General features: G+C 38.2%; 2 protein-coding genes and 2 pseudogenes across 2 annotated transcripts; 2 read left to right on the top strand and 2 right to left on the bottom strand.

The window, feature by feature from the left end:
• The first annotated feature begins 17,337 nt into the window (after window positions 1–17,337).
• Window positions 17,338–21,586, top strand: LOC143554986 (PWWP domain-containing protein 1-like). The gene is made up of 2 exons (XM_077044632.1): window positions 17,338–17,893; window positions 19,473–21,586. The coding sequence occupies exons 1-2, from the start codon at window positions 17,338–17,340 to the stop codon at window positions 21,584–21,586; spliced, it is 2,670 nt and encodes an 889-aa protein (XP_076900747.1).
• A 1,166-nt stretch (window positions 21,587–22,752) lies between these two features.
• On the bottom strand, window positions 22,753–35,817 carry LOC143554982 (acyl-CoA-binding domain-containing protein 4-like). Its single transcript, XM_077044628.1, has 18 exons — window positions 35,651–35,817; window positions 28,401–28,471; window positions 28,045–28,108; window positions 27,876–27,947; window positions 27,101–27,286; window positions 26,946–27,023; window positions 26,510–26,605; window positions 26,311–26,380; window positions 26,119–26,180; window positions 25,531–25,670; window positions 25,327–25,453; window positions 25,117–25,231; window positions 24,584–24,672; window positions 24,418–24,501; window positions 24,158–24,340; window positions 23,932–24,087; window positions 23,538–23,597; window positions 22,753–23,048 (listed from the first exon to the last, which is right to left on the bottom strand). The coding sequence occupies exons 1-18, from the start codon at window positions 35,798–35,800 to the stop codon at window positions 22,872–22,874; spliced, it is 1,980 nt and encodes a 659-aa protein (XP_076900743.1). The 5' UTR covers window positions 35,801–35,817; the 3' UTR covers window positions 22,753–22,871.
• Window positions 35,818–36,069: 252 nt separating this feature from the next.
• LOC143554985 (small ribosomal subunit protein mL103 (rPPR7)-like) lies at window positions 36,070–36,859 on the top strand (annotated as a pseudogene).
• A 30,749-nt stretch (window positions 36,860–67,608) lies between these two features.
• LOC143554984 (autophagy-related protein 18a-like) lies at window positions 67,609–71,410 on the bottom strand (annotated as a pseudogene).
• Window positions 71,411–72,089: the final 679 nt, after the last annotated feature.

Genomic DNA, 72,089 nt, shown 5'->3' with positions numbered 1-72,089 from the left:
TAATAATAACTATACTTATAATCCTAGTAAGCAGCCACCTATTTGCGTTCAGACTGATCAAACCATACCGGGTACAATAAACATGGACATAGCACCCGTTAAGGTTCAGTTAAGCAAAACCTTTGTTAACCCTGTCAACCTTGAAGAGGTAGACAAGAACGTTAACGAACCTGTTCAGATAAATTCCTCAGTTATTGATCAAGAGTCCCATTCTAGTAAGCCTGTCAATACTGATAAAATGAATGATGAAGTTGTGTTACTGAAAAGGGGGTCAAATGTTACTTTTAGTGAAAAGAAATCATATTTAAACCCATTCGTTCCCCCCTACGTGAAACTAAATGTCAGTAAACCAACCTCATCTTCTGAAGTTACTCCTAAAAAAGATGTTCAGATGACCACAGGTAATTTAAATAAGAGTTTCTTTAGATGTCATATCAAGGGACACGTTGCCAGTATTTGTCCCTTGAAAAGAGAGGAAACTAAGAGTATGAGACGAAACAAAACTGAGAACAAAACGAAACCTAAAACTGGTGTTCGAACTAGTGTCAATTCCACTAACACTAAACCTTGGATAAATCCAAGATTTCAAAGAAATCAACCTCGTTTTTTCCCAGTTAACCATAAAACCCGTAACTTTGAGTCATCCGAAACTTTTAATACTAGAAATTCAGGGATTTTTGGTTGGTCTCATAATCATTTCACTAGAAATCTTTCTTTCAGATCAAATGGCAGGTTTCCTCAAAGGAACTTTAGACAATCAGCTAGTTGGATGCCGTTAAACAAGTTTGAACAACCCAAGACCAGGAAGTCTTAGGTCCCCCGCTTTTAATTGTTTTCTTTAAATGTGGAGGAATAGTCTGAAAGGACTATGACAACAGGTGGGTTGTCGACAGTGGCTGTTCCCGGCACATGACAAGTAACAAGAAATCTTTACTTGACTGGAAGGCTGTACAAGGAGGAAGAATAAGTTTTGCAGAAGAAAGTGGAGGAAGAATTTCAGGCATCGGTACGGTTACTAACGGAGGATCAAATTGGAAAAAGTAAATTTTGTGGAAGAATTGAAGCACAATCATCTGAATGTTTCACAGATTTGTGACAAAGAATACACCGTGCACTTTACAAAGGATGAAGTGCTTTATCCTGTTTTCAAGATCCCAAAAAGTTGGATAGCCATGAAAGCTCCAAGAGAGAAGAATACCTATGTGATGGACATGAGGTCAACCAAGATAGCAACAGAAGAATCATGTCTTTTGTCTAAAGCAACAGAATCTGAATTTGAGTTATGGCACCGGAGAATGGGACACATCCATCTACGTAAAATGAATTACATTGTCAAGAATGGTTTGGTATTAGGGGTTCCATTGAAAAGTTTTAACTTTGAAGATAAATGTCTGTCATGAAAGAAAAGAAAACAGCACAAGAAACCACATCACTCCAAGCTGATTAATTCGATAGTCACACCCCTGGACCTGCTCCACATGGATCTCCTTGGTCCTATAAATGTCAAAAGTTTGGGTGGGACATCTTATTGCTTAGTAGTGACTGATGACTACTCTCGATACTCGTGGGTGTATTTTCTTAAAGCTAAGGATGAGACAATGCATTTGGGGATTGACTTGATTACCAGAGTGGAAAACGTTATTGGAGGAAATGTCAAATTCATCAGAAGCGATAACGGCACCGAGTTCAAGAATTATCAAATGGAGATGTTTTGTCTGCAGAAAGGGATAGAACATTAGTTCAGTGCACCGTACACTCCACAACATAATGGAGTAGCTGAGAGAAAGAATAAGACACTAATTAAAGGAGCCAGGACCATGCTGGCAGATGCTAAGCTTCCAGTGGTTTTATGGGCTGAGGCTGTCGCTACAGCATACTATATCCTTAATCGTGTTTTAATTGTTAAAAGATTAAACAAAACTTGTTATGAATTAATGCATGGTTGAAAGCCTAATCTGAAAGGTCTCGAACCTTTTGGGTCCCCATGTTCAATATTAAAGACTAATTCTAAATTTGGTGAGAAAGCTGACGAAGGTATTCTTGTTGGTTACGTGGTAGGGTCTCCCAACAGAAGAGTCTTTAATCTATCGAGCAACAAGGTTGAGGTGGTTTGTAACACTGACATTACCAGTTACAATTCACCAAAGCCTAGCATGGGACCAGATGAGGTTTTTGATTATGAGAAACTGTTTAAGTCTTTTAATCTGCCTTCTTATGAATTTACAGATATTGAAGAAAGGATGGCTACTTAGATGTTAATTGATTAAGGAAGAGGCCATCACGCATAACTCAAAGGTTGAAAATAAAAGACCAACCATATCCAGTGTTGAAGAAAGACCCGATGTCTCAGATGAAAAAGAGTTCATAAATCCGTTTCACAATCAACATAAAACAAATGAACTCACTCCTAATCTTGGTGAAGACTTGGTAGTTGCTCCTGACCAAACCACAAGAATCCACAAGGATCACCCTCTGGAGAATGTAATTGGTAATCCTTCTGATGGTATGCGTACCAGAGGTAGTTTTGAAGAAAACACATGTGTGTATGTGAGAATCAAGGATACTGGTATTATGAACGAATGTTTATATGCATGCTATATCAGTCAAATAGAACCGAAAAACTACCGGATGGCTTTGAAATATAGCTCTTGGGTTGAAGCCATGCAGGAAGAATTGGCTCAGTTTGACAAAGATGTATGGCGCTTGGTTGAGAAGCCACATGATGTGCTTGCAATCGGCACTAAGTGGGTATTTAGGTGCAAAAGAGATGAGAAAGGGGTAATCGTCCGAAACAAGGCTAGACTGGTAGTTAAAAGATTTAATCAACAAGAAGGAATCGACTACAATGAGGTGTTTGCTCCTGTAGCCAGGCTGGAGGAAATTCGACTTTTCTTGGCATTTGCCGCTCATAAAGAAATGAAGGTGTTTCAATTAGACGTAAAGAGTGTGTTTCTGAATGGAAAGGTAGACGAAGTGATATATGTCGAGCAACCTCCAGGTTTCACAGATCCAGATTTTCCAGATCATATGTATAGACTCAGCAAAGCATTATATGGTCTACATCAAGCTCCACTGGCTTGGTATGCCACCTTATCTGATTACCTGCTGGAAAATGGTTTTGTGAGAGGGAAGATTGACAGTACGCTGTTTGTGAAGTGGAATGGAAAAGATTTTCTTCTAGTCCAGGTCTATGTGGACAATATTATCTTCGGGGCCTCAAAGATTTATACGTGTCAGGAGTTCGAAGCGGCCATGAAGAAAAGTTTTAAGATGAGTGCCATCGGTGAACTAACCTTCTTTTTAGGTTTACAGGTAGATCAGAAGAAGGACGAGATGTTTATTCATCAAACTAAATATGTTCATGTCGTACTCAAACGATTCAAGATGGAAGAAAGTACTCCGTATGATACTCCAATCTGTGTTAACCACAAACTGGGTGCTGACTCTGACAGTGATGAAGATGTGGATCCCACTCAATATCGTGCAATAATAGGTTCTTTAATGTATCTAACTGCTTCTAGACTTGACATTATGTTTGCAGTTTGTGTTTGTGCGCGTTTTCAGGCTAATCCAAAGGAGTCACACATGAAAGGCATGAAGAGGATACTACGGTACCTCAAAGGAAAACCTAAGGTAGGTCTCTGGTATCCAAAGGGAGGTGAACTGGATCTAGTTGCATACACCGACTCCGATTTGGAGGCTGTAACCAGAATAGGAAGTCGACTACCGGTGGCTGTCAGTTTCTTGGTGGGAGATTGGTGTCTTGGCAATGCAAGAAGCAGACCTCGGTTGCAATATCCACCTGTGATGCAGAGTATATGGCAGCATCAAATTGCTGCTCCCAGGTTTTTGTGGATACAACAAAAAATGCGAGATTACGGTCTAAATTTCACTCATACTTCAATTTGCATTGATAATACTTCTGCTATCTCAGTAACTAACAATCCCGTAAAGCATAGTAAAACTAAACATATTGACATTCGTCATCATTTCATACGGGATTGTGCTGAGAAGAAATTAATCATGCTTGAAAAGGTTGATTCTCTGGATAACTTTGCCGATCTTTTCACAAAATCTTTTGACCGATCGCGTTTTTAAAACCTTATTGAGTTAAATGGGATGATCAATCCCGAGTATCCGTGACTTGTTTTGTTTTAACATAAAAAATAAAAATAAAAAAATAATCACTCTTGATTAAAATTATGTCAGTTTCTCAAGTTTGAAGGACATATACTTGTATATGTTTGGTCCTCTTATCTACTTGTAGATTCGAAGGAAAGGCGTTCACCTTAAAACCGAAAGCATTTGGGGCGATTGTGATGTGTTTTGTTTTAATTCCTTCGCTGAAAATTATATCGGTCGATCTAAGTTTGAGGGACACATATTTATATGTGTGTTTGGTCCTGTTAACAAACTGTGGACATACAGGATTGCCATTTACCTAAGAACTAAGAAGTGACTGGGGCGATTGAATTTAAAATTGTTTTTCTGTTTTCTCTGGGAAGTGATATAATCATTTAGTCTATAGCTTTTTAGAAGCTTCAAGGTTTGTTTTAAAATGAAAATTGATTCAACCTTTGGAAAATGATAGGTAAATTGATTCTGTGGGCCTAACAGGTGAAGTTATTACGCTTAAAAGGCTCTATAACAGTCATTGATTTGCATGGTAGCTTTCCATGATGCATAAAAGTTGAAGTGATACAAAGTAAATATGCTAGATTTACTGTGGAGAGTCATGTTGAATAAATGTGCATGTCTCCACATATATCTCTCTGAATGATAGGCAAAAGTGATTACCCAGTCATACACGAGCCCGTTAGTGTCTTGATCACCAAAAATATTTCGTCTTTTTGTTTAAAAATAATAGTAATAATAATAATAATAATAAAATTTTTGCTCTGTTTGTATAATATTAAGTTGTCGTATTTTGTTTTCCAAAAGCTTAGAGGGTCAAACTAGAACTATAAGGGTGGGGCATTCAGATAAGTCCTAAACACTCTGAATGAAAGGCATGTAAGTCTGAATGGCTTGTAAGTCCAATGTTCAACCTTAAAGCTTTAAATCTTTTCTTACAAGTTATAAAATTTTTGATCAAGCGCTAGGGGGTTGGAGTCAAATTGGGGTGATCTGGGACAGCACATTAATCAATGTGATTCTATGTTCGGATCTTTTCATAAACGCAATGGTTTTCTCAAAGACTGAAATTTGATCCCGCAAACTCATTCTACTTTTTTTAATTTAGTTTTCCTTTAAATCACGGGTTACTCGCTTTTGTTTATGATCTAAAATTTGAACTCTCTTGTTTTACTTTAACTTTGCTTTGATAGAAGCGAAGTTATCATAGGAGAGAAGTTGATAATTTCGCCTCCAGTGTTTCCAAAGGGTTTAAAACCATCTTTAAGGTTAAAATACGTCAAACTAGTTTCATTCATCCTCGGCGAACTTATCCTTCGAATCAACCTTAACCGAATCACCTTTTGATCACTTATTAAGGTTTCTAATCTCGTGATGATTCATAATTTAATACTTGATGATAATTCTCTCTGGAAAATCTGTTCTTTATGATTTTTCAACCAATACCTTAATGGCCCTGATACTCTTACATTGTTTCTACTTATGCGATATTTAGTATTTGCTTATCTTAATTGGACCCTATAGGACCTTCGTTAGTCACATGATTGTTTTTATTTGTAACTTGCAAAAGATTTGTGATTTCTGGTCTGTTCTTGATGGCGAAGTTGAGTTAGGGGCAAAGTTATGCCCAACTTCGCCTAAGTATTAACTTCGCAGTCTCTCAAGCCTTATGAACAACTTCGCTGGAACCCTAATTTCGCCTATTAACCTATTGGGCGAAGTTACCAGCTGGTTATGCATTTTTTCTAAGTTAGCTCGTTTACACTACAGATATGGCTGAGGTTGCGGGTGCGGGTGGCACAGGTGGTGATGGTGGTGACGACGATAAAAGGAAATTTTTCTCGACACACAGCATGTATGTAACCCTAGTTCCAGATACTCGTGGAGCTGAAGATTACGCAGAGATTAACCAGTTTATCATGTGCTCACGGATTTTTCATTCTATCTCCACCACTCTTCCTATCTCCTTGCCGAATATAGAAGGGTTTTGGAGAACGGTAGAGTATGATTGTCGCTTGGAACCTTCAGTTATGTGTGCTACAGTTAATAAGCAGGTTGTCCAATTTTCAGCTGATCAGATACAAGCAGCTTTGCAATTCGGGTCTGTTGCATATGATTAGGGTCCTGCTGAGTATCCGGCTACTTTTCGGAATGGTGCTTTTCTTCGCATGGGTTACTCAGGACCTCTGGAAGATTCTCAATGTCACAAAGGGTTCTTACTTAATCGATGGTGTTTCTTTATGCACGTGTTAATTGTTTGCATGTCTGGTCGCAAAGCTGGTTCTAATGGTATGGGTGCAACTATGCAATCTGCAATGACCACTTTGACATACAATAAACCATTCCGCTTTGGTCAGATGGTATTTTATGAAATTGATTGTCAAAGAAGGGTGGTGGCTAGGGAACGGTTCTTGATGCATCCCAGATTTTTGCAGATGATCCTTAATCATGTGGCTCCGAATCTCCTACAACGTCTTCCTATTTCATTTGTGGACAGTGTGAACAAAAGAATCTTTGCTCAATGTCGTACTTTGAGCGTCGGCCAAGACACACTGCTCTATTTGGATATCTTTTGAACCCATCTTATGTTGCTCCACTAAATGATGGATTTCTTGATCCTGCTTCAGCTCCAGCTGATATTCCACAACCACCTCCTGTGGTTCAAGATGCTCCAGTTAGTGCACCTATTATGTCTGCTGTCGAATAGGTAGATCTTGATGTTGCTTTTGGAGGACACAGGTTACTTGATATGTCCTCGGTTGATGCTTCTGAAGTTCAGGTTTCGTTGGTTGATGTGTCTGGGGTTCGTGTTTCCTCAGTTGCTGCTTCAGTGGGTCCATCACTTCCCTCAGTTGAGGCATATGAGGAGACTTTGTCTGATTCATCCTCAAATGAAGTTGATGAGACTCAGAGAGTTCTAGAACTTCAAGAAAAGATACAGGTGAAATGTAAGAAGGGTTTTGATGATGATAGTGAATATGATTTTGACGATGAAACATATGCTTTGGTTCGTAGATCCAAGAAGGCTCGAGCTGATGAGAGCTCAAGGGTGGTTCACTTTGCCCCCCTCACAGTTATCTGGCACGTATACTCTTGTACCGTCCACTACTGTCTCTATGCCAGTGACCTCTAGCGTGTCCACAGTGGCTTTGTCAGCACCGGAGATTGTATCATTACCGTCTTGATCTATTACTCCAACTGAAGTTGTTGCTATGTTTGTGGAGTCTACACTGGTTGCTACTGCTGGATCTTCGATTTCTGTTCCACCTCCAGTTACTATTCCACCTACATATGAGATTCCAGTAAGTTTGGGAATTCCTCCACGTTATGCTCAGGATATTTCTCATATGTCGTTTGCTTTTGACTCTACTATGTCGGATTCTAAGCGGATGCTCTGGAACAAGTAGTTGCTGAGCAATCACGGATTAATGTCATCCAAACTAAGCAATCACATGTATCACTAACATTTAAAAACTTTTGTAATCATCGCACCTCTTTATTCTCTCCCCTAGTAAGTGGTTACTACACAAATTCTTCTAAATCTCTCTCGATATGAGTTGAAGCCGGGATTGTGTGATTCAAATTTCAAATTCAAATATAGACTCCATCTTTGAACATCGACGATGATATAACCCTAGCAGCTCTTTTTTTTCTTTATCGTCTTCAACATTAGTCTTGCTAACATATGATGAGGCAACAACCGTCCAGGTGAGATCAAGCTATGAGGAATCCGATTACCTAAGATTAATTTCCTTCTCTAATCGGTTGTATAATTTTCGTTTTTGGCTCCGATCTAATTGTGATGTTTTCCGACGAAAGATGGTGGCAGGTTCCAATGGAACCTTATTTTATATTATATTTTGAAGATTGGTTATTCCGGGGGGTTTAGTTACGGTTTTCGAGGGTCTGCAAGGTGACGTGCCGTGACTTTTGTCATTGATATCTACGGTTTTTAGGGTTTATTATAATTACATAACACTTATTTCAATTTTATTTTATTTTGGTTTTGTTAGTTTGTTGTTACCTTTATGAAGCAGTCTTTGAATCTTTGGGTATTGAAGCTTGGGAAAAATGCTTGAATTGAACAGTTGATGGTGCTTGAACGTTTTATTGTTTAGAAACACAAACATGGGATTGTTTCTTCACCAGGTGCAGCCATAAGATGGTTTGCGATTTTAGTGGCGGTTTGGGCTTAAACGAACCCATACAATCGTGTGTGTAAGCACTTGAGGTGAGTTCATAAGCCCTCTTTTAATTGTTTTTTTATTATCAGTTCTTATTGTTAAAATTTCGACTAAAGTGTTGTTGACATCATATTCCAATTTGGACCCATGTGAGTATAACCCTATGTTATTATTAACAACACTGATTTTTATTTTGAAATGAGAAATTGTTGTGCTTTTGTTCAATTTTCATATTAAAACTTAATGAATATTTGAGAAATGGATTTTAACTGATGCATTAAAACGTGCAGCAACTGCTATAGGTTATTTAATAAATTACATAATTTTAAAGCATCAGTTTTGTAAGATAGATTGATTTTTCATTGGAGTTTCATGTCTGGAAAGATTAACACATCTCCATGTGTTGTTTCAGAACCCTCACATTATCTTATATTTGACCTGTATTGTTTTTAAATCAAGGAGCTTGACTGAAAATTAGATTTAATGTCATTTCTTTTTCTTAAACATTGTATAGAGTTTCTTGGTTTTTGAGTTTTTAGAGAAGCTACACTTGATGCTTGTACCACTTGAAGAAATACTTGATTCTGCTCAACATAAATTTGTGACTGGTGGAGGAGTTTGTATGTGAATTGAGACTGTTGATCGATCAAATGTTCAGTAGACAATATGACCCCATGCCATAGCTGCTGCAGGTACCTTAACAATTCAGTAGACAATTCTTTTTGTTAATGATTAACTGATTATTTTTTATAAATTACTTAAAATTCAAAACAAAAAATTGAAATTCATATTTCGGTTCATTTCAGTTTTATGACATGTGAACCAAACCAAAAGATTGGTTTTACAAGATCATTTTGGTTTTATTACATGCGTGCCAAACAAAAAGTTCGGTTTTACAAGCAACCACATACGGGTCAAGAAAGTAAAACACTACTGAGATTTGACTGAAATTAGTTCCTTATTGCATATAAATGTTGGGCTAACCTGAATGCGCTGATGTCCTTTGCTCCATCTTCATAATTTTTAATGTTTTTTCCGGTGATTGGTTTTAATATTATGCGGTGGATGTTTATGATCATTGTTTCTTCAACACGATGATATAAGGATTAGGTACTTATCCATCCTCTTTACTGCTAAATGTGATTCTCTTTGTTTGATATAAACTTTGTTTTTGATTAAATTTTATAAATAGTCAAATGTTACTTACGTAAAAGTTAAAAAAAATTGATGCACTTTTATTAAATCGCTTTTATTATATTGCGGCACTTTTTGTAAACGCTAAAGTTTAGTTTTAAATGAAACAAGACGGGTTGATCTTCATGAAACATGATGGCTACGAGCCAGCTCAAGTTTGATAAATTAAGCTCAGGCTCGAGCCACTTGTTTAAGCTTTTACTCGATTCAAGATTTTATGGTGCCGAATCAAGCTAGAGCTCGACCCTTAAAGTAAACTTGTTTAATAAACGAGCCCGGACCCAAGCTGGCTCGCGAGCATAAATGAGTCATTAAATCACTCTTCATCATTTTATTTTTTTGTATGAAGAAATATATTCTGCACAAGGCAGACCGGTTAGTTTCTTATGATGCAAAGTGGTTCTAAGCATTATCTTTGCTGTTTTTTGCCATTTTGTTTTTTGTTTTCTTTAACTCATATCTGACTCCTATGTATGTTCAGTGCACAACTTACCAAAGCGTACCAAACTGCTAATGTTCTCTTTGAGGTTTTAAAGGTTGTTAATCAAACTCAAGCAGTGGAAGTTGACCAGGAGGTGGGTAGAAAAGAATTTTCCCTGCTTATATTGCGAAGAATATTTAATATATTATTTATGTATAATTATTTTGGTTATAGTCTTTATGAACTGTTAAATAACTGTCACGGATTCTAGAAACGCATGATAAAGTTGCACAGAAGACAGAGATCTATCTCCCATACAATATACTGCCTCTTGATCCTGATAGTGCCAATCAGGCCATCATGAGATGCCCGGAGGTATATTCAAACTTCGATTTATTCTAGCTCTTTTATGCATATTCATAATAGTTTGTTTTAATTTTTTTTACTTGGTTTTCAGATTCACGCTGCTGTTGTTGCACTTCGTAACACGAGGGGTCTTCCATGGCCTAGGAAATACAAGAAGAAAAATGAAGTAGACATTCTAGATTTATGTCTGGGTTTCAGGTAACATGCCTTGCACAAGTTAAAATTGTTTTGTGTCAAAACAAGTAATTATTAGTACAAGCCAATATGGTTTTGCTCTTTTTGTATTTGGTCTTAGATTGATAGTAAAACCGAAACCGAACCAAAGCTGTTTTTTGTTACGGTTTTGTTATTTTGGTTTCGTACCCTCCCCCGTGGACCTTATGTAATGATGATATAGATCACAAGTATTTTGTCATGATGACTGATTTTTAGTTTTTTCGTTTTTTAGCTTTTGCTCCTGATCGACTCGCTAAAAACTCAAGCAAACAAGAGCTTAAACGAGTTCGAGCTTATAAACTTGTTTAATAAATAAGCAAATGCTCGAGCTTCACTTATCGAGCTCAAGTTGTCTCGCGAGCCTAAACGAGTGAAGATAACAAAACTGTTGCTACTTACACTAGAGTCGCGCCAAAAAATCAGGTACGAATACGTACGACCTATAAAACCTTAATCTGTTATTGGAATACCCAGGTATACCGTACCCGGTTATGAACTCAACCTTACCGGTCAAAACGTGTTCGGGTTAGAACTGGATTTAAGCAAAATGAGTTTGGATCATTTAAGATAAACTTTAGTTTCGGTTTGGGTGGTTATAAGCAAAATAAGTTATGGTAATTTAAATAAAGTATCAGTTTTTGGTTCGGGATGAACAGGTTATAAGTTATTCAGTAAATTTACATATGTTTTTATTGCAAAATTGTTACCTGCTAAGATACTTTAAAAAAAAGTTTATTAACCTGAATATTCATGTCGCTTATTTCTGTCTATAAGCCTTAACTTTACTATATTTTATAATAAAATTTATCTTGACCTACTGATGTTGACTTTGACTCGCAGTGTAAGACAGTTGTTTGGTACAAAATCATTGCCTATGTTCACATGTCTCAAAAACTAAAGACACCTTACACGGATTGCTATATACGCTTTCTTTATATGGTATAAAAATCATTTTGAGAGTTTCTATATGATAGTAGTTCTATATTTTCTGAGTAATATCTAAATTGTAATATTTTGCAGCCTGAACATTAACGCATGGAAGTTCATGATCAACATCGGTTTCTAAGGTGTTGCATGGTAAATGGAACAAACCCTTCATTAATATCATTCTTATGCGATCAGACCACTTACTTTCTACATGTTCGGTTGACTGGCTTTCGTTTTGTTGCAGTCAAAATAGGGGGCTAATGGCAAAATGAATTCTGGATTGAGAAGTCACTAATAGCAGCTCTTAAATTGCCATGTAGAGGTCTTTTTTTTTAATTTTATTTTAATAAATTGTTTGGATAAAACTATATGTATGAGATGAGCAGAAAAAATGATAAGCTACAATTATTATTGTTATTATTGGTGATCTTATTCATCTATCTCTCTTTGTAGGCTGCTTTTGCTGCCAGTCCGGTGGAGGAAAATGAGAGCAAGTTGAACCTATGTTTTGAACAGAAAAAAAACATGTGTACAAGTAGACGTTATGAGCATTGTAAAACTCTACATGTTTTGAACACAAAAAAACGTGTGTGTACAAGTAGACGTTTTGAACATTATAAAACTCTACCTATACGAGTCTCCCGCCGCATCACGCGGGTTCTGTACTAGTTCAATTAAATGTGTGATCCATATTAAGTTCTTAAAGTCCTTACAACTCATCAAGTTCTCAAAATATCATTCACATATATATATAGAGGAAGGTTAACGTACAATAATAGGTTATCGTACATTAGGTACGCGAGACCCTGCACCACCAGATCCTAATTGCAACTAAAACTACGCGGTGGCATAATTGTAATTAAATCAAAAAAATACTTCTCGCACAACAGATCGTCATTTACTGCAAGCCTTCAGCCATAATCAAATCATCCATAAAACTAAAGCATAATAAAAAATCGATAAACACATTATCGCTATAGTTTAATAATCTTCAAATTGATCAAAATTGTTGATTTAATCAATAGAATTGATGTGTAGGAGGCTTTAGAATCATCAATCGATTATGAAATTGCATAATAATACACTTAATTGAGCTATGATTACGGTTCATGTTTAAACGTTCTACACAAAAACTTTAAACGTTCTGGACTTTTTGTACAGAACTTCTAAACTTTTTGTACAGAACTTCTAAATTTTTTGTCTAGAACTTCTAAAGTAAAAAGTTTAGACCAAAACGAAGAAAAAGTTTAAACGTTCTGACAAAAAATGAACAAAAGGTTTAAACGTTTAACTAATACGTTCTGATCAAAACTACAAATTTAAACGTTCTGACCAAAACGAACACCTTTAAACGTTCAAGTTTAAATGTTCTGTACCAAAACTTTATAAGTTTTAACAAAAGGTTTAGAAGTTCTATACAAAAAACTTTAGAAGTTCTATACAAAAACTTTATACGTTCTGTTTAAACGTATTATAGGTTCTGTTTAAACGTTCAGAACAAAAATCAATTAAACTTTAAAAGTTCAGTACAAAAAGTTTATACGTTCTGTTTATACGTTTTAGGTTAATGTTAATACGTTCAATGTTAAAACTCAGAACTCAAACTCAAAATTGATAACTAAAACTTCAAATTGATGATTAATTGGATCAATTTCAAAGTTTAATTGATCAATTAGTTCATCAATTTCAATTGATCAATTTGATAAACTAACCTGTGAACAACTCGTGACGGAGAAAGATGGTGTTCACGACGGTAACGTCGATGGTCGCGACGGTGAATACAATCGTTGGACGGTGACGAATTGATGAACGGTGATAGTGAAGGCGGACGGAATCGATGGGAGCAGTGGATCATAGTTGATGAAATTTACAATATTGCCATCGCGTGATTTTGAAATCAACAGTGTAGGAACTCGCGTACGTAATGTATGATTAGGAATTATTGTATTGGATCTTATATATATATATATATATATATATATATATATATATATGTATATATATATATGTATATATATATATGTATATATATATATGTGTGTGTGTGTGGAAAAGATAATGAGAGAACCTCCTTGAAGAGAGAACTAATAAGAAAATCGTGAAAACTCGACCCAAACTTAGTTTTTTTTATGGATAAAAAATAGTCATTCTTTTATTATAAGGTTACTTTTTTAAGAAAATAAAAAAGTCGATCGCGATATTTGAATATATATATATATATATATATGTAATAGTGCTATATTACATATAATATTTTTGTATTACATGCATGTAGTACACCAATATTGTTATATTATATGTGTATATGTGTGTGTGTGTGTGTGTGTGTGTGTAATACAACAAGATTGCATGTATTTAATATCGTTATCAGCGTTTTTTTTTCTAAATTTTGGTAAACACTAATAACATATAATAAGGATGACGGAAAAAAATATAATTATTTTTTTAATTGAAATTTTCGAGAGTTGTTTATTTATGTCTTGAACATCCTATATATGCATTGCGTTTTAAATTTAGACATGGTTTTTAGATTCCATTAGCATGGTAGTATATAGAAATAACATCATACGTGGATCATACGTGGATATTCAAAACACAATAAAATGTATTCTATGTGAGACTTTTAACACACCAGTAAATTTAAAACGTTGTGATGTTTTAAAGTTTATGCCTAAAATACGATACATTTTCATTATGTTTTAAATTGTTATATATGATTTTTTCGATGTAATATCATGCTAAAAGAATTCAAAGCATTCCTAAAAATTAAAACACAATGCCTACTTAGAATTCTTACACATTTTAAGGTTTTTGGTTTTCTTATTCTAACTTTACCCTACACAAACACACACTACTGGAAACCTATGGTGACGCAATTGTAACAATTTACAGCATGATATTTGTTTGTATTAGTTAAATCGAATTCAACAAAGATGTACCCAATATTTCCAAATTAATAATATTAATATGACAGAATTATAAATTTTGTCCTTTAAACATGGTCAAATTATGGATCGAGTCCTTAAAAATTTTGTAATTTAAATCGTTGTCCTTTATATGCAAAAGTGTTTCGTTTTTAGTCCTTTTGACTAACGATCATCCCAAAAACTCAGTTAAGTCTTAACATGTTCCAAACATGTGAGGGCATAAATGTAATTACACTTTTATATTCATTATAACAAAAACAAAGAAAATAAAGAGAGTGCAGCTTATATTAAAATATATCTCCTTCATCCCCAACATTTCCTTTTCTTTTTCACCACCACCACTTTTACCGATAACCACTGGCCACATACATATATAACAGGCAACCTTTCACCACCGCCATATCCCTACGGAAACTCTAACCACCTACCCACCCCTTCGTCTTCGTCCTCAAACGGTGGTGTTGTAGATGTAGATGATTCCATCCCTCGTTGCTTCACATCACTCATCTGTTTCTCTTTTACTTTATGTCATTCAAAGGAAATGGTTTAATCCATGATTAATATAAGAAAGCAATTAGAAATTAATAAAGATATATAACCTTTAATTAAATGGTTATGATATTTAGTCATACTTGAGATAAATTAATATGGAAAAGAAATTAGTTTGTTAAAAAAACCACCCATTAGGCTAAACGTAGTGAGCGAGAAAAGTGGAAGTTTTGGGGCGATTTTTTGGAGGAACACCGCCCCCCTGGCGATAATTGGGCGAAAATGGGCGAGGGCGGCAAATATTTGTCGCTTGTGGGTGTTTGAAAATAATAATAAATTAATAAATGGACCGTTGTCGGTCAAATTTAAAAAAAAATAAAAATTAAACAATATATATATAAACATACACCCTTCTTCTCCATTTTATATCCATTTTATACACAAATCATACCCAATTTCTTACAAAAAATAAACAAAATGAATCCTAGAAACAACCCGAACCAACCGAACTACCAACTCCCTGCTTTCGGTCAAGCGTATGGTTCGCAATCGAGCCAACCGAACCAACCGAACTACCAATTCCCTGGTTTTGGTCAAACGTATGGTTCGCAATCGAGCCAACCGAACCAACTGAACTACCAATTCCCTGCTTTCGGTCAAACGTATGGTTCGTAATCAAGCCAACTGAACCAACCGAACTTACAATGGAACCAACCGAGCTATCCGTATCAATTTTCCGACCCGAACCTAAACATGTACGCCAACTTTCTCAGCCCCCAAAACACAATGTCGGCGTTCGGGTCTACACCACCGGAGTCGGAGCCGGTGACGGTACCGGATACGCAAACGTCACGGGCCTCCGGTTCAAGCAAAAAGCCGACCCGTAAACACAAAAAAAAAAACAACCGGGGGAGACGATGGCGCAACGTGATCCATACAAGCATTGGAACGAGGAGGAGGAGATGGCCCTTGCAAGAGCTTGGATTAACATTTCGGAGGATCCCGACGTCGGTAAGTTTTTTAATATTAAGTATTTATTAAAAATGTATTTAGTGTTTATTAAAATATATACTAATTGTTACAAATAAATTTAATTTGTAGCTAACTTTCAAGCCGCCGGGGTGTTTTGGAAGAAAGTATTTGAAGCTTGGTTCGCAATAACCGGTAAACCCGAAGACTACCGAGGAAAAGAAGCGGTTCAAGCCCACAGGAAGGGGCTTAACGCCGATTGTCAAAAATTTGCCGGGATAATTAACCGGTTGAAGGGGTCCGGCTGGCGTAGCGGAAATAACGACGTCGACATTATAGGTCAAGCCTTGGGCAAATTTCGAGCTCAGGGTCACACTGTTGAGTGGCCCGGGAAACCGTTCAAGTATTTGAGTTCTTGGGAAAACCTACGTCGTTGCTCGAAATGGAATGTGGTACCAACCGTTCCGGCCGCCCGACGAGCCGGCTTATCCCGGCCTTCAAAAAGGTCGAAGACATCGTCGTCGACAAATCCGAGCACACCAAACACACCCTCCAATGCTCGTAGCTTCTTCCTCGACGACACGGTCAATTTAGCCGATGATTTGAATATACCCGACGAAGATGAGGTAGAGGAGTTGCCTCGACCACGCGGGAGATCGAGGAAAAATAAGGGGGAAGGTTCGTCGTCAACACGATTCAATACGGAGCCCGTTGAAATAAACGAGTGGGTCGGTCGTCTGGAAACAAATGCCACCGTAATTGGAGCCGGCATTCGAGCATCCAACAAACAACAAGAAAAGCTGAACCAAGCATTCGAATTAAAACAAATGAAAGACGACTACGAATCCCTCAAAGCGGAGGGGTTTCACGAGGATGCCGAATTATTGATGCAACGCCGACGTGAAAAAATGCGCGAATATTACGGATATTAGTTTCTTTTTTAGTTATGTTTTTTTTTCTTTAGTTATGTTTTTTAATATTTTTAGTTATGTTTTTTTTGTATTTTTTTTAATTTTAATGCATTTTAATTTAATTATTTAAATAAATTGGTTTTTATTTAATTAGTTTAATTATAAAAAGAAAATAATAAAAAAACACACTGTGGGCCCAACTTTTAGCCCCTACACCATTACACTCCAAAAACAAATTTCCACTTTATGCCGACTGGACGTCACGGGTCATAATTCACCCCAATTGTAGTCCCTCGACTACAAATAGCCTTAGTATAACATAAGATGCAATAATATTATAATAAAAAAAGCAAAAGCATTTAATATGAAAGATATCAGAAAGAGAGTATAAAAGGGCTGCGTGTGTCTCTAGGGTTTGGATGCAATTTGATTCAGGCATCCAATTCATACTACTACTGATTATTAATCATAATCAATTTGATTTTGTTTGTTGTTATTAATAGTTATTCTGGCCATTTTGATCCTCCCTAGGGTTATTGAAATGTAAAATGAAGTAGTTGTTAGGTTAGGTTAGGTTAGGTTAGGTTAGTGTAGTAGAGATGGTGATTGATCATGTATTCCAAGTGGGTGACATGGTTTGGGCGAAGATGAAATCGCAGCCATGGTGGCCCGCCCACGTCTACCCTGAGGACTTTGCCACGCCCATGCTGCGTCGCTCCAAGCCCAAGCAGGAGGAGCCTCTCTTGTTGGTTGCCCTCTTTGGCGGTGCTTCTACTAGTTTCGGATGGTTTCATTCTTCCGACCTCGTGCCCTTCGATTCCAGTTATCCCCAGATGTCGCTGCAGCCCGCTTCCAAACCCTTTCTTAACGCCCTCCAGGACGCCGTCGCCCACCTCAACAGGAGGCTTGCTCTTGCTTTCTCCTGTAATAAGACTGATGTCCAGGTTGCTGATTCGGGCGCTGTCTACTCGGTTGATGCGATCCGGAATGCTAGGCTTGGTCTTCAGCCCGAGCTGGTCAGTCACTTTTTAAGACGCTTGGCTTTGGAGGCTGCAACTGTTGATGATATTCAGTTTATAAAGAACAAGGCTACGGTCTTGGCTTACAGAAAAGCAGTTTTCGAGGACGCACCTCCTAAAGAATCGTCAAATAAAGGTTTCCATACATATACTACTATGCATTTGTCTTTCTCTTTCTCCTGTAGATGATTTCTTATGCAGTTAAGAGTGCTTTTAAAAGTTTCCTTGTTAAAAGCTACAATTAATTTATTAGTTGTTGTTTGATTTCGTGCCTATGCTTGTTTTGTTCCATTGCATGTGAAAGACGCTTTATCTCACTTTGACATATTATGGGAGGATACAACTGTTTTACGGAATTTCTTTTTCCAAATTCATGGCATTGATGAAATTCTATTTTTGGTTCTTCAATGTCATGTGAGTGTGAAATTCTATTAGCAATTTAGTTAAGTGGTCAATATTGCCCATAACGGACAACTCTTTCGTGTGCACAGTTTACCTTTCTGTTGCAACCTATACAGGATAACGAATGCGTATTGTATTTGGGAACTGATGCATTAATGAGCACACGCAAAATTGCTACCACCATTTTAACCTCAGGGGCAAAACTAGAATCTTTCTAATGTCATGTATTCGGAAAAATAAATTTCGTGAAATAGTTCTATCTTTAGCCCATGATAATATGTCAAAGTGAAAGTTATTGTAAATCTGTCACGGTTATAACTGATATGGCTGATGCTTTCATGTGAAAGAACTTTAGTACTTCACCAATATGTGAAAATCTTAGCTGTTACTTTCTCTCACTAGACGCCTAGACACACATGCAAGTAATTTAGAAGTCGTAATTAGTAACATATCCGGTCCTAAAGCTTTCCAGACTGATGCACGATTTCAGTTAAATAAATAAATGGTCTTTAAATTTGGACGTGTTAGGAAACATTTTCTAATTAGTTAAGTTTATCTTTTTTGGTTTTTTTTCCATAATTGTATCAAGATATGAGACTTTTTTTAATGTCTCTTTGTAGTTTGTTTTCAGTTATTCAATGTAATTCATGAATACATATTTATTCTTTCCGCCCCTGCTTTCTTGAGAATTAGAGATCAAATCTTTAGGTTGCATGTGTTTGAATTCAACCTATTTACAAGCGTACAGACTTTCATGTGTATGTTTGAAACTTTGAATTCGTCATTTTTGGATGAACATTATGGTTATTGTTAAGGCATTAGTGTTTATATTGTAATTTGTTTATGTTTGGCAATTAAACCATTACTGTAGCATATTTGTATCTGCGTATTTTAAACATTTGCCAACCCAAACCGTTAATTGGGCTTTTTTCTTTGAAGCAAGATTTTTTTATAATGAAATCACTTTTACAAAGTCTTTTAACTCTTCCCCTTAAATATATCAGAAAACAAATATGGTATCACCGTTGGTGAACTCGTAAATCTTGATTTTTGGGAGATACGTAATTTTCCACAAGTAGGAACAATGACTGCTGGTATCTTTGTGGAGATGGATTTAAATGTTGTACCTAACTCTTTTTTCTGGCCAAATTTTTATTTGATTGCATAATTGCAAACTGAAAAACTGCATACAAAAGGAGCAGTTGAAACTTAAAAGCTTAAATTGTGTGAATTTCTAGTATGTTTTTAGCATGAATTTCATTTGGGGTAAAGTTGGTCAAATTTATTCAATGATGCTATTGCTATATTTACAGCTCCATTGAGTCGTATGGTGGCTAAGAAGACTGCAAAAGTTAAGGGCCATGCCAAGAAAGATGATTATATATTGAAACAGAGAGACGAAAAAGAAATAAAAAAGGAAAAAGAAAATGTGGCATCTTCTATTCTGCCTGTTTCTTTCAAAGATTCAACAAGTGATTCTGGTGAATTTGCCTTAAAAGATGCAACATGCATTGATCAAGCAAAAGTGAAGTCTACGGTTGATGAGAAGAGAATTATGCAAGAAGTAGAGGGTAAAAAGGTAGTTTTACATCCTAAAGAACGGGTCTCTGGGAAAACCGTCACATCTGAGAATAAAAAGAAACAAAAGGAAGACGAGATTTCTTTGGCTGAAATGTTTTTTACTAAGAAAAGAAGTCAGCGTGAAGAGCCACAAAGAAGCAATGGTAATTATGAGACGGATCTTTCACGTGTGTTGAGTGATCTTCATGCACTTGCTGTGGATCCTTGTAATACCATTAACAGAGGATCATGTATTAAAGGAAAGAAAGCTTGTTTGAGGTTCAGATCACTTGTGTTTAAAAAAAGCAAGAATTTCTCACTGGCACTGGCTAATGGTGAGCTAAATGCTAATAAATCCTCTGAAGTGCCACCTGTAAAACCGCCAAGTGGACTCAAGCAAGGCCTGCCTGACCACCAGGAAGAATCGACTGTTGCTAAAAAGCTAGCGGTTGCTACAACATTGAAGAAACCGGGACCTGGACCTGAACCGACTATGCTAATATTAAAGTTCCCGCAAGGAGGATCTCTACCGTCCTTTAGCGAACTGAAGGCAAGGTTCATGCGATATGGACCAATGGATCATTCTGCCACTAAAATACTTAGGAAAACTTTCTCGTGTGAAGTGGTTTTCAGGCATAAGGCCCATGCACAGGTAGCATATAGGTCTGTGGTTGAAAGTTCCGGTCTGTTTGGAAACACGGGTGTAAAGTGCACCCTCATGGATGTTGGTGACATGGATGCAACCAAGCCCGAACCACCGGTTGAAGTCCAAAAAGACCACCACCAGGCAGCCATGGAAGTCAGACCGTCATCAATATTGAAGACATCTGAAGAGGCGGCATGTAAGGGCAGTAGGGAGGGCGATCTTATACGCGTAGTTCATGATCCGCATTCACTTGATGCTGACTCTTTTAATAAAGTCAACGGGAGATTGCACGTTAAAGGAACGAAAGCTAAAGGCCAAAACTTCTCACTACCAGTGGCTGTTGGTGAGACAAATACTAGGAAGTCCTCCAAGGATAGTGTAGAACCGCCACCTGTAAAACCACCAAGTGGGCCCAAACGAGGCCCGCCTAACCTCCAGGAACAAATTCGCGCTGCTAAAAGAAAGAAAGCTGGTGATATTATAAATTCAACCGAGGAAAAGAAGATAACAAAGATGATTGACCAACCACCTGCTCGAGATGTCAAGCTGCCAGTTGCTACGAAACTGAAGAAACCGGAACCCGGACCGACCATCCTCATGTTAAAGTTCCCGCGAGGTGGATCTTTACCGTCTTACAATGAACTGAAGGCACGGTTCACGCGTTATGGACCGTTGGATCATTCGGCAACTCACATATTTTGGAGCACGTTCTCGTGTCAGGTGCTTTTCAGGCATAGGGCTCATGCACAGGCGGCTCATAGGTTTGTCCTTGAAAGTAGTAGTGTGTTTGGAAACAAAGGTGTAAAGTGCACCCTCAAGGAGGTTGAAGTCCCAAAAGACCTCCGCCAGGCAGACGTGAACGGACCACTGAAGTCAATTTTGAAGAAATCTGGCGGTGAAGATGTGGCAGGTAGGGGGAGCGTGAAGCTTATGGCGGATGGGGACGAGAGTCAAATGAAGAAGAAAAGCGGCGCAACTTCATTTTCTTCTCTTTTAACAATGGATTTTGGTAGCAAGAACTTTGAAAAGGGTGTTAATCCTAGTGGTGTTGCTGGTCCATCCACCACACAACCACCGCCTTGTGTGCAGATGACGACATTACCGTTGATGAGTCCAAACATAGATATAGAGAAACAAGTGCTAAGCCTTCTTACAAGATGCAATGACGTTGTGGCAAATGTTTGTAATATCTTAGGGTACATGCCTTACCATCCTCTGTAATCAGACAGCACAAATCATAGTTAAGATTAGGAATACCAAAATGAGGGGACTGTGAATTACCAATTTCCTGAGTGTTTCTTTTATATAAAAAGTCCAAATGCTTTTGACATATGATACAAGCCACCATCTTTCTATAGCAGCACCGGATTGAAAATTTTAATCTATTATTCTCTTATGATGTATTCAATCATATAGTCAAATCAATAATCAATTGGGCAGATTTGATTGCTTGATGAGACTTGTTTATCGGTTTAGACTTGATTGATTTGCACTGACCTGAAACCCGCTGAATGTTGATCAGTCGATTATAAACCAACAGAAATTGTCTGTTGGCTTTCTGAAACCCTGATCACTTATTGCGATTTACAGTTTTGACTTTTAAGTTGGGCATTCAAATAGTTAAACAAGGTCAACAAAATGTCGCCCACGCGTTTTCTAATTTTTGCAAGTGATAAAGCCGAAAGCTTACAAATCAAATCCAAACCAATTTCAGCTCATTTTTTTAAAAACTTATAACGATCAAATGAGGCGTGCTTTCGTTTGTGATGTCACTTGATGCTAGATTAAAATGTGGGTTGAGTTTGTGGGGTTAGTCAGCATCCAGCATTGCTTAGATCCAACATTAAACTGATGTCAGTTACTCATTACAAGATCAACAGACTACTAGCTAGCACAAAGCAAGAAAGTATGTTCCCCTCATATATACCACTACTAGATTGTAGTACTGACTATATAAATAATTTTAACATTGAAAAACAGACGACAACAATATAGTTGAGATTCTCACCTGTGGTCCATAAGTTCAACTAGCCAACGTCCGAAGGCGGGGTCATTGCCAATCTATAAAGTTAGCTAGCGGTTCTATGACAACGACCAGAAAACCTACCCGACATCAACTAGTGCTTTCTATGTAGGGTTTTTATCAAAATTCACTTAGATACTCTTATTTTTGTAACTAAACTAAAAAGTTATTGATAATATAAATACCACCTCAAAAAGGACTAGAAATAATAATAATAATAAATTATTACCATAGTGCAACACACAATTTAAACTCAACATGTTGATCTATTGGCATTACAACACCATGCATTAGTTCCATATATCTTAACCTCAACAATTATGTAACTAAGTTCATAATCCCAAACAAAAACACCACTTAGCTATCTTCTCTTTGTAACAAACACAAAATTGTAAATATCTAACGCCAAATCAAACGATGAAAAACGAATCTTAAAGGGATCTTAATTCTGAAAATGACTGTGTATCTATTTGTTGGATGTTATCAAGCATCAGTTGGAGAAGGCGGTGTCCCCGCTAGCCATCCCCACACCCCTCCTGAACTTTGTTTTTGTTTTGCAAAAGCTTCTTCAGAAGCGGCCTTTTGTCTTTGAAGAATTTCCAGTTCTTTCTGTAAACTTTCCATTGTTTTTAGCTTTTGTCTTAGCTCCGCAACATCCACCTTATAATTAAAAACACAAAATAATTATAACGCTAGCAGGTCAACCCTGGTGAGCTACTCGGGATTTGAGACGAGCTTAAATGATCGTGAGCCTGAAAATAAGCTTGTTTAATAAACAAGCATGAGCCTGAGCTTCACTAATCAAGCTCGAGCTGGCTTGCAAGCCTATTCGAGCCTGTTATTTATATATATGATATTCATTATAATATATAAAACTATGATAAAAAAATAAGTAATTTATATATATTATTATGTTATATATAAAAGTTATGATTAAAATACATAAAAAAACTATAATAAAAACTGTTAAAAATTATACAATGAATAATAAGCGAGCCAAGCTCGAGCTTGTAAACTACTCGCGAGCAGATCTCAAATCGAGCCAAGCTGAAGCTCAAGCTCTCATAGGCTAAACGAGTCGGGCTCGCCTCATTTACACCCCTATTGCAACACCGATGGATGAGGTACGATACAACAGAAGTTAGTTACCTCTAGTTTAAAACATCTTGATTGCTCTCCTGCAAGCTGAACACGTAGAGACTGAAGTTCCTGCAGAAATGTGAAAATGAAATTAAATTCACACACACACACACACACACACACACACACACATATATATATATATGGGAGAGATCTATGTAGAGCATAATGTACCATTCATTTTTTCAAACTTAATGTTTATTGTTTCACACTCCTCTCTCATGAAATTCTAAAAAAGAAAATACGTCTGATTGTTCATTAATGTATATAAATTATAACCTACACATGTTTAGATTATATTACCTAAACATATGTAGGTTAACAGAGCAAAATTTAAAAAAACATATGAACAAATTAGTTTGATGATTTTTATGTACATAGCCTATGCACTGGAAAATATTACCTTGTACAAGTCTGAGTTTTTGGTTTCAGCTTCTATCAGTTCTTGCTTTAGCTCATCTGATTGTGACTTCTCGTTACTGAGAGCCTTCTCTAGTTCTTCCTTTTCGGCCTTCAGGGCAGCTAAGGAACGCTCACTCACTTCATTAACTTCATTTTTCTGCATAATTATAGACATATATACACATTACAGTCATTTATATTTCTAGAGTAAAACAAACTGGAGTTACCTGTGGCTCATGATTTTCCACACTAATTTCCCTAAATTTTGCTTCTTGACCTGCTTCAAACTCTAAATCAACATCTCTAGTGCCATTTGCTGCATTTTGGGCACCCGAAACACTATCTAGGGCAGGAGCTCCTGCCCGAGTTGCTTGCAAAGTTGACTTGTAACTAGGTTTGAGTAAATTAGCCTAATAACACAAAACACCAAATTAAGAAACCCTAAAAAACTTTGCATGAGTGAGAAAGAGAGAGGATCACTTGTTACCTCATTGTTGTATTTTCCATTGTACCCTCCAAAAGATACTAGAATGTCTTCACCATTGTAAGAGCTTAACACCAAACTCAAGCCCTGCACATAAGGGTCAAAATTGTCATCTGTCACATTTAAAAATAAAACAATGAAGTAGCTATTGTTCTCGTCAAGCAGATACCTCACTAGCAAGAGGAACGCGTCCTTGAACAGTTGTTACAACTGACCATGATAAAGTAGACATGTTAAGGACAACAGTTTCTGAAACTCCTGCAATTAACAAAATAATAATAATTATTATTATCTAACCTGTGGAAAACGGGTGGGTTGGTTAATAGGTAAAGTAAGAGTGAGCATTTTGTTATTTAATAAATAAACAAACATGAACACATTCTCGTTCGTTCATTTAAAACTGTTCATGTTCCTTTGTTTACATTCATTTACGTTCATTTGTTTACCTTTGTTTAAGTTTGTTAGTTTACGCACGTTAATATACTTACTTAGAAAACTTTGGCCTGTTACAACTTAGTCTTGTTTTTATAACTTTTAGGCCCAACACATTGTTCTTCACAGTAGTTTTTACTAGTTTTAGCCCTGTTCATCTATGTTCACTTAGATCATTTACATTCGTGAACCATTTGTCTATACCATTAACAAACAAACATAAACGAACACGAACGTGTTCCGTCCTTTTTTGTTTACAAGCCTACATACCACTCTTGTTATCTCCACCACCAACAATGAACCAACTCTCTCCAATTGTCACGCCAGCATGGCCCGCTCGAGGACTCGGAATATCTCCTTGTTGACTTGGCTTTGACCATTCCATCTAAAAAACAAATTATACATAATTACATATAAACCAACTTCAAGATTCACATTGGGCAGTAACATCAAACAAAATATTTAATAATGTTATCTCACAGTTTTCAAATCTAGGACATGAAGATCATTGAAACAACTTGAATGTGAGCCGCCACCAAATATAAGAAGATAACGCTCTGCGTGTACTGCAGCAGCATGGTCGGACCGTGGTGAAGGTGACACGCCTCTGCATATTATGATGTTAAGATATAAAATTATATATGCACGCTTGTTATAAAAAAAATGATGGAACAAAGATGTTACACTGTCTCAATTTCATCCCATGTCATGGTCTCTAGGTCTAGAATGTGCAGATCGTTTAACAGAGTTCTGTTTCCGTCTTGACCGCCAAATATGACTAACGTGGTCCCCACAAGCGTAACAGATTGACCACCACGTGAAATCTGCAATAGCATGATGAAATAAATTAAAGAAAATATGCTAAAAGATTGTTTCCATCTTGACCGACATTTTCTAAAGGCGTCCGATGCTTGTGGGAAAATGAATTAGCTGATTGATTTTGATATTGAATATGCATGAATATATAATCTCTATGATGGTTTTAAAGTTTCTGTTTCTCAAGATTAAAAACTTGACCTAATGGTTTATTGTACAATGTGTAAAGAAAAAGGATGATAGATTTAGAGATCTATGGTACAAGTTACACAGCATATTAACTTTTTAATAGCAATTATGTCAATAATATACAAAATTCATTACAAAATTTGATGTTATACACTTTAGAAATTTGTGTATCACAAATTTTTACAAACTACTCTCTTGACAAGGGTACTATAGAACAAATGAAAATATAGAAAATAAAAATAATAGCTAGATATTAAGAATATATACCGGAGGTTTTCCATAGGTCTTCATGGTTGACCAAGTACATGTTAGCAGATCAAATGCCTTAACTGTTAAAAATTAAGGGTAAAATTATACATATGGACGTTTGTGTGTGTGTGTATAAGTTTGTACAATATAATAATCAGTGCAGCTAAATTGTAAATGAAAACACATAACAAGTAACAAGTTAAAACAAACCGTTAACTTCTTCAGAAGCATCCTTTGAATGTCCTGCAACTGAAATAAGCTTATTTCCTTCCCAAGGTATCTACAAATCAACATGTTATATCATGTCATACTAGTCAACAAAAAAGTCATAATCACATGTGATGAATTGATGTTATGAAAGTAATCCACAAGTTTAAATTCTATTAACACTACATATTTCAATACTGACCAAAGTATGTCCAGCACAAGGAGTTACTCTCACTGAATCCTCGGAACTTGCTTTGACTTCAACCTTTGACCATGTCCAATTTCGTAAATCAAGGGTCTGCAACTCAACAATATTATTGTTTTAGTTATTTACTACAATAATATACTAAGGATAATTAACAAGAAAGAAACATATTAAGACCAAAAAAAAAACCTACGACATTTAAGTTTTGATAGGGTGCAGTAAGATGACAATCTATAGGCTTTCAAATCAGTTTTGTCAATTTATGTTCTTTTTTAACTTATTTATTATATAGCTAACAAAATATAGAAGGGCAGGGGTATGGTCTGCCTACACCCCACCCTCCTTGCTATTAGTGGGATTTTACTGGGTATGATTGACTGATTGATTGATTGATTGAAAAATAGTAGTTGCAGATAACATAAATGTAGCATACCTGAAGATCATTTAGGTAACGGCCATTATGATTTCCACCAAATATATACATTTTATCGTCAACAACAGCTGCTGCATGCTATTAATTTAACACAATATAATAATCAGAAAAAGGTAAAACAAGAAAGAATCAATAAACTTTAATAATAGTAATACCTCATATCGGGGCTTTGGGTGTGTACCAGATACCGAGGGTGCAACCCATTGATCATACACACCAACAGGACCGACTACTTCAACCATTACATCTTTATCCACAGAATGCCCATTCTCGGTTGGGATAGTCTTCATTTCGGGTAAAGTGGTTTCATTGTTAGTGGGTAATTCCGACTTTGAATTATGCTACATCAGATGCATAATATTCCAATTTAGATTATAGTTCACCACGTATTGGTCGGTTTTAGGCTCAAACCAAACCATGAATAAAAAACTCAAATTTTGGATTTTTGGAAACCGTTCGGCTTTTCTATATACTACAACAGATTTGGTTCGGTTTCGATTTTGCCATTTGGGAAAAACTTGCCAAAAAAAGCCCAAAATAATTACATTGGGCCTAACTTTTTATTAAATTAATGATTATCTGATTATTAGATATTTGGGTTATATTTTTTAGGCTACACCATTTATTACTTTTTTATAAATTACTTAAGATTCAAAAATAAAAATTATATAATCCATAAATTCAATAACACAAGTTTTTTTTTTGGGTTTTTTACAGGTTCGGTTCAATTAAAAAAATCCGGTTCAGTCCGCCACTTTCGGTACATGCAAAGCCGAAACTGAAACTCAAAAAATAAAGCCAGAGTGCCAGACCGTCTGTTTTGGGTTGGATTCGGTTATTTCGGTTTCATGCACACCCAGGCGCATAACGAAAACATGTCATACTACCATCAAGATGATTTAAAGAAAGTAAAACATTTTGGCCACTCACATTCATCTCTACATCTACAACAGGCACGGGAATGAAGTCCGATACCCTTGAATACCATCCTGGATCTTCTTCCTACTCAAAAGGTAAACATATGTTATAATTAAGGTTTTGTAGCATATAATGTTCCTGTTTAATTAATATAAATAATTCAGTACCATGTTAAATATACCTCTAATATTTTTACAAAGAGGCGCATTGCTTCACTGGAAGCCATGTTTCCAAGACCATTCCAACTACAATAAAAAAAACAACTATTATTCAAGTTGATTGTATAACAAATTAAGAAAGTGCTAAGAATTCTTTAATAATTGACTAATCAAATTGACTGCAAAAGTTACTAATCATATCTTCAAAGTTATGTGATAATTACACAAATGCCATCAAGTCATCAACAAATATAAAATGGGCATCTAATCAGTCTTGTATCGGTATGAGACTAAAATACAAGCAGCAAGTGACACAAGCCTTAATTTATATATTGGTTCATGCATCAAAATCAGACTACATGTGCTTCAATAAACAAACCTTGTCCATTTTCTTTGTTCCACTGGACTCCAACCTCTTGGTTTTGGCAAGTTGCAGGGTCCAACAGTTGCCTGATATGAAACAAAATTCACTTTATCATAAAACTACCATTCTACAAACAAAGGATGATTAAAGAAACGCTGGGAACTGTAATTAATCAGCAGCAAATCCCAAAGGCTATGTTAAATATGCATATACATATACATACTAAAAAAGCGCTCGCCTTGGTGCGCCTAGGCGCAAATTTCAGGTGAGGCGCAACTATACCGCTTTGCACCGTCAAAGGCGCTCTTCTGGTAAGTTTACTGGCCAAAAAAGACTTTCCGGTGACTTTTGAGGCCAATATTCTGCCAGTTTCCGGCGAAGTATTGCATATTACTGCCAAATTTCGTCTGAGACACATCTGTTGTTGCCTCACCGGAGAAGAGAGAAGAAGAAGAAGAAGAGAAAGAAGAAGATGAGAACGAAAAACAGGACTTTGGCTTAAAAGCTGCAGAAAAAGACTGTTTCAATAGTTAACATAGTTCATTTTTCTTTTAAACTATTACTGCAAGTACACTGTCATATGTACTTTTTTCCTTTTACACTGTTTATATTAAAAGATTTAATTTTATTTTAAAACTAGGTAGATGATTTTAATATCTAACAATATTAATATTTTTTTATATAACAATATGTAATATTTTGTTTATATACTTGCAAGATATATTTTCATAAATAATTTTTTTCAGTGCATACTATATTATATTTTATTATTCATTTAAGTACGCTTTTTTTGTCTCAGGCCCTCGCTTTTTTTGCACCTTGCGCCTAGGCCTCAGGCGAGGCCTATGCGCCTCGAGTGCGCCTAGCGCCTTTGATAACTATGATACTAATATTTATACATGTATATATAATATACATATCTACACAGGAGAGTGCACACAAATCAGATATACATATGCACGCATTCATAGATAAAGAAATAGTAGCATTGCAGGTATATCAATATTTAAGGAAGCGGCCTTCACTAACACAAGTAGGTTGCACGCTCACACATTGGGAATGCACGTGCGCATGCTTCTTAGCCAACTCGCAAGCTACTCGTGTTTGACTGCGAAAATTGAAAACTACACATTTAACCATTGAGCTTTTTAGTATTAAGATACCGGCCCATAAGATTATAATATAATACATTTTAGCCTTTGTTTATATGTATCTATGTAGTCAAAGGCGCACATGACACGCCGCTAAGCTCCTCAATCACACCAAGACTTAAGACTCAAGCCACCTCGAGGCCATTTGTTCAAACTAGTAATGAATTTGTCTATGAAATCCATGAGGATATAAGTTCATTTTGTGAGTATGTAAATTATTTCATTATAGCAGCTATATGTACTATATATATAATGTATGAGATATGGGCAAATTAAGACACTAAGTTTTTAAGTAATTTATAACTTGTAATGCATATGGTACATCCCATAAAGCATGTAAGATAAGGGCAAATTTGTCTATTACAAAATATGCTTAAAAATAAATAAAATGTTTCCCCTTTACTTAACTCAAGTTTTGTAAATTTATAAAATAGTTTCAACTTTGGCCCATCATCTTTACTTATATGTTCCTTTTAATTTCAATTTTAAACTAACTTCCCACCAACAATTTTTAAACAGTCATAACTTTTTCGTACGTTAATAATTTTTTTTTTTAAATTACACCATAAAAATGAGAATTCTATTGTCTTTAATTTAAGTATTGCATTGTTATATTTTTTTTAATTAAAAAAATTTAACATGTAACCTATAGGTGTTTTCTTAATTCGGTTTTGACGGTTTTTAAGTTAAACCGTGAGTCAAACCTCCGGTAACATTTTGTTGTCGTTGAAGACTGAAACACACCGTTGAAAATTTAATCTAAATCGTTACTAACGGTTTAGTTTCACGGATGGAGCTTTAATTATAAATTTACCATCCGGTCAAGTTTTATATGGTCTGTTTTCAGTATAAACTTCAAACTACCTGTTTGCTATGGTTTAAAAATTTAGAAACCCCATTACCAAAAGTTAAAGGAAAAACCAACCATGAAACCAAACCGATGATTGGTAATTTGAACGGTTTCAAGATTTCAAACTAACCATGAACATTGTCGTGATTATTAGGATTTAGTGTTACCCGAAGCATCGCGCGGCGCGGGCACCCGTCTAGTATTGTCTATATGCATGTAATAGTTTGCTATTTTTTTCATAGATATGGCCAAGGTTGCAAAAGTCGATAGGCGGACCCTAGGCGGGCCGACTGGGGAGTGGGAGTACTCGGCCTTAGTCGGAAAGTACTCGGGGATGTCTCACCGAGAACTCGGCCTAGGCGAGGATTACTCGTTGAGTACTCGGCGTCCAATCGCGATTTTTTACAATCGTTGATATGGCTATCATCTTCACATTAAGTTTCATCATCAGTCATCACTATTGGCTTTGAGACAAAATTCTTTTGCTAACTAGCCATTCAAGCTGACAGCGTTACTCACCACATGACAACACAATGTCACTAAACGACGCAATGGATCATACATCTACAACTAACGATAACTAAAATAATGTGAAAGGAAATTCTTAATTTGTAATGTAGATTGGGCAATTTGGTTAGAGTTCACAGAAATGGTGCTAATGGGAGTAAAAGAGAAGAATGCATCAAGGGATGTAATCAAGTCAACTCGAAACATTCCCTCTCTTATTAGAAGCTAGAGATCAATGAATTAATCAATTATTTCAAGCTCCAACCATAGTAAAGCTTGAGCAGGCCCAATCACACTAAAAAGAGTGTACCATAACAAGGCTTGTTGGAAGTTTAATCTTGATTTTACATGTGAGAGGTTGTCTTGGTTCACTTGTGACAGTTGAAAGGTCAAAGGTGAATATTAGTTTGATATGATTTTGGTTGGTAAGAATTAAATTAGAAGAGCCTTGTGAGTTGAGTAAACTTAGTTACCAAGGGTTGTATTTAGTATGAATATATATAGGGTTTAGGAAAAACAAATTTAATATGAATGGAAGATGAAAAAAGTCGTAAAACACCCACCCTAACATCAATCTCGTCTGCTAAGTAAGACATGAAATGCTTGACAGATGATGCATAAGTATCAACACCTCGATTAAAGAAAGTAGCTTCCAACACAAGTATTGGAAAGAAAAAACGGTACTAAAGAATTCACTCTAAAGCATCAAAGGTGCTGTAGCATCCCTATTCGACTTCAAGAGTGAGTATCCAACTTAAAATTGTTTGCAAGTGAAGTTTATTGATAACCAGTACTGCCTCTTGTAAATGTGATGGTTATAAGATTGAGTACTAACCTCACCCACCTCAACCTCTCCTCCGGCCCAGTCTCCTCACACCCGCTACTCTCACTCTCCACCCCATTCCTCAACCTCGAAGTGCTATTCAGTAAAGCTGTAACGGATTTCAAGTTCAAAGGTAAATACTCCTGCTGTCAGGCTAATTACTTTACAAGCTGAAGAACATCTCAAGTGATCTCGAAATCAACCAATCTCCTCTCTAATCTGCATTAAATTCTCGGTTTTGGCTCTGCCCGCCAGGTGTTCGATAAAATGTCTCAATGAGTTAATCGGATTTTTTTGGGTGTACAGAGGGGAGGGCAACTGGCGGTTGCTCTCCTTTCTCCTCTTAGTTCCGGTTTTTACTCCCAAAACTCGGCTCGAGTTTGTTTGTAGGCCTCTCGTCTCGGGTTATGACTAGGCCTCGGATTGTCAGCGGAGCCCCATCGGGGGAGGTGGGCACGGGCTATTTAAAAGGTTCTTGGCCGGGCCCTTTTAGAGGATTCCATTGCTGCCCGGATGGATTGGTTGGGTCCAAGGGGATCCAAAGGTTAGTGGCACATATAAAGCAACTACACTTATAGACGGATGAGAAAAAATGCGCGATGCGGGATGCGATATCCGGGGATTGTGATCTTTTTGTTGCGTTGGCAGATGCTCTAAAGGTTGCAAAACAATGGTTGTGCGGTGAGTGCATGTCTTTGCAGGCTCTCAATCGGCACTGTCACCATGAAGACAAGGTTATCAAGTTCAAAGGTGATACAGGAGGGGTGGAAGACTTCCTGGTGGGATCCCTAAGCCACAACTTGCAATAGATGTAGTTGCCGTGGGCGGAGTCGCTTTGGACGCAACCCTACTTGACCGTATTTTCGCACTTCCGTTAAAGACAGTTAAAAGCATCCCTCCTAGCTGTCGCATGGCATTTGCCTATGCCTCCTTAACTGGTTCACTGTGCAAGGTGGTGTCTAGGCCTGAGTCCATTGAAGCGTGGGTTAAACTTTTGATTTTACCCCGTTGCATATTACAAGTTGTCAAGCCTTCCAACCGACAGGAGCGTAGGTCGGGGAATAGGAAATCCTTACAATGCTATTCTGTTCGGCAGCCCTGGCAAGTTGGGGTGATGGAAGCGGATGTGTTGATATTATCCAATCACTCTTTAACCAACCGATGGATATGGGCTCAAGAGCCGATGAGGCCTCATTCGGGGATGATCATTCGAGGGAGGGCCTCAATGCTAAGCAATGTATTCAAAAAATTGCTGATGGGCACTTCACGGCCGTAATTAAAGTTTTGTCCTCTTCGGGTGTTGCTCCTCTTGGTGACGCTACTATGAAAGCGCTGCTTGATAAGCATCCCACCTTGCCCCCGCCCGCTTTGCTTGAGGCCTTACTCTCGGTGGCCCCTTTGGTTGTGGACGTTGAAAGTGTTCTTGGGTGTATTAAATCATTTCCTAAAGGGACTTCTTGTGGTAGAGATGGGCTTAGGGCCCAACATATTTTGGATGCCCTATGTGGGGAAGGATCCGCGATTGCCGTGGGGTTGCTTAAGGCTATAACTGAGGTGGTTAACTTGTGGTTAGGGGGGAGATGCCCTGTTGCTTTAGCGGAGTTTGTGGCTTCTGCCCCCCTAACGCCACTGCTTAAGCCCGACAATGGGGTTAGGCCTATTGCCGTTGGGGCGATTTGGAGAAGGCTTGTATCCAAAGTGGCTATGAGGAGTGTTGGGAAAGAGATGGCAAAATACCTTGGTGATTTTCAATTCGGGGTGGGGATCCCGAGTGGAGCGGAGGCGGTGCTTCATAACGCGAATAGATTTCTTAATATGTTCCACTCGGATGGGTCGTTGGCTTTGCTTACAGTAGATTTTTCTAATGCCTTCAACCTAGTGGATAGAACCACACTCCTGCATGAAGTTCGTATCAGATGCCCATCTATTTCCCTATGGGTTAATTTTCTTTACGGGCAACCGACTAGGCTATATGTAGGGAATGACTGTATCACTGGGGTTCAACAAGGCGATCCGTTAGGACCCCTTCTCTTTGCATTAGCTTTACACCCCCTCATTCATCAAGTACGAGATGGTTGCAAGCTACCTTTCCATGCATGGTACTTAGATGATGGTACGATTATAGGAGACGCCATTGAAGTGGCTAAAGCCCTGGATATTATTAGATCCAAAGGGCCAAGTCTGGGGCTTGAGCTTAATATTAAAAAGACCGAAGTATATTGGCCGTCGCGCAATGGGATAAAGGCAAAAGTAGGTTTATTTCCTATCGGGATTGGGAGACCGGAGTTAGGGGTAAAACTCCTTGGAGGTACGGTTAGCCGAGATGCGGGGTTTATCAGTAGTTTGGCCAGCACCAGAGCTTCAAGAGCTGTGGAACTAATGAGATGTCTTACTCGCCTGCGTGACCCTCAATGTGATCTTCTCTTGCTTCGCTCATGTATGGGGGTGGCTAAGTTGTTGTTCGGACTTCGAACATGCCAGCCTATGTTTGTTAAGGAAGCTGTCTCTGTTTTTGACAAAGGGCTTCGAGCGGCGATTGAGGATATTGTGGTATGTAGGGGTCCGTTTTTTAGGGATTTTCAATGGAGACTGGCCTCTCTCCCTATCCATTTCGGTGGTTTAGGGTTATATTCAGCTGAGGATGTTTCCACCTATGCTTTCGTAGCCTCGAGAGCACAATCTTGGAAGTTGCAGGACCACATTTTGCGTGATTGTGGTGTTGATGGGTTAGATTCCGATTTTGGGTGTGCAATGGATTATTTGCATAACTCTATTCCCGATCTTGATCTTGGCAGGTTCGCTAATAAGGACACCGCCCCTCCTAAAGCCCAAAATGCTTTGGCGAGTGCCCTTTATAGTAAAACCGTCCAAAGTTTGGGAGAAAAGTTTAGCATATCCTCTCGTCAGAGAGCGGTGTTAGAATGTCTTCAGGCTCCTCATGCTCAAGACTTTTTGACTGTCACCCGGCCAGCACATGTCAGCAGTGGAGTACCGAGCCATTCTTAAATATCGGTTAATGATCCCCTTGTTCCCAGTTGATGAGCCCTGCCCGGTTTGTCGTAAGGCGTGTTTAGACAATTTTGGTGAACATGCGGTTCATTGCAAAGAACTCCCGGGATTTAAATATAGACATGATTTGGTCAGGGATGTCCTTTTTGACGTGTTAAAACGAGCGGGAATCTCGGCAAGAAAAGAGGCTCCTATGAAATTCTTGTCGGATCCGCGTGAAGGAAGGTCTACTCTCCGACCAGCGGACATTCTTGTGTTTGGATGGGCCGGGGGGAAGCATGCTTGTGTGGACCTTACTGGGGTGTCCCCTCTTGTCGGGCTTAGGGACACTGGGTTTGTTGCTAGGCAAGCCGTGTTAAAGGCAGAAGCAGGAAAAATTGCTAAGCACGAGAAGGATTGTGTGGAGAATCAGCACGCCTTCATTCCTTTTGCTTTTGATACATTTGGGTCTCTTGCTCCCGATGCTGCTACGTTTCTAAAAAGAGTTCAGCGGGTCGTGCACAGTAACTCAACGACGCCAAAGAACGATAATTTTATTTTCAGTATGATCGGTTTTGCCATTCAAAAGGGGGTGGCGGCGCAGCTTGTTACCCGTTTACCTGCCTCTTTATTGTAACTGGATCCTTTTATTTTGAAATGACCATTGAAAGTTATTTTAATTAAAAAATCAGATGTAACGGATAGAAACCAAAGATACAGATTCAGTACTACTCCAGCTAAAGAAGACTATTCCATATGCCCAAATTAATTAATTAAGCTAGTAGAGATGGATCAATCTAACTCCGACACAATAAGATTTCTTTCATCAAATCGCTCATGATACTTAAATAGGAAATACTTGAATTGAATAATAAGAGTAATAACAATAAAAGACAAGTATTGATTGTAAATTGTAAGATAATAATTCAAGAAAGTAATAAATAACCTGCTGATGGAGTGCGTACAACAACAAAGCGACGTCGTTGGAGAATTTGGAAGTGACTTTGGGAGATGAATCGCCAAATCCGGCGTAGGTAGCAGCGGCGTAGAAGCGATCCGGATATGCAAGCCCGAAGCTTGCCCTAGCCATCGACATTCAATGAGATCGGATCGACGAAGAAACACAGTTAGATGTGATGTGATCTGATCTGATTTAAGCCAGCCTCGCAGTGATGATTTAAGACGCGAGTGTGGGTTTTTTTCTTTTCTTTTTTAATTACATTATTATTAAGTATATTTTTTAAGACTTTTTATTTGATGCTACTAGTCACAACAAATATTTACACTCGATTTAATTTTCTATAAATAATCAAACATTTCCAATATTTTGTTTAAACTTTTTTTGTATATATCTTAGCGAATTACATGAATTTCGTTTATTATTTGTGTGATTTTTTTATAAACCTTATCATGAAATGCATTAGGCACAACTTTGAAAATTTGTTTTTTTCTTTTTTTTTTTAAATTATCGGTTAGGATCAAGACTTCAATTACTCGACACTGTTTGATGTGGTTACTTTGAATATTGTAATTGATGCGTTTTGTCGAACGGGTGTTCCCGATAGAGGTTGTGTTTTCGATGGAATAGTTAGGGCTTGTGGCTTACGTACACGACTTTGATATCGACTTTTTATAAGTTGAATGGAGCGGAAATCGCGAATGGGATTTGGAATCTTATGGTGATGAGAGGTTGTTTACCGAATCTTGCGACTTTCTATGTTAGGGTTCAGTTTTTGGTGTGTAGAGGGCGCGTGTGGCAGACTAATGGTTTAATGAGAATGATGTGGTATCTTGGAATTCGGTGAGATTATCCATGAAAGGAGTTTTGTCGAGCAGGTTATATTGATATGGCGAAAAGGGTATATTCGTCTTTACATGATGAGTGTTACAAGCCGAATGCTAGGATTTATCAAACGATGATGATGCATTATTTATGTAAAGCAGGTGAATAAGATATGGCGTATAAGATGTGCAAAAATAGTATGGAAAGAATTGGTTTCCGAGTGTGGATAGTATTTGACAACTGCTTTGGGGGCTGCAGATTACTGGCAAGATTAATAAAGCTAGGTTTCTTATATCTTTGGTAAGTTAAAAAGTAACTTCGTTTTCCTTAAAACAGTTGAGATTTATGGGGTCGGTTTTGAAACATAGATGATATTGTATAGATTTAGAATAGTCAATTGGAGATTTATTTATTATGAATGAGATTACCCATGAAAAGAGATAGTTTAGCATGTTATGTAAGTTTGTTGTACTACCATCTTTATAAGATTTTTGGTGGAATTTATATGGAGATATTGGCTAAATATGGTTAATGTTCATAATCATATCATTATGATTTCATTGGAAGTGATTGTGAGAATTTAAATGGTAACTGGCAAAAACTTATCACATTTGTAGTATTTTGTATGTCTTTCATTGTTTTACACATCAACCTCCCATATACACTAGTATCAACCTCCTATAAAACCTAGTTTTGACAGATTTTGACACAGATGGCCGCCTCATGTTGCTACCTATAACTTGGTTATTGTAATTCTTAACTGGCTCATTGGGTAGTGCAACCTCTGCATTTAAACCATACTCCATGTGAGGAGGTATGTACTTCTGCACTTTGTTTCAATCTTCATCATGTTTCAATCTTCATCATAGTTATTATATTTTGAGTTGTTGACAAAAGTGATCTTTGGATTGACTCGTTTTTGTTCTAGAATTTATATACATGTGACTTAGGGGCTGTTTGTATCCTGCTTAATGGGATCATTCGGACTTATATATATGATTCGCTCAGATGTAATGAGCATTCAGAGTGTTTGGCTTGTTTAATAAACACATTTGAATGCTTTTCTGGACCTCTGATTCACTAAGCGATGAATTGAATCTGAATGACATTCAGACCTAATTACCCTTCCTTGTCCCAGCAACCGTCCTTCAGATACCACTTCTTCATCCTCCCACCATCCTGTCACACCCTCAATTTCCACATGCGGGGTTTTATCGCGAGGCGCGTGACAAACCAGGATCTCAATCATTAGTTACAACAAACAACGTCTAAATATTTTAGATAAACTTTATTGTCGCATATTTGGGAAAACCATTCAGAGTTAATGTATTAATATTTTAATATGCGGAAGCGTAACATAACGGGAAACATCCCTAAGCAAAACCAAATAGTCTAAAGCGCTCAAAAAATGCGCAAGCCATAACATTATTAAATAAAAAGGTTCCAACTTATGATGCAATGTCTATTGGTGATCATGAATGCAACTCCTATCCTTGCACTATCAGCGACCTGAGAAAGACATGCTAAAACGGGTCAACACAATGGTTGGTGAGTTCACAGTTTGAGTTTAAAAACAAGATTCTCAAATAAACCATTTAGTAAGTAAACAGTGTAAGTAGTAAAACATAGATATTGTACGGATATTGTATGCATTAGTAATACCGCTAGTTAATTAGGCTAGCAATCATGTTACATTAGTGTGTGTTCCATTGTGACCGAGGCTGACTTGTTAGTTTGTTGCCACCCACGGAGTCTAATATAAGACTAGTGTGTTTCTAGTAAATGAGACGCCCGACGAATCCCTCAACCGAGAGCCCCGAGGGGGTTTGTCAAACCCATTAGTACTACCTTTCATTACCCAGCCAATATACAATTGTTAACGGTCCAATGTGCATGGGGGACTTCAGTATAAGTTCACAATGTACACATGAGGTATTAAAAAGTCTACAATTATCCAGAAAGTTTGTATGTTGCATGCTTTCCCCCCAAAAGGAGTAAGTAAAAAGTGGGGTAGTGAAACTCACCTCGAATACGGTTCAAATTGAAAGTCAATTGCTTAAGTCAATGTTGTTCTAGTGCCTAAATCACACAAGCACTATAAGTATTTGCTAAGCGATTCCTAGAACCCTTAGTATCCAAACAATTCCCTTGTTTATTTGAAGTTTGACCAAAGTTTGACTTTTTGTTGACTTTGACCAAAATTTGACTTTTGTTGACTTTGACCAAAGTTTGACTTTTGACCCAAGGTCCAAGTTGTTGACCGTTGACTAAAAAGTCCAAGTCTCGATGACCGAAGACTAAAAATTGAGTTTTGTTGACCGTTGACCAAAATGTTGACCTTTGACCAAAATGTTGACCTTTGACCAAAATGTCGATCGAAGACCCGTTGATGACTCTTGACCAATTCATTAGACTTAGAATGTTTACATTATGTTCCTAGTCACAACTTTAACAATAATCAAGTAATGTGCACTTAGTCATTTTTCATGCAATTCTATGACTAAGTCTAACTCCTATTACTTTCAACATTTCACAAGTAAGACTAACCACTTAGTTAATTAGTTCTAAGTTGACCCATAAAGTCAAAATTCAATTTACCACAATCAATATATTACAATTTACAACTATTTTAACTAATCAATATATTGATCTTCCTTAACCAATTTCAATCATCCAAAACCGATTTTTCTCATCAACCAAAACTTGAAATTAAATTACCAAATAAATCACACATATACTCACAAGTATTAGGTATAACATATATTTTTCTCATAATTTTATAATTCACCAAAACATACAGAATATTCACACACTACATCCATCTAATTTTTATCTCTATTTCAACACAGCAGTACACAAATATTTTCAAAAATTATATATTTGTCCAATTGATGCAAGACCAATTGTATTAGATTCCTACTTCAATTTACAACATTCCAGAAGTGGAATCATATCCATATCTATTTTTAACATCAAGTTATGCAATTTATAACACAACTCAGAAACTTTACCTCTAAATCAGGTTTGCAACCCGATTCTATAAATTAATAAAAAGTATTCAAACAAAGTCCAAAAATTAAGATTCTCGACTTTCTGAAAACTAGATTCAAAATACTTGTTCATAGAATCAAAAATCGACCAGAAACACAAACGTATAATCAAGTTATTCACCATACAATCTAAGACACAAAGTCTGCCAGCAAGCAGATTCAAACCACAATTCACAAAAGTTATGATTTTTACATCCTTATGATTCTTAAATCATCAAAGATCATTCCTACACAATCAATTTCATGTGTTTCTATTATCCATTTAATTTCATAAGAAAAACAAATATACTTATAAAAGAATCAAACTTCTAGACCAAGACACATACAATCCTTTTGACTCATCAAACTTTGATCATCCCCTTTCTATGATCCAAATCATTTGGATACAAGGTTCATATTTATAATATAAAACATAATAACCTACTCACTTGTTGATCCAAAGGCTTACTCCCCTTGCTTCCCAATAATCACCAAACCTTTTGTGTATGGAAATGAGATTGAAAGAGAGTGTTTGCAAAACAAAGTGAGAGTGTGCGTGTGGGTGTGTGGTTCACGGCCAAGGCAAGAGAGAAAGTGTGACACCCGGTAAATTCCCAACCCCTTAAACTAAGTAATCAACCTAATAATTAGGTGATTGTAAATATTATGCGCGCCATGTTAGTCAGCGCGTGCATTTGTTATGTGCGCCCTGCGCGAGCGCGCTATGTTAAGAATCAGCGCGGGCACATTATGTGCGCCCGGCGCGAGCATATGTTAGAATCAGCGCGGGCATTTATGTTTGCCCTGCGCGAGCGCGCCATGTTAGTCAGCGCGTGCATGTGTTATGTGCGCCCTGCGCGAGCGCACCATGTTAAGAACCAGCGTGAGCATATGTTATATGCGCCATGCGTGAACATTCTGGCCTTATGTTTTCATGTAACTTAAACGTTATGTTGTCTATGGGTTGACCATCCCGCATGATGCTAAGACGGGTGCATCCTACATCGTTTATGCGCGTGCGGAAGGGAACTAACCTACCCGCATGGCGGGAACGTTGAGAGCTAGTTTGTTTGAAGCTCCAGGATGGAATTGACTTCAACATGACTGATCACTATGTTGAAATACCAAGACCACCTGGAGAATCTACAAATGAAACTCAAAGGTCCCTAACTGCGAGAAGGTTACGCGCCTACCCGCAGCGAAGAAATATTCTACACGCAGAATCCTACACGCAGAAAGCTATGCGCACAAAGTTATACACGCAGAATACTTAGTCTATTCTTCAGAATAAAGGGGATTATTCCCGCCCAAAAGAAAACAGTAACGTGTTTCAGAAAATTTCTACTTTTTACTGTACACTGTCTAAAGCACTGAAAAAGCACACTGTAGCATGAACAGTCAACTATCAGCCACCCTACTTTCACCAACCACAGACCTGCATGTCCTGCGAAAATCAGAATCTTTTACCCACTCCTCCACTTTTGAATAAATAATAATACTTTCCATACTTTGTCATCATCACACCTAGATATGAAAAGATTACAATCCCCTAAATCAAGGGATTGTGTTCCATTGAATTTACCTATAAATATGTAACCTAAAATTATCACTCAACACACTTCAAACTTCTCTCTTAAAACTGCAAATCTGCCCTGAATCACCTCCCAAGCATCTATTTGATTTTCAATTCCGATCCTGTTACTAGGTAAGCCGAGATTATAACCTTGAGATCTACTTTCCAACCCTTATATCTTGATCTTAATATATATATTTGTTATTTAATCGTATTCTAGACCTTCGATTCCGAGGCCAACACCAAGAAAACCCGAATCTCGATTAATCCCTTAACAAGAACCACAGGTGAGTCTCACAGCCCCATTTTCACTGTTTTCACTATTTTAAACTGTTTACGGGGCGAGGGACACGTACTTAAATAATGTTTTATCATGGTATACTTACAAGCTAAGCAAACGATTACGTGTTTAAGTTATGTTTCATGATGAGCAATGCGAACAGTTATCCATGGTTTTTTTGATGATAGTGCACCAGATTCGAGTAAGTGATCACTTTACCATTGGAACTCTAAGGGTAGGGACTGCTGGTTTGATCCGCCCACTCGTAGGGGTCGCACCTCTTACACAGACGAGTGCCTAGCACGGGGCAGTACTATGGGTTTGAGCCCGTTCGTAGAGGTCGCTCCTCTTACGCAGACGAGCGCCTTGTTTTCCGGCACAACGTCCGCGCGTAACCCGCGGGACGGTATTACAGCATATATTCGCTCGTAGTGGCAGCGCCACTTACACAGACGAGCACAGTTTTCCAGAAGTGTCCGCGCGTAACCCGCGGGACGGTATTACGTTATTTTAGCTCGTAGTGGCAGCGCCACTTACACAGACGAGCACAGTTCCCAGAAATGTTCGCGCGTAACCCGCGGAACGATTTTATCAGAATATGTTAATAGAACTATGTTTTACCAAGCATGTGTTTTAATGATGCTAACAGAATTATGTTTCAGAGTAATTATGATGCAATACGATTTATCAAGTTACTAAAACTTGTGAACTCACTCAGTTTATACTGATTCAAATGTTTTTACGTGTCTTTCAGGAGATAGCTAGGTAGCGCATGGAGTCACACTTAGAGCACCTCACGCTGAACATCTAAAACTAGCTTTTTGGAAGATTTTAGTTCTATCCCTTCGATGCGCGTGGTTGTACCCGCCGCGCAAGGGGATATGGCGTGGAAATCTTCAACAGTTTTTATACTTGGATATTTTTATGTAATCTTAAACAATGTAATGTATTTGTATTAAACATTTCATGCGCAATGAAAATCTTTGAATGTTTTGCAATGGCCCGTGCTTAATTATCAATCCCCACTCGCGCGCGCCCGGCTGTTTCCGCCGCTCAGGGCCGGGTGTGACAGATTGGTATCAGAGCACTGGTTATAGCGAACTAGGAAAAGAAGTTTTTAACCTAGACTATAACCTTTGGGGAATCGCATGAAATATTTTTCAAAGAATATTTTCAAAAGAAAAATCACACACGCACTTAGGAACACGGGTCACAGTGTCTAGAGATAAGAACATTATGTGCTCTGAATACATGCGCTAAGTTTGTTATATTTTCTTTTTATGAAAAGAATGCCTCCAACCAGAGCCAAGGGAATTACCATGACACCCGAGGAGCTCGCAGAAATAATCGCGCAGGCGATTGCAACGCATGAGGCCAGCAAGGCCGAATCTAGTCAGGGTCGCCAAGAGAACGAGACCCCAGAACCCGAATCAGGAGCCTTGGACAAAGGATGCTCCTATAAAACATTCATGGCCTGTAGGCCTTGGCCGTTCAAAGGCACCGAAGGAGCCATTGGGCTCTACAATTGGATTGACAAGATGGAGACAGTTCTCTCCATCAGCGGATGTAGTGAAAACCAGAAGGTCCTTTACGCGACCTGCATGTTCCAAGAAGCAGCTTCGTCTTGGTGGAAGCTCCAAGTAAAGACTTTGGGGCGAGAAGTTGCTCTCCACAAGACCTGGGAAGAATTGAAAGAAATGATGATGAGAAAGTTCTGCTCTCGCGCAGAAATTCAGAGCTTGCAACAAGAATTCTGGAACCACACCATGGTAGGAACGGATATCGATGCCTACACCAATCGTTTCAACGAGCTTTGCCAGCTGGTGCCAGACATGGCAAACACAGAAGAAAAGAAAATCGAGAGGTACATCTTTGGGTTACCTCCTGTCGTTAGAATCCCACTCAACGCCGCCGCACCTCCGACCTTTGACGAGGCGGTTGCGCGAGCCATCACCCTTACAAGGGATACGGTTCGTGCGGGTATGTTGACTGCTCGCTTGAACGAGCAGCGAACCTCTGACTCCAAGAGGAAATGGAACTCCCACCGAGGATCAGACTTCAAGCAGCCACCGCCCAAGAAGCAGGAAAGCACAAGGGTTTACGCGATTCAAGCCGCGGAACCATCAAGGAAAGGATACAGCGGACCTTACCCATGGTGCAACAAATGCAAGTATCACCACGAAGGCGAATGCGCGAACGTCACGTGCGCCAAATGTGGTAGACCAGGACACAAGACGGTGAATTGCCGTGCTAAAGAAGCTGGAGCCAATGACAACTGCTACGCATGCGGGAAGCCTGGACACTTCAGTCGGGATTGCCCACAGAACGGAAACCAAGCTCGCGGGAGAGCTTTTGTGATCGGCGCGGGTGAAGCAAAGGAAGAACCGAATGTGGTAACCGGTACGTTTTTGCTTAACGGTCATTATGCATCTGTCTTATTTGATACTGGCGCTGACCTAAGTTTTATATCCCATGAGTTTAAAAACTCCCTGGGCTTAGCGACCAGTAGACTAGACAAACCTTATACTATAGAACTAGCCAATGGTAGGCAGTTATGCGCGAATGAAAGGACTGAGCAATGTGTATTAGTCATGGGAGGTCATGAGTTCAATATTAACTTGTTGCCAATAGATTTGGGAAGTTTCGATATTGTGGTAGGTATGGATTGGTTGGTCGAGAATCTCGCGGAGATTGTTTGTCATGAGAAGCAGGTTCGGATTCCATTGTTGAACGGAGAAACTTTGATGATTCAAGGGGAAAGGAGGGGAGTTGCGACGAAACTGATATCGTGCCTAAAGGCGCGTAAGTGCCTAAGGAAAGGGTGCTACGCCTTCCTGGCGCATGTAGTAGAGAAAGGAGATGAGCGAAGAATTGAAGACTTACCAGTAGTGCGCGAATTTCCAGAAGTTTTTCCTGAAGATTTGCCCGGATTACCGCCGCCGCGACAAGTCGAGTTTCGTATTGATTTGGTCCCAGGAGCTGCGCCAGTAGCTCGAGCGCCTTATCGCTTAGCTCCATCTGAGATGCAAGAGCTATCCAATCAGTTACAGGAACTATTGGATAAGGGTTTCATACGCCCAAGCTTTTCACCTTGGGGAGCTCCAGTACTGTTTGTAAAGAAGAAGGATGGTTCGTTCCGGATGTGTATTGACTACAGGGAGCTGAACAAGCTGACAGTCAAAAATCGGTACCCCTTACCGAGGATTGACGACTTATTTGATCAGTTGCAGGGATCCAGTTATTATTCGAAGATAGATCTACGGTCAGGATACCACCAACTTAGGGTCCATGAGGAAGACGCGCCAAAGACAGCCTTCCGAACCAGATATGGCCATTATGAGTTCCTAGTGATGCCTTTCGGGCTAACTAATGCGCCGGCTATATTCATGGATCTGATGAACCGTGTGTGCAAACCATATTTGGACAGGTTTGTGATTGTGTTTATAGATGATATTTTGATTTACTCTCGAACCAAGGCCGAGCATGAGCAACACCTGAGAATGATTTTGGAATTGTTAAAGAAAGAAAAATTGTATGCGAAGTTTTCCAAGTGCGAGTTTTGGCTTAGAGAAGTTCATTTTCTCGGTCACGTTGTAAACGAGAAAGGAATACACGTCGATCCTTCTAAGGTTAAAGCCATCGAAAACTGGGAAGCGCCAAAAACCCCAACGGAGGTGAGGCAATTCCTTGGGCTAGCTGGCTACTATCGACGCTTCATTGAGAACTTCTCCAAGATAGCTCTACCTCTGACCGCGCTAACTCAGAAAGACAAGGCGTTTATTTGGGGCGAGAATCAGGAAGCGGCATTCCAAATGTTGAAACAGAAGTTATGTAGTGCGCCAATTCTATCTCTGCCCGAGGGGACAGATGACATCGTCGTTTACTGCGACGCTTCACATCAGGGACTTGGATGTGTCCTTATGCAGCGAGACAAAGTTATAGCGTATGCCTCGCGCCAACTTAAGACCAATGAGAAGAACTACACAACGCATGATTTAGAACTTGGAGCTGTTGTCTTCGCGCTAAAGATTTGGCGCCATTACCTCTACGGTACGAAATGTGTAATCTTTACGGATCATAAGAGCCTCCAACATATATTCGATCAGAAGGAATTAAACATGAGGCAACGAAGATGGGTCGAATTGTTGAATGATTATGATTGCGAGATCAAGTATCATCCGGGGAAAGCGAATGTGGTAGCAGACGCGCTAAGCAGAAAGGAGCGAATAAAGACGCTACGAGTCAAGGCTCTAAGGTTGACCATTCACGCAGATCTCTCTACCCGCATCCGAGACGCTCAGCAAGAAGCCTTGAAACCAGAGTTTGTTAAAAACGAATGCCTTGGGGGTATGATTAAGAATTTGGAACTTAAAGGGAACAACACTCGATATTTTGCCAACCGCATATGGGTCCCTCTCAAGGGAGGATTGCGCGAGCAAGTTTTAAACGAAGCTCACAAGACGCGGTATTCCGTACATCCTGGCGCAGACAAGATGTACCAAGATGTTAAAATGTTGTATTGGTGGCCCAATCTTAAAGGCGCCATCGCGATGTATGTCAGTAAGTGCCTGACGTGTTCAAAAGTAAAGGCTGAATACCAGAAACCATCGGGGTTGCTTCAGCAGCCAGAAATTCCCATGTGGAAGTGGGAACAAATCTCTATGGACTTCATCACCAAACTACCAAGGACACCTGGGGGTTATGACACGATATGGGTTATTGTAGATCGGCTAACTAAGTCAGCGCACTTCCTGCCGATTAAAGAAACCGATAAAATGGAAAAGTTAGCCCGACTATATATTCGAGAAGTAGTTTCAAAACATGGAGTCCCAGTGTCCATCATTTCTGATAGAGATAGTCGGTTCACCTCAAGGTTTTGGAGATCGTTACAAGGAGCTCTAGGTACTCGCCTTGATATGAGTACAGCTTATCATCCTCAAACGGATGGGCAAAGCGAGCGAACAATCCAGACATTGGAAGATATGCTGCGCGCGTGCGCGATCGATTTTGGAGGTAGTTGGGATACCCACCTCCCGTTGGTTGAATTTTCTTACAATAACAGTTATCACACAAGCATTAAGGCTGCGCCGTTTGAAGCTTTATATGGGCGCAAGTGTAGATCCCCACTGTGTTGGGCTGAAGTGGGCGACAAGCAAATGACTGGTCCAGAAGTGATCCAAGAAACAACAGACAAGATTTTTCAGATAAGGGATCGCCTTAAGGCAGCACGCGACAGACAGAAAAGTTATGCTGATATGAGAAGGAAACCGTTGGAGTTTCAGGTAGGGGATAAAGTACTTTTGAAAGTCTCTCCATGGAAGGGAGTCCCCCGTTTCGGTAAGCGAGGAAAACTAAATCCGCGCTACATTGGACCTTTTGAGATCCTGGAGAGGATCGGTCCAGTTGTTTATAAACTCCGTCTACCCGCCGAACTCAGTGGAGTTCATGATACGTTTCATGTATCCAACCTCAAGAAATGTTTATCTGACGAAACGTTGATTTTACCGGTAGAAGAAATTCATATTGACAAACAGCTGCACTTCGTAGAAGAGCCTATAGCAGTAACCGATTGGAAAGAACAAAGGTTGCGCAGAAGCAGAATCAAGTTGGTAAAAGTTCAATGGAACTCAAGGCGTGGGCCTGAATTCACTTGGGAAAGAGAAGATCAGATGCGCATAAAATACCCACACCTCTTTCAGAACATGGCTTCTGCCAGCAACGTCTCCTAAATTTCGGGACGAAATTCGTTTAACGAGGGGAGAATGTGACACCCGGTAAATTCCCAACCCCTTAAACTAAGTAATCAACCTAATAATTAGGTGATTGTAAATATTATGCGCGCCATGTTAGTCAGCGCGTGCATTTGTTATGTGCGCCCTGCGCGAGCGCGCTATGTTAAGAATCAGCGCGGGCACATTATGTGCGCCCGGCGCGAGCATATGTTAGAATCAGCGCGGGCATTTATGTTTGCCCTGCGCGAGCGCGCCATGTTAGTCAGCGCGTGCATGTGTTATGTGCGCCCTGCGCGAGCGCACCATGTTAAGAACCAGCGTGAGCATATGTTATATGCGCCATGCGTGAACACTCTGGCCTTATGTTTTCATGTAACTTAAACGTTGTTGTCTATGGGTTGACCATCCCGCATGATGCTAAGACGGGTGCATCCTACATCGTTTATGCGCGTGCGGAAGGGAACTAACCTACCCGCATGGCGGGAACGTTGAGAGCTAGTTTGTTTGAAGCTCCAGGATGGAATTGACTTCAACATGACTGATCACTATGTTGAAATACCAAGACCACCTGGAGAATCTACAAATGAAACTCAAAGGTCCCTAACTGCGAGAAGGTTACGCGCCTACCCGCAGCGAAGAAATATTCTACACGCAGAATCCTACACGCAGAAAGCTATGCGCACAAAGTTATACACGCAGAATACTTAGTCTATTCTTCAGAATAAAGGGGATTATTCCCGCCCAAAAGAAAACAGTAACGTGTTTCAGAAAATTTCTACTTTTTACTGTACACTGTCTAAAGCACTGAAAAAGCACACTGTAGCATGAACAGTCAACTATCAGCCACCCTACTTTCACCAACCACAGACCTGCATGTCCTGCGAAAATCAGAATCTTTTACCCACTCCTCCACTTTTGAATAAATAATAATACTTTCCATACTTTGTCATCATCACACCTAGATATGAAAAGATTACAATCCCCTAAATCAAGGGATTGTGTTCCATTGAATTTACCTATAAATATGTAACCTAAAATTATCACTCAACACACTTCAAACTTCTCTCTTAAAACTGCAAATCTGCCCTGAATCACCTCCCAAGCATCTATTTGATTTTCAATTCCGATCCTGTTACTAGGTAAGCCGAGATTATAACCTTGAGATCTACTTTCCAACCCTTATATCTTGATCTTAATATATATATTTGTTATTTAATCGTATTCTAGACCTTCGATTCCGAGGCCAACACCAAGAAAACCCGAATCTCGATTAATCCCTTAACAAGAACCACAGGTGAGTCTCACAGCCCCATTTTCACTGTTTTCACTATTTTAAACTGTTTACGGGGCGAGGGACACGTACTTAAATAATGTTTTATCATGGTATACTTACAAGCTAAGCAAACGATTACGTGTTTAAGTTATGTTTCATGATGAGCAATGCGAACAGTTATCCATGGTTTTTTTGATGATAGTGCACCAGATTCGAGTAAGTGATCACTTTACCATTGGAACTCTAAGGGTAGGGACTGCTGGTTTGATCCGCCCACTCGTAGGGGTCGCACCTCTTACACAGACGAGTGCCTAGCACGGGGCAGTACTATGGGTTTGAGCCCGTTCGTAGAGGTCGCTCCTCTTACGCAGACGAGCGCCTTGTTTTCCGGCACAACGTCCGCGCGTAACCCGCGGGACGGTATTACAGCATATATTCGCTCGTAGTGGCAGCGCCACTTACACAGACGAGCACAGTTTTCCAGAAGTGTCCGCGCGTAACCCGCGGGACGGTATTACGTTATTTTAGCTCGTAGTGGCAGCGCCACTTACACAGACGAGCACAGTTCCCAGAAATGTTCGCGCGTAACCCGCGGAACGATTTTATCAGAATATGTTAATAGAACTATGTTTTACCAAGCATGTGTTTTAATGATGCTAACAGAATTATGTTTCAGAGTAATTATGATGCAATACGATTTATCAAGTTACTAAAACTTGTGAACTCACTCAGTTTATACTGATTCAAATGTTTTTACGTGTCTTTCAGGAGATAGCTAGGTAGCGCATGGAGTCACACTTAGAGCACCTCACGCTGAACATCTAAAACTAGCTTTTTGGAAGATTTTAGTTCTATCCCTTCGATGCGCGTGGTTGTACCCGCCGCGCAAGGGGATATGGCGTGGAAATCTTCAACAGTTTTTATACTTGGATATTTTTATGTAATCTTAAACAATGTAATGTATTTGTATTAAACATTTCATGCGCAATGAAAATCTTTGAATGTTTTGCAATGGCCCGTGCTTAATTATCAATCCCCACTCGCGCGCGCCCGGCTGTTTCCGCCGCTCAGGGCCGGGTGTGACAGAAAGTGAAAGAGAAAAGCTTTGGAAAATCAATAGTTTGTAACCTCTTTGTTATTAAAAATCCTTTATTATTGATTTAATGGAATAATAATACCTTAGGTTATTTTTATTAAACCATATGTGATATGTTACATATTTTATAAAACATTTCCTATGTATTATAATCTAAGGTTCCATTTAAATAAGCAACATGTAACATGCCATATAATGTAACTTGTTTAATCACCTAGTTTTCTTACAAATCACATAATCATGTAACAACTATAATATAACATATTGATCGTATAACACATTATACTTATCATATACAGTACATGCCACATAACACGTTTATTATAACATGCATGACGAGTTTATTATTCTAGTTATAATTAGCCACTTATTCTTGTTTAAGTCACCAACGACACATTAACTTAAATGTACGTATACATGACACCACATGTACAAGAGTTCATATACATGACACCACATGTACATGAGTTCGTTAACATAGTTAACAGAACTAACTGAGTTTACAGGCATAGTCAACAAGGTTTAACTGTGTTTAGTTAACGAAGTTAACTTGAAATTTGGCAGTTGTCACACATCCCACCCGCCACTAGATGCTCACCAACGCCGCTTCTCCGCCGATCTTAGGGTTTGTCATTCGTTGATTGAAGACCCAATGATTAAGGTGATTTTATTGTAATTTTTGTTCTAGAATTTATATACATGTGACTTAGGGGCTGTTTGTTTCCCACTTAATGGGATCATTCATACTTATATATATGATTCGCTCAGATGTAATGAGCTTTCAGTGTGTTTGGCTTGTTTAATAAACACATCTGAATGATTTTTTGGACCTCTCACTGAGCGATGAATTGAATCTGCATTACATTCAAACCTAATTACCCTTCCTTGTCCTAACAATCGTCTTTCAGATACCACTGCTTCATCCTCCCACCATCCCACCGCCACCCACCACTAGATGCTCACCAACGCTGCTTCACCGCCAATCTTAGGGTTCGTCATTCGTTGATTGAAGTCCCAATGATTAAGGTGATTTTATTGTAATTTTGCTTATGTTGTTTCAATTTCTATGTATTTTAGTTTCGATTTATGATTGAGAATCGATTTTGTTAAATTTTTAGTATTTTCCATTTTGGGATTTAGGGTTCATATATTGGTTTCAATTGGGTTGTCGATTTCATTTTCGTTTTCTACAGGAACACGAAAAAGGTCCAATCGAATTTGCAATTATGTTAGGTTTGATTACTGTTTGTGAGTTTGGGTACCTTCAATTAGATTTAGTTAACAATAACACAAATACAATGAACCTTGGACTAATAATTGGTCCCATCATCAACACCTACATGAAATTGATGAACATGTTTGGTCTGTGCTTTGTTCTTCCATCTGTTATGCATGTATACTATTTGCGTGTTTATATTTTATAGCATGGATTAATCAGATAATAGGATTCATAATTGTTAGAGATTAGTGCTTTAATTATGTTTTCCATCAAAATGGTGAAATAAAGTGGGACTGGTCATGTATATGGGTGTTTGTGTTTATATTGAGGGGTAGCTTTGGTGTCGCGGTTGGTTTTTATAGAAGTTTTCGGTTGGTCGGTTGCAAAGGTTTTCAAACCGTGACGAATGGTTTGGTTTACGGTTTATACCAAAAATATTCCATTTTACATAACTCCTTGTTCCATTTTTTTTCACACAATCTCTAATTTTTGGGTATAAGCACGTTTTTCGGTGTGCTCTTAAATGGGCCTGCTGTAATTTTGTTAATCAAACTCTAGTTTTTTTCAAAAAAACTTCAACATATAAGGGTTATAGATTTACATTAATAAAGTGCTAATGGCTGATTTTTATGTAACACCGTGAAAATTTCGAGTTCAAAATACCAAGTTTCCTAAGTCAAGGGACCAAAACTGTCAAATTCTAAACCTTAGGGTTTAAAAAGAAAATTTTGGTTCCCTGACTCATCGCGATACGCGACGGCTCACAATAGGAACCCATCGCGTATCGCGATGGTTTATCTGACACACAAGGCATGTGGCGTGCCACGTGTCCACACATGGCACAACCTCCGCCACATGTCACCACGTGGCATCATGTCCGCCACGTGTCAACACGTGGCGCAACGCCTGCCGTGTGATGCCACGTGGCAGGTCTACGTTGTGACGCAGCAAGCCTATGTCGCGATACGCGACGGGCTAAGCCAAAGGGCCATCGTGTATCGCGACAGGCCCCTGGTTTTGCCAATAAATAGTAAGGTACGGAATACGCGACGGGCTAAGCCAAAGGGCCATCGTGTATCGCGACGGGCCCCTGGTTTTGCCTATAAATAGCAAGGTACGGATTCTTCATTCATCACACCTCAAATCAGCTTCTCTCTCTCTCTCTAACATCTCTCTAAGTCCCAAGATACATACCCTCGATTACCTCGAAGTTCGTGCCCTCGATCTCTCAATTTTCGTGCCATATTCCAACGGCAATCCACGAAGAAGGTGTTGCCGCCCGACGATCCGCCTCGTGAAGCGTGCCGACGAGTGGAGGAGTGTTGGTGTGCATAGTTTTGTGTGCCAAAGAAAGAGTGTCGAAGGAAAGGGTTGTGATCAAGAAGAAAAAGAAGGCGAAGCGGCGTTAGAGTGCTGCTCAAGTATTTAGGGTTTGTATAAGCCATCGAAGGTAGGAATAATGGCAATAAAATATTATAAAGGCTTAAAACCCTAAGTCGAGGTTATACTCGATACCTCGATAAAGTAAAAGAAACATATAACAAAGAAAGGAAAAAGAAAAGAAAGAGAAATGTATATCTATATAAATATATGTGTGTGATTATATATATATATGATTGATTCTTTGTTATGAAATATTATTTAAGTAATAATAACTATTCTTAAATAATAAAGAAATGAAAAGAATACGTCTCTTAGAGAAGAAGAAACGTATGGTTTTTATGAAATAAACTAAAGGTCTATAATATGAATTAAAAGAAAGACTTTTAATTTATAAAAGAAAAGAATACTTTTTAACTAAAGGTTTTAAAGTAAAGAAATGAGATTTGAACTAAAGGTTCACATAATCGAGGTAAAGATTATAACGACTAAAGGTCTTAAGCCGGATTGTATATCCGACTAACAAAAGGTAATACTCGTACTATAGGTGCGAGATAGCAACGGGAAAGACCCTCGGATGGTGTTTGAAGCCGATCCAAATAAAAAAGGTGAATACGGCCCAACTTTACAAACTTGTTTTAAAACGACTCAACGTGTTAAATGAAAAGGTTTACATGAGACTAAGTGTCTCTAAAACATTTATAAACAAGGGTATAAACACTGGCCTCAGGCTATCGTGTACGTTTGTTTGAATGCTTACATATGTGATGGGCACATCATACCTGGTCACAATTACGCCGCCTGCGGGGAGTATGACCTTTTGTATATGAATAGGTACTCAACTAGTCGAACGCTGCGGTGTTTGCTGGGGTGTTTAGTATAGAGACTCGAGTTTATGAATTGTGATGTTTTAACTTGGTTACTCCTAAGCCACTATGGGCCGAGACCTACGTAGTCTCGAGGGGTGATCAAGTAAAAGAAAATATTTTTAGCGTTAGCATATTCACCAGCATTCGTTGCTGACGTATTTTCTTAGCATTTTGCAGGTGATCAGGATTAGAGCTTGGGATGACAAAGTGCTCAAGATATCCGATGGCTCGGATAATTTTTTTTTTGTATAAACTTAATATAATATTAATGGTGGTTTTGTAAACTAAAACACGTCATCTTTAAAACATTAAACGAGAACTTTTAATCCCGTCTTTTATGAATGTAAATATTATATTTTAAATCCACATGTTTTTAAGTCTTTCGTTATTAACACGTAACTCTGATATATTTACAAATGTGATACCAACATATGTGTCATACGCCTAGGCCGAGGTTTGGGGTGTGACAAGTGTTGGTATCAGAGTCTTCGATCTTAGCGAATTTGGTATTACAAGATAATACCTAAGCTTCGATCCAAGTATACGGAAATATTTATTACTTGTTTAAATTTAATATAGGGATAACATAGGCTGGTAAATCTTTTCTTTCCATCCTCACTCTAAACTACCCAACTTCTTAGATGTCTTTCAAGAAGATGATAGATAGCTATGTAAGTAAAGCAAAGAAGGCTGGAATTGCTGAACCTCTACCCAAAGTTAACATGAGCGAGGACTACTATGAGGCTTTCTTCAACCAAGACCAATACATCGACCGAACCAAGCCAATATATTTTCCTGGAACCGAGCATTATCCAATCAACTTACCCAATAGCCCACCCATGCCAAGAAATAATCCTCCAAGGAATTCAAGTTACCACCCGTCCAGCATACCCATGTATCACCCATCCGAAATTCCAACTTATCATCCTTCCGACATTCCAACATATCAACCATCGGAGATCCCACCATATTATTCTAGTACTTCGATTTATCTACCACCAAATCCTCACCCCTCATACGCTTTCCTCTCCAACCGACCGATCAAGGAAGAACCAATGTCCGACTCATCCGATTGGATGCAATGCCATTCTTACCAACGAAGGTGGAACACCGGAACATCTACCTACGATTTTGTTGATTCTCGCCTCAACAATGAAGGACCATCCCGCAAGCCCAAAATGAGAGTCATGATGCCATATGAAAGTTTCTGTATGTCCTCGATAGTGAAGGAGACTGCCCAACTAATGAAGGAAGAGGAACCCGAGGAAGAAGAGTATCCTGAAGAAGAATCTGAAGAGGACCCTGAAGAGGAATATCCAGAAAACCCCAATGAAGTGACGACACCGATAGAGAAACCATTCTTTCCCCAAAATCCAAGCTATGGCTCCGATGATCCTTATGTGCAATACCTTGAGGAGCTCAGAAACAAATCTTCATCATGTTTTCCACCCTACCAAGGCACGATCCTGACGGAGGAAAGGCAAGCAAATAAAATCCGCGGAAAAATGAAGCGGCCGAAGCTTTCTTCCATTACTCCTCTGATGTGACCGCATCTCCAGATCCAGACCCAAAGAACCTTTATGATGTAGTGATGATGGGTTATCCGATCCACCTCCAAGGTACGGATACCCCAATGAGATCCCTCAATCACAAGAAGAGCACCTGGACCGAGCCTTGCATGAAACCGATGTCTTGAGAAAGAAGATAGCCGTGGATGTAAAGAAGAAGAAAAAGATGGGGGAAAAACTTTTGAGAAAATGCAACAAGATGACAAAGATGGTCAAGAAGTTTATCAAGGATTGATGAGATGAAAGAAGAACGAATATGGAAGAAGTTGTGTGTGTGTTTGATGTAACTTGATAAAATGTGTGTAATATGAGTAATATTAAGGATAGGTACATATGTATATCAAGTAAATGACATACATATGAATGTTGTAAAAAATATATATATCATGTTATGATATATGTATATTGTGACATAAATAAAATATGTGTTTTAACAAAAATTTATTGTTAAATTTCAGTTAAAAAGAAACGTTGAAAAAGAAAAAAAATGTCACAACAAAGCAATAATATTGATAATGCTCGAAAAGAAAAGGGAAAAGACCCCGAGAAAGGACACGAAGAACAAATTCCTGACAAATACATGAATCAAATACATAAAATGATAAAAGAAGACGTAAGGGCTGAATCTGAAGCAAGATCTCAATCTAAACACTCTAAACATTCTCATTCTATTGAACTATCCCGTAAATTTGTCAAATCTCGTCCTAAGCCATCCTATATTGAAGAAAGTGTTCATGAGTCGAATATTGGAGACTGTATAAGACAAGAGTTTAAGAAATTGAATATTGGAGGCTGTTCGTTGACCTAAGGAGTTTCATGGAGATAAAGGAGCCATTACGACTGTAGATTGGCTCGAGGAGATGGAGTCAATCGTGATTATAAGCAAGTGTTCCAATCAAGAGAAGATACAATACTCCGCGCAAATGTTCAAAGGTGAAGCACTTGAATGGTGGAACACGCTGATATTGAGCAAGGGATGTCAAGTATTGTACAATCTTTCTTGGGAAGAATTCAAAGAGATGTTAATGGAAAAATTTTTCCCGATGCACGAAATTGACCAAATCCAAACCAAATTTCTAAATCATAAGGTCGTGGGGACAAACCTCCAAGAATATAATACGAAGTTCCATGACAACTGTCGCCTTGTTCCCCAGCTGGTTAATCCTGAGTCCAGCAAAGTAACGCGATAAATATGGGGATTGCCGCAGGAAATCCGCGACATGGTGAGGTCTCATCTTCCTTAAACAGCCGACTCTGCGATGGAATTGGCCGGATATCTGATGGGCGGGCGTGTCTGCAACAAGGAGGAAGACAAGAAGGTGATAACAACCAACAATCAAGGGAAAGCTGGAGGAAGCGCCCACTTCAAGGGAAAAAGCGCAAACCAAAACCGAACTAGATTTAATTCAAACCATCAATTTTGCAAGATATGCAGAAAACACCATCGAGGGCAATGTCGACATGTTTCATATTCCACGGCAACTGTCTGTGAATCATGTCATAGACCTGGCCACGCAACGACCGATTACTGGAAGAAAAAGATGACCTGCTACATCTGTAAGGAAATGGGGCATCTAAGCTTCGAATGCCCCAAGAATAAACCCGCGACTGGTGGTGCGGGTGGAAGTGAAACAAGAAGGGCAATGCAAGAGTCTTCGTCCTCAACACGAAAAAGGCTGCTGACATGTCGGAAACCATCACCGGTACGTTTCTAGTCAATGACATCTATGCTAGAGTTTTGTTTGATTCAGGTGCAAATTTAAGTTTTATAGATTATAACTTTTGTAGTCTATTAAACGAACCTTTAACAAAACTAAATAAAACTCTAAGCGTCGAGACTGCTAGCGGCGAAATAATCAAAATCTCTGAAGCCTTTGAAAACGGAAAAATTCTTTTAGCTGGTTACATTCTACCTATTCAATTATTGCCAATGACTCTTGCTGGTTTTGACATTGTAGTTGGTATGGATTGGTTATCCAACAACCATGCTCGTATCATTTGCAATAGCAAAATCGTCGAACTTCAAGCCCCAGATAAACGAACCATTCGAATTGAAAGGGACAAAGATGCTGGCCAAGTTAGCATAATTTCAATGATTAAGGCTAACAATTGTTTGAATCAAGGATGCTTAGCATTCATGGCCTACGTCACTGAAGAATCCAAACCAAAGAAGATAAAGGGCGTACCTATTGTCTCCGACTTTGTTGATGTTTTTCCAACGAACTTCCTGGAATCCCTCCCGATCGTGAAGTAGAGTTTAGGATCGATCTTATACCCGGTACTGCTCCGATCGCCAAAGCTCCATATCGTCTTGCTTCGACTGAAATGAAGGAATTAAAGAAACAACTAGATGAGCTTCTCAAGAAAGGCTTCATTCGACCGATTTCATCAACTTGGGGAGCATCGATACTATTAGTCAAGAAGAAGGATGGATCCATGCGTATGTGTATCGAATATCGAGCGTTGAACAAAGTTACCATCAAGAACCGCTATCCACTCCCTCGAATCGATGATCTTTTTGACCAACTCCAAGGTGCAAGCTTCTTTTCCAAATTCGATCTTCATTCCGGTTATCACCAACTCAAAGTCCAATCTGAGGATATTCCGAAAACCACATTCCGAACAAGGTATGGCCATTATGAGTTCACCGTCATGCCATTTGGTCTTATGCGCCAGCCGCGTTCATGGATATGATGAATCGAATCTGTAAGCCTTACTTGGATAAATTTGTTATCGTATTCATCGACGACATACTTATTTATTCTAAGTCTAAGGATGATCATGAAAATCACCTTCGAACCTTACTTGAAATACTGAGAACCGAGAAGTTGTACGCTAAGTTCTCAAAATGCGAGTTCTGGTTGCACGAAGTGCAATTTCTTGGTCACATCATCAACGTCAATGGTGCTCTAGTGGACCCCGCTAAGATTGAAGCTATCTCTATCTGGGAAATCCCAAAGTCATCAACCGAGATCCAAAGTTTCTTAGGATTGGCCAGCTACTATTGTAGGTTCATCGAAAACTTTTCTCGCATAGCTGTTCCCCTAACTTCTTTGACTCGCAAAAACATTAAGTATGAATGGGGAACAAAACAACAAGAGGCATTCGATATACTTCAACAAAAACTCACCCAAGCACCTATACTGGTCTTGCCAGAAGGTACTGAGGATTTTGTTGTATTTAGTGATGTGTCTCATTCTGGTTTGGGATGCGTACTGATGCAATGAAAAAAGGTGATCTCTTATGCTTCTCGACAACTCAAGGTGCATGAAAAGAATTACACAACTCATGATGTAGAGTTAGGCGCCAGCATCTTTGCACTAAATATATGGAGGCACTATCTCTATGGAGTAAGATTTATCGTGTATACCGATCATAAAAGATTTAAAACATATCTTCAATCAAAAAGAGCTTAATATGCGTCAAAGGCGATGGATGGAGACTCTAAACGACTACGACTGCGAAATTTTTTATCAAGAAGGCAAAGCCAACGTTGTGGCCGACGCCTTAAGTCGTAAAGAACATGAAAAGCAGAAAAGAGTCCGAGCATTAAGACTAGAACTTCAAGTAGATCTTCTCGAACAAATCAAATCCGCTCAACTCCAAGCGATCAATGAAAATAAGATTTCCTATGAAAAACGTAACGACACCATTGACTCGCTAGTTAAGGGTGACGATGTTATCCTTAGACTCGGTAATAGGATTTGGGTACCAATCGTTGGGGACTTGCGTGAATGAATAATGAATGAAGCTCATAAGTCCAAATACATGATGCACCCCGGTAGTGACAAAATGTACCAAAATCTCAAACCGAACTACTGGTGGAATGGGATGAAAAAGGACATCGCTTCGCATGTTGCGAAATGTTTAACATGTTTGAAAGTCAAAGCCGAACACCAAAATCTATCGGGATTGCTTCAGCAACCCGAACTTCCCGTATGGAAGTGGGAGTTAATAACCATGGATTTCAACACTAAACTCCCGAAAACGACTCGACAACATAATGCCATTTGGGTTATCGTTGATAGGTTAACAAAATCTGCACATTTCATACCCATCAATGAATCATACTCAATGGATAGATTAGTGCCTATATATGTAAACAACATCGTTGCTTTGTATGGAGTACCGTTGTCTATAATTTCTGATCGAGACAGTCGTTTCACGTCTCACTTCTGGAAAAGCTTCCAACAAGCCCTAGACACCGAGCTAAACCTTAGCTCCACCTATCATCCACAAACTGATGGGCAAAGTAAAAGGACAATTCAAACGTTGGTAGATATGCTCCGCGCTTATGTGATTGACTTAGGTGGAAGTTGGGATGACCACTTACCCCTAATGGAATTCTCGTATAAAAATAGCTATCACACGAGTATTCAAGCCGTACCATTCGAGGCATTAAATGGTCGAAAGTGTAGAACGCCCGTGTGCTGGTCTGAATCCGAAGACAATCAATTATCTGGACCCGAGATAGTCCAAGAAACCACCGAAAAGATCCTACAAATCCGAGAACGACTTAAGACGGCTTGTGATTGCCAAAAGAGTTACGCCGATGTCCGTTGTAAGCCGTTGGAATACAATGTTAGTGACAAAGTTCTTTTAAAAGTCTCGCCGTGGAAAGGAGTAATTCGCTTCGGAAAGAAAGGAAAGTTAAGTCCTCGATTCGTTGGACCCTTCGAGGTACTTGAACGAATTGGTAATGTTGCATACTGATTGCGACTACCCGAGGAAATACAAGGGATACACGACGTATTCCACGTCTCTAATCTGCGTAAATGTTTAGCCGACAAATCTCTAACTATGCCACTAAAAGACGTCGAAATTAATGAAAACTTAAAATTTAGTGAAAAACCAATTCAAATTGAAGATATAAAGACAAAGAAATTGAAAAGACGAACCTTGAAAATTGTAAAGGTAAAATGGGACTCACAAAGGGGTCTTGAGTATACATGGGAACTCGAATCCGAAATGAGAAAGAAATACCCCCATCTATTCTAAAGAAGCAATCTTGAGGACGAGATTTATTTCAAGGTGGGGAGGATCTAACACCGTGAAAATTTCGAGTTCAAAATACCAAGTTTCCTAAGTCAAGGGACCAAAACTGTTAAATTCCAAACCTTAGGGTTTAAAAAGAAAATTTTGGTTCCCTAACCCATCGCTATACGCGATGGATCAGAAGAGAAACCCATCGCGTATCGTGATGGGTTGTCGGACACACAAGGCACGTGGCACAACCTCCGCCACGTGTCAACACGTGGCACAACGCCTGACACGTGACGCCACGTGGCAGGTCTACGTTGTGACGCAGCAAGCCTACGTCGCGATACGCGACGGGCTAAGCCAAAGGACCATCGCGTATCGCGACGAGCTCCTGGTTTTGCCAATAAATCATCTTCTCTCTCTCTCTAACATCTCTCTAAGTCCAAAGATACATACCCTCGATTACCTAGAAGTTCGTGCCCTTGATCTCTCAATTTTCGTGCTAGTTTCCTCGATACCGTGCTATATTCCAACGACAATCCACGAAGAAGGTGTTGCCGTCCCGACGACCCGTCTCGTGAAGCGTGCCGACGAGTGGAGGAGTGTTGGTGTGCATCGTTTTACGTGCCAAAGAAAGAGTGTTGAAGGAAAGGGTTGTGATCAAGAAGAAAAAGAAGGTGAAGCGGCGTTGGAGTGCTGTTCAAGTATTTAGGGTTTGTATAAGCCATGGAAGGTAGGCATAATGGCAAATAAAATAAGAATAAAATATTATAAAGGCTTAAAACCCTAAATCGAGGTTATACTCGATACCTCGATAAAATAAAAGAAACATATAACAAAGAAAGGAAAAGAAAAGAAAAGAAAGAGAAATGTATATCTATATAAATATATACGTGTGATTATATATATATATGATTGAATCTTTGTTATAAAATATTATTTAAGTAATAATAACTATTCTTAAATAATAAAGAAATGAAAAGAATACGTCTCTTAGAGAAGAAGAAACGTATGGTTTTTATGAAATAAACTAAAGGTTTATAATATAAATTGAAAGAAAGACTTTTAATTTATAAAAGAAAAGAATACTTTTTAACTAAAGGTTTTAAAGTAAAGAAATGAGATTTGAACTAAAGGTTCACATAATCGAGGTACAGATTATAAAGACTAAAGGTCTTAAGCCGGATTGTATATCAGACTAACAAAAGGTTATACTTGTACTATAGGTGTGAGATAGCAACGGGAAAGACCCTCGGACGCTGTTTGAAGCCGATCCAAATCAAAAAGGTGAATACGCCCCAACTTTACAAACTTGTTTTAAAACGAGTCAATGTGTTAAATGAAAAGGTTTACATGAGACTAAGTGTCTCTAAAACATTTATAAACAAGGGTATAAACACTGGCCTCAGGCTATCGTGTACGTTTGTTTGGATCCTTACATTTGTGGTGGGCACATCACACCTGGTCACAATTACGCTGCATGTGGGGAGTATGACCTTGTGTATACGAATAGGTACTCAACTAGTCGATCGCTGCCGTGTTTGCTGGGGTGTATAGTGTAGAGACTCGAGTTTATGATTTTTGATGTTTTAACTTGGTTATTCCTAAGCCACGATGGGCCGAGACCTACGTAGTCTCGAGGGGTGATCATGTAAAAGAAAATATTTTTAGCGTCAGCATATTCACCAGCATTCGTTGCTGACGTATTTTCTTAGCATTTTGCAGGTGATCAGGATTAGAGCTTGGGATGACGAAGTTCTCAAGATATCCAATGGCTCAGATCTTTTTTTTTTATAAACTTAATATAATATAAATTGTGGTTTGGTATACTAAAACAAGTAATCTTTAAAACATTAAACGGGAACTTTTAATCCCGTCTTTTATTAATGTAAGTATTATATCTTAAATCCACATGTTTTTACGACTTACGCTATTAACACATAACTCTGATATATTTACAAATGTGGTACCAACATATGTGTCATACGCCTAGGCCGAGATTTGGGGTGTGACATTTTAAAAGGGCATGCTGCAATATTTTATAATTCTTATCATTTTTTTTACTGTTATGATGTTTTTAAAGCGTTGCTAACGGGCTGGTTGTCACACCCCGACCAAAAGTGAAGGAAACGTCGGGACACGACCAGTTGTCCATTGCACAACGACACTATTAAGTGACAATATTTAAACAACTCATTTAAATTCATAATATCATAAATAACACAAGATTGTTCATATAAATAACCGAATAAATAGTCAAACAATTAAATTGTACATTTATGTCTAATAACCTAAACGGTCACAAGATCATAGTTCTTCGAGTCTCCAAATCAACCAAGTAATAAACCTGTAACATTGCATAAAATAACTTTGTCAACACGAATGTTGGTGAGCAATTTTCATGGTTTTGAACAATAAGTATGTAATAGATTAAATCCACAACTCGTATACGGAACAATAAATAATAGCAACAATTTAGATATGCAAATAGTAAATAGTTTGAGACACCTTTCTATATGGTAAAAACCAAATAGACTCGGATAATAGTTGCCCTATGCTACTAGCAATTAAACTAAAATAGTTAGGGGAACGTATAATCATACTTAATAGTTTCATAGAGGCCAACCCGCCTAATGCAATAAACATATAGCATTTAATCATGTAAAGCATACGACACCAAATCGAGCATTTATTTAGGTAATATATACTAAAGAGTTTCTGGTTTGAGACACAAAGTACTAATCATTTGAATTTGAATAAGTATACAATGCCACCCCAAAACGTAATATGGAAAACAGAGGATGAAAAAGTACTCATGTTAACTAAGTAACTTGAAGGATTGTTTCGTGAATAATGGAGCGATCAGTTTAACGAGCAAGACCTAGATTAAATGGGTCTTGAGTTAGTAGATAGTTTTGAAACTGTTCAAAGTAAAATATATGACAAGTAAAGTAAATAAATAAAGTTTAGGGTTTAAAATGTAAATATTTGAGAAATTAAAGAAATGTTTCTTGAAAAATAAGTTTACCCGAAAATACTTAACCAAGTATATAGTTCTATTGTGAAGAACCTTAATGTCCGTTAAGCGAGTATTTGATTTTATCGGTCCCAACTTGTTATAAGATCAAGTTGGATTCCGATATGCCAAGTATGTTGACAAAATAATTTAAAATTAGTTTAAAATATAATCTTGAAGAAAAAGATGAGTTTCGGTGGCCCAAAATACACTTGTGTGTCTTAAGAGAGTAAACTCGGTTTAGTTCGGTTTTGGTTCGGTCCTTGATTCGGAATAAGACCGAGGATGGTTACCACATCCCCAAATACCATGGAACTTGTAAAATAACTTATAAATAATAATACTTAAGTTTTACATTCAAAATGTTAATAATAAAGCATTTACACGAAAGTTCGGTTTTGGTTCTCAACTCGGGATGAAACCAAGGCTAGTCACCACATACCCAATACCATGTAACCCAATAAATATGAATTAGAAGCAGAAGTAAATAGTAACTACAAGATTAATAAGCATTAAGACTGAATATAGTATAATAAAGGATTGCAATAATCCTTCATGTAGCCTTGCCTTATAAGCCCGACACTTCACCGACTGAGACCGGAGAAGTGAAAGCCGAAGGAAAACAAGGGGTATATATTATATATATATGTTGCAACAACAAGCTGTAATTACCAAGAAGTTAGTAAGAATGTAAGATTAAACTCAATTTGACTTTGGAAAGTCAAACTGCCAAGAACTTGAATAATAACCTTAGAAATCTTAGATTGAGAGATAGATTTGATGAAATGAGCAGGGAAAAATGAAGGGAATAGGCTTGTATTTATAAGGTAAGTTGAATGGGTCATGCATAGGGTTTAATTCAACTGTTTGCATGCAAATGGGTGGAGAAAAAGGAGTCAAACAAATACAAAACAACAAAAATCGTCGTTGTTGCTGCAGAGCCCCTTAGCACGGCGCTAAGGTTGCGGAGGGAAAAATATGATTTTTCAACATTGGCAGTTTTAGTCCCTGAAGTTCGTTTTGAGCGTTTTAGGTTTAAGGGTTGTAAAAGATGATTTTGAGATCCGACAATCATAAACAAATACGTAACATAAAATTCATCATTTTTATATTACTGAAAGGTTCAGGATACAAAACGGGTCGGTTTTCATAATAAAATCAAATACAAATTGACCCGAAAATGGGGAATGCCACAGTATCCCCTACTTTAAGAAATTTAGTCTCAAAATTAAGATGATGTTGAGGAAAACAAATGCGGGTACTTCTCTTTCATTGTGTCTTCTCGTTCCCAAGTAAATTCCACGCCATGCCGTGATTTCCAACGGACTTTAACTAACCGGATGCGGCTACGTTTGGTTTTCTTTTCGTTGTGGTCCATGATTTTGACGGGTCTTTCCACCATGATCATCGATTCATCGACACGTACATTGTCGAGAGGTATATGGATATTACCTTCGGCTAAGCAATTTTTGAGGTTTGAGACGTGAAAGGTCGGGTAAACACCGGTTAGTTCGTCCGGTAGTTCGAGTTGATAGGCCAATTTTCCAACCCTTCGAGGATCTTGAAAGGACCTACAAAACGGGGTGCTAACTTTCCTTTCATTCCAAAACGGACTACCCCCTTCCAAGGGGATACTTTGAGAATGACAAGATCATCAACATTGAACTTGATGGGTTTTCGCCGTTTGTCGTTGTTACTCTTTTGACGACTTCTAGCAGCGAGAAGGTTCCTGCAGGTTTGATCGATACGGTCAGTGTTCACGGTTCGGTTTAAATTTTTTAGATATTTTATATTATGTATACATTTATATTGGAATTGGTTTGTTCGATAGAGCTCCTAGTTGTTATCACTTTGCAAGTTTGACATGTGTTCCTAATTTTCCTTCACAGTTCCTCTAGGTTCATATTTTTTCTCATCTTATAGTAGTGCATGTAAAAGTAGTTGAAAATAATTTAATTCCTAGAACTAAATTGCTTTATAAAAGTGTTAATGATGGTTTGGTTTCTTATTTTTACATTCAACGGCAGGACCTGGTCCTTGTTACGGTCATGTTATGGACTTCGTAGCATATGTTTATTTATTTGTTGAATTCTTGAACATGGAGGGGTCTATATGTTGAACGAACTCAAGACTCAAGGTTCACCTATCGAGCTTGACCAGGTTTGTGAATTTAGACTAGTCTAAACGAGCTTATTGTTCATATAATGTTGGTAAATATCTACACTTCAAAGTATTATACTGTTTTCAAAAACTAATGTGGTCTGTTATCAATTACGAAAACATTGCAAATGTTACTGATTTGTTTTGTAAGTGGTATAATGTGAGTTGGAAGTTGTTAGTACCATTGCTTATTTCATGTATTTAGGAGTACTGAAGAGGTTTTATACTAGATTTGAAAGTTGGGGATGGGCTTTTTACAATCTGCATTTGTCAAAAACACAATCTGCATTTGAAGAGGTTTTATATCATCATATGCTTAATTGGTCATGTGATGCATATTTAGTACAGTAGGACGTATGTTGATTTTGCAAGACTACTCAATTCATGCTACTTTGGTATATGTGCAATGGACTTGTTAAGTAGGCATGTTTTGATCTATCTTTGTTGCGTGATTCCATCTATAGAAAAATTATAAATTTGTCTATATTTTCAGGTCATTGAGGGAGTGATCGACTACATGGATACGTGTCATCTACTTGTGGGTGAATTGTTAAGTTATTTGTGTAGGTGTTTTGGTGAACTATTTTAAGATGTATTTTGGTATATTATAATGAAAGTTTGTTTTAAAATAAGTTTTGATATGTTATAATGAAAGTTTGTTTAAGGAAGTATTTCACGCAATATTCTTTTTTATATAAAACTATGCACAATCCTCATTAAATAGCTTGTTACTAGGTTATACCTAGTAAGATTTTAGCAAGCCACACTTTTGTACAAGATGAGCTTTATAAATGCACTGCAGTAGACAGTTATCCACATAAGACACAGAAGCAAAATGTATTCGTAATGCTAACGCTGTGTTTGTCGTATTATACACATAGAAAAATGATCCAATACAATAATCCCTTATCACACATTACGTACGCGACACTCTTAAACGCTTAGATTTCAAAAGCACGCTAACCCTAAAATCACAACTACGCGATCTGTTCGTCGTCCATCGCCTCTGCCATCCCGTCAAAGTCCATGCCCACTTTTGCGACCATCGTCTACTATTGTGAGCACCGTCCTCTTCCGTCACGACCATGAATGACTCTCTAATCGTTGTTCACAGGCCAGTTGATCAATTGAAACTGAAATTTTTGAAGCTAATTGATCAATTAACCTTGATCCAATTAATCATCAATTCATCCAAACAAACATATCTGACAAAAACGTTCAAGTCAAATTCCAAACCCTAAAACGTTCAATGTTAAAACCTAATATTTTTCAAGGTTAAAATCTTAAACGTTCAAGCGTCAAACCTAATACTTTCAAGGTTAAAAACCCATTGTGCTCATATCAAAATTTGATTCGATTGAAGATCCAAACCTTGAACGTATTCGCGTACCTAATGTAAGTTAAGCAATTATTGTACGTTAACTCACCCCTATACATATATTAGTGTCTTATAAAAGTTGGCTTTTATAGTTTTATATACTTGAATTTTAATAAAACTGATCTCTGTAAAAGCACAGTTTCTTTCCATGTTATCTTGTTACATGATTATCCTATTTGGAACACCTTAAACAAATCTCATCTCGTATCGATACCTCCAACGATAGGTATTATATAAACAAGAATGTTGCGTTCCAAACACCACCAATGCTTTTTTGGATTATATCAATTGTGAATGAGATAAGAACTCCAAAGTTAACTTGCAAGGTTAGAGCAATCTAGATGACAGAAATCTTCACTCGAGCAACCAAAACAAATTATAAAATAAAATATGGACAATATTTGTTAGTATAAGAGACCGGATTATTCTCATTTTCAGGTGTAAGGTATTATTTTATGAATCTATGTTCTCAAGTCCACATAAATCCTAATCTGAATCGGAACCGCCCCCACCAATTTCCTCTCCTAGGGCTGCTCCAAGTAAAGCTGCCCCGAGTCCAACTCCAATATTAACCAAACTTCCGCCAATACCTTTCTTTTTCTTTTTCTTTTTCTTTTTCTTGTCTTTTTTATTTTTATCCTTGTTGTCTACATAATGCGGTGGCATTGGTTGAGCCGGATACGCGGTGTACCCACCACCATATTGTTGTTGTGACGATTGAGGATACGGATATCCGTAAGGTTGTTGGCCAGGAGGTTGTGATGGTAGATACGGTTGGTAAGGTGGGTATTGGTTTGGGTATGAACCATTTTGTGGAGGTTGGTTTGGGTATGGTCCATAATTTTGAGGTGGCGGGTAGTAGTTTTGTGGAGGTGGTTGAGCCCCTTTGGAGGGTTGTTGAGCCATGGTTCCACCTCTACCAAAACAAGTTAGAGGGAACCCCCATGAATTTATGCAGGTTAATATGAGAAAAATGAGGAGAAATAGGATCCTTGTTTTGCTCTCTTCCTCTCATTGTTTCGTTGCCCATCTCTCAATCTACTTCCTTATATATTACTCGTGTTTGACTCGGTTTATAAACAAACGTAAATCATCTTCTTTCCGATAACTAAACTTATTTCTTCTATATACAATATGTACATGGAGTAAAGTATAGGTGGGTTCAAGGGACTATCAAATATGCAAGAATCATTTTAAAAGTAAGAGCCACATCATTCTATTGCTCGCAGGTGGACTTGCTAATGAATGAAACTTTTAAAACACCTTTATATATATATATATATATAGAATAATGAAGACAATATGAAGAAGCGGTTTTATAATTGATGTGACAGAATCGTGCAAAAATTTTATGCTAGGACAACTTTTATGCCTTCTCTGTTCCATCACACTTACTATAAGAAAACCTTCCAAAAACCGCCTAAGGTCCTAAAAATCTAGAGAAGATATTTCATATAGGGAAAAAACCACAATGAAATAGACCACATATTAATCACATATTTACACGTTCACACAAAAGCTAACTTCATTTAATCACACAGCTTACCAAATATTCACATTTGCAAACCTCATTGTTTGCAAGAAACGGTTTCATCTTGCTTCAAGAAATTGCGGCACTCCGCCACACTTATCTCACCACCAGACACCGGGTCAATCTGGCATCGATAGAAGCTGCAAAAAAACACAACTTGAAGATTACATGAAACAACTTAGAACCCCAAACAATGGTTATCATTTAACTATTTATTATTATACATTACCTCCCATCCATACCAAGTATCACAACCGTGTTCTTCTGGTGACCAAAACCAACAAATAATACCGCAATCCCTCGATCAAATGAACCCGAGCCACTGACCACTCGGAAGTAAAATACTTTGGTAAGACCCCTGCAACAAAACAGTGCTTAGAAGTATGAATTTGGATTGTAAATCATGTATAAAGAAGCAATTAATTCATGAATGATAGATGTGAAAAAACTGGTGGGGATCCGTTATTATGATTTGATACATGAATCAGCCTTTAAGTTGAAAACATGAAGGGAGTTGAAACATCTAGCCGTTGAGCAGTTGTAGAGAAAGCAAGACTGTAAATATCCACTCCATCTGCACCTCTCCTTACCTTAATTCAATATGCAATTAACATTTTCAATGTATGCAATCATTAAGGTATTAATACGGATTATTATTATTATTATTATTATTATTATTATTATTATTATTATTATATCAACACAAACAAATAACCAAAATCAATACGAATACCTCTTAAAGCAACGAGACGTCAAGCGTATTAAACACCCTAACCAAAGTCTCTTTACTGCCAGTGGCGGATCCAGGAATTTTTTCCAATGGGTTCACTGTTTTAGGTGCTCGATTTCATAGGATTGGGCATAAAAATTTTCGGGTCGATGCGACGGTTTGGATCAAGTAAGGTTAATCACATAATAAAAATACGATACAGTATTTAAAAAAAAACGTCTCCATTAAAAACAGAGGATAATCCACATTCCTTTGCCATTGGTGTAACTTTACGAGTGGGCGATGACCGCGTTTTTTTCTACAGTTAAATCTCACTTAAATTTTCTCTTAATTTCACAAGTCATAGGAAGATAAAGTTTCATAAACATAAATACAAATGCTGCAATTGCATACACCTTTACACTTAAAACAATCCTATTTGTTTAATTAGGCCACATCTTAATCCTATTTGTTTAATTAGGCCACATCTTAATCTTTTTTCCCCATATCTAAATTCTAGATATATATGAAGCATATACATCAATTACACGGCACACAAGAAAGCTAACATGGAGGCATGTGCAGCCATACTTCATGACTTAGCCTTTTCTTGAATCTAGTTAATGTATATTTGGTATGGTGAAAGGTGTGATGGAGAGTGAAAGAAAGAAACCCTAAATCTGTTTTGAATAAAAATATATTAGAAAGCATGTAACAAGAGAGAATTGAATCCGGGTATCTTCAATAACAAAGCACAGCCTTAACCACTAGAGCATTTGTCCAATTTGTTTATGAGTTCACTATGTATTTTATATATGGGTTCACTCTAGTCTTTTATATGGATGTTCTACGAAAAATCCGAAACTCAGTGGGTTCCCGTGAACTCGGTGAACCCACATTAGATCCGCCCCTGTTTACTACAACAGCTTTAAATCAGCGAAATTGTAGACGTATAACTTCTGGGTATGGATGACGACATACTGAGTTGACTTCGGTGCAGAAGGATAGCTCCCCGATGCATGCATCGGATTTGGTGGTCGTCCCAAATAATGACTTTTTTGAGTGGGTCTGGTCCAAGGATGTTGCAGCAGAAGAGCATCGGCGATGCCTCCGGAGGTGGAGAAGTCTCAGCGGAAGGAAGGGGTCGCAGTGGTTGGTGCCGGAGGTGAAGCAGGTGGAGTCTTGGTTGAAGGAAAGGTGGAGGAGAGCGTCGGTGGTGGAGTGATGGTCGGAAGAAGATGAAGGTGATGAGGGGGGTTATTGGAGGTGAGACTGACGTCATGGGTATTAGGTGAAGGATTACGATACGACAGTGGTGGTGGTGGTGGTGGCGGCATGTGAAGATTCTATAGTGGAAAGAAAATGCATAAATTATTATTATTGATAAATAAGACAAGCAAGCAAGGTGCTTTGGACCATGTGTATAATTCTTAGTAATGTAGCTCTTTTAGTGATATAAACCTTGTGAAATGATGGTGGCGGTTTAATCGTGAGAAAAATGGTCTACGGAGGAATATTATCTGGGCGATTCATTATTCGGATAGGTTGTGGTAGGTTATTTTGGAGAAAGTATTCTTAGCCAGGCCTTGGAAACATATTGTAAAATTTTTTTGGGAGTTGATCGAAAACGGGGTGGACCTTGGGAAAGATACCAGACATGAAGCTAAAAGTGGTAATGATACGCTTTTCTAAATTGATCGCTGGTGTGGGGAGGTTTCTTTCAATGCTCGGTTTCCAAGTTTATTCATGCTTCAGACTATTAAGGGTTGTTTGGTGTTGGGCTAACTCTTAACATACTTGGGAGAATTGTGTGTGTGTGTGTGTGGGTGGGGGGGGGGGGGGTAGAGAACCTTACACTGTATTGGAAATTTAAGAATTATGGAGGATGTTGGTAGCATGCCAACAAATCACATTGTCTACGGGTCTTGATCAGGTTATATGAGGACTTGGTACATGTAATGAGTTTTTGGTTAAGTGTCTTAAATCGAGTTTAGAGGATGGTCGGGGACTTGTTGGGTCGTATTTATTTAAGTGGGATAAATTTGTGCCTAGAAAGGTGGTGATTTTGACTTGGAAGGAGGAGATGGAAAGAATACCGTCTTGTTGTCATTATAGAGGGGAAATATTATGGTGGAATCGATATAATGTCATATTTTTGGGGAAGTAGAGGAGTTCACAGATCACTTATTTGTTGCATGTAGGTTTGCTCAATCGATTTGGGAGTTAATTGCGTGTTGGTGCAACTTTCCAGGCATCTTTATGTTTTCAGTTCAGGATGTTCTTGATTTGTATAAGTTTTCATTGCTACCATGTAGATGTTGAAAGATCTTTTAGCCAATTTTCCTTACCTCGTTATGTTGTATTTGGAAGGAAATAAATATAGTTGTGTTCGAGAGTAAGTCAGCCCATTGGATGAACGTGGTGTGAAAAATAAAATAGAAAGGTTCGGTTTTTAATCTATATCAATAGTAACCCCAGTGGATGCAAGCAGAATGAGACCTTCTCTGATTGTCTCTTTCATCATAATATTGAGCCTTAAGCTTCTTCTGGGTGTAAAATAGGTCGATACGGTTGGAGTTGACTTAGAAGGTTCGTTTAATTTTGATTTTGATTTGTTGGAATAGGTAGTGATGGATGTAATTTTCGTTGGTATTGGGGCTAGCTCTTTGTTAGTCTCGTTAACTGGTTTCGTTAATTTTATATTTGTTGGTCGTTAAAAAAGTGACTAATTTGAATATTTAATAAGTTTTAGACATAATTTCAAACTAGTGTTGGATAAAATAAGGAATAATAAAACCCTACTAATCGTATGAGGATTTTATTGAGTTGCCGGAAGATTAAAATATTCCTGTCCATGAGGATTTTCTACAGGATAAGTCATTACTTCTTTTCCTTTCGACATTATTGGTTTCTTGGATCTACTTGATCCTGCTCCATGTATCTTTTGATTTGGAATGATCTGTGCTAGTGGGATGTTAGAATCAAACGAATCTTCATCTTCCTCCAATGATGTTTGGTATAAATTTTCATAACTAGATATAGGTATCATGAGTAAAGTTGTTCCCATGATTCCTTTTCCTTTACCTAATAGAGGCTGAAATGACCTGTGACTAGATTGACAATCGGACATCTGTGCGAAGTTAGATTAAGGATAGAAAGTCGCTCCTATCTTATCCGTATCAGTTTTGATTGAAATCTTGATACTTTTTAAATAAGTATCTAGTTATCTTGAACCAGTATTTGTGTAATAAGTTTTGGAAACCTATCTCTAATCAAAGCCTAGGTATAATTAAATACCTAATTTGCTAATATTCTTGGCTCTGATACCAACCTTTCACACCCCGACTTAGGGCCTAGGCGTGTGGCCAATAGTTGGACCTGTTTTGTAAATGTATCAGAATTGCGGGTTTGTTTTTAGCGGAAGTCTTTAATATAAAATATTCTTTTGTAAAATACCTGTTTAAAATACTCATTTAATGTTTATAAAGCTTATTTGAGAAAATAAATTCTTTTCAGCGGAATTCTTGAAAAAAATATTATTATATTGAAAACTCGGGTTTAAGTACCCATTTGATAATTCTAATACCTATCTTTTTAGAAAACATAATTCTTTATAGTATTTTGAAATAAAATATTCGAGCCATCAGACAATATCTAATGACTATATCTCCAATATTCTATTCTGTCTTGCTTGTCTGTTTTAACCTTTCTGTTTTTCTGTAAAATGGGTGAGAAAATACGTTAGCACACAGTTGGTAAATAACGCTGACTCTGTTGTAAATCTTTTCAATACCTTTGTGAAATCAACA

This window comes from Bidens hawaiensis, unplaced genomic scaffold (genome assembly GCF_021521415.1).
Source record: "Bidens hawaiensis isolate Kalapana, Puna unplaced genomic scaffold, B.hawaiensis_p1.1 tig00017940_1, whole genome shotgun sequence".
Lineage (NCBI taxonomy): Eukaryota > Viridiplantae > Streptophyta > Magnoliopsida > Asterales > Asteraceae > Bidens > Bidens hawaiensis.
This window is presented reverse-complemented; position numbering and strand designations above follow the sequence as displayed.

What these genes read in the sequence shown, in the direction of transcription:
- LOC143554986 (XM_077044632.1), top strand. Translation starts at nt 17,338, where the DNA reads ATGGTGATTGATCATGTATTCCAAGTGGGTGACATGGTTTGGGCGAAG. An exon ending in TAAAGAATCGTCAAATAAAG is followed by an intron (nt 17,894 to 19,472) that starts GTTTCCATACAT and finishes CTATATTTACAG; the next exon opens with CTCCATTGAGTCGTATGGTG.
- LOC143554982 (XM_077044628.1), bottom strand. Translation starts at nt 35,800, where the DNA reads ATGTCGATGGCTAGGGCAAGCTTCGGGCTTGCATATCCGGATCGCTTC. An exon ending in CTTGTGCTGGACATACTTTG is followed by an intron (nt 26,381 to 26,509) that starts GTCAGTATTGAA and finishes GTTGATTTGTAG; the next exon opens with ATACCTTGGGAAGGAAATAA. An exon ending in CAAGATGTTTTAAACTAGAG is followed by an intron (nt 23,049 to 23,537) that starts GTAACTAACTTC and finishes TTTAATTATAAG; the next exon opens with GTGGATGTTGCGGAGCTAAG.